This window comes from Falco rusticolus, chromosome 2 (assembly GCF_015220075.1).
Source record: "Falco rusticolus isolate bFalRus1 chromosome 2, bFalRus1.pri, whole genome shotgun sequence".
NCBI lineage: Eukaryota > Metazoa > Chordata > Aves > Falconiformes > Falconidae > Falco > Falco rusticolus.
The window spans coordinates 68,666,640-68,738,728 of record NC_051188.1 but is presented as its reverse complement, the minus strand read 5'-3'; the positions used below and the strand labels follow the sequence as shown (position 1 = coordinate 68,738,728).

General features: G+C 40.6%; 1 protein-coding gene across 8 annotated transcripts; it reads left to right on the top strand.

Moving 5' to 3' along the window:
- The first annotated feature begins 42,681 nt into the window (after nucleotides 1–42,681).
- On the top strand, nucleotides 42,682–69,181 carry LOC119142735 (interleukin-1 receptor type 1-like). 8 transcript variants are annotated; one of them, XM_037376009.1, is made up of 15 exons: nucleotides 42,682–42,767; nucleotides 44,140–44,220; nucleotides 44,532–44,621; nucleotides 44,707–44,896; nucleotides 46,441–46,710; nucleotides 47,767–47,833; nucleotides 49,466–49,697; nucleotides 51,714–51,906; nucleotides 52,980–53,154; nucleotides 54,328–54,393; nucleotides 58,433–58,553; nucleotides 61,396–61,583; nucleotides 63,139–63,282; nucleotides 64,339–64,503; nucleotides 66,022–69,181. In XM_037376009.1, the coding sequence occupies exons 6-15, from the start codon at nucleotides 47,773–47,775 to the stop codon at nucleotides 66,396–66,398; spliced, it is 1,722 nt and encodes a 573-aa protein (XP_037231906.1). In that variant the 5' UTR covers nucleotides 42,682–42,767; nucleotides 44,140–44,220; nucleotides 44,532–44,621; nucleotides 44,707–44,896; nucleotides 46,441–46,710; nucleotides 47,767–47,772; the 3' UTR covers nucleotides 66,399–69,181. The 8 variants fall into 8 exon arrangements, with proteins under 8 accessions (XP_037231906.1, XP_037231907.1, XP_037231911.1 ...); XM_037376010.1 differs by lacking the exon at nucleotides 44,532–44,621; XM_037376014.1 differs by lacking the exons at nucleotides 44,532–44,621; nucleotides 44,707–44,896 and having other exon boundaries at nucleotides 51,720–51,906; nucleotides 61,438–61,583.
- Nucleotides 69,182–72,089: the final 2,908 nt, after the last annotated feature.

Genomic DNA, 72,089 nt, shown 5'->3' with positions numbered 1-72,089 from the left:
ATGATGGAGCAACATCACTCCAGCAAGGGTCCCAGGAGCTTCACAGCTCAGGCCAGCAGGATCGCTCAGACCACAGGCAACTGACGGTACCGAGGTCTCTGTTGGGAGTATCAGGTCACTGGAGACAAGGAGCAAAGAGCACAGTAATCATTCTTAGCAGTGGCATTTAACTCTCAGCCCTGGAAGAGTGCTTTAGGACATAGAAACCAGCTGCTGAAACACGAATGCTAGAGGCTTGACAGAATTATTTTATAGTTTATGGGATCACATTTCAGGATTATTGTCTGTGCCTGGATGTTGAATTTTTAACTTTAATTATAAAATTGCCCAAATGCAATGCCCTCACACCCGTTTAAACCAATAACTCAAGTTTTTCATCAATTGCCTACTCGGTATGGATGCACTGTTATACAGAGGCAGCCTAAGACTGCATATGTGTCAGTCATCAGCTTTGTAGTTTAGATTTAGTGCTTGTAATATTTAGCATTTGCATTCATTCTACTTTTAATGAAAACCAATTTAAACCTATTTTTACAATAATTTTTAGAAGTGGATCATGGGACTTCAGTCTTGTTATTCTTAAAAACAAATAGTTGTGATGCAGTGCTTTGAGGAGGTCTGAGCATGCCACAGTCTGTTTGCACAGGCAAAACAATTTACAGAGGTTATCCTTGGTCCTAGGTCTCTCCAGGTAGCTGGTCTAGTTTCAGCTCTTGTTTTTTTTCCATCTTCCTTTCACTTATTGTGCTTGTAGCATGTATTTCAGCAAAGTGGATGCAAGGGAACCAATTTTACAATGAGCTTTCTCAAGGTGGTGGGGCAGGTTCATTTTCTTCAACTGTGTGCCTTTCTCAGTGTTGCAAATCCATGGAGTCATGAAGCCTCACTCTCCGAATCGATGGTATCCCCATTTACCCAGCTTCCACTGAAGAGCACCCATTCAGAAACCCAGCAGAAGCAGACATGACTATTCCCTCCCCTCCTGCTTGGGGACTGTTTCAGTATGGAGATGGGGAGGGAGAGCAAAGAGACCAGTTCCAGCACAGGTCACCTGCAAGCAGCAGTCCTTCTGCTTCCTCTTCTCCCAAGACACCTTGCTCAGGAAGGGGAGAAAGAAAATTCCACCACATCTTCTTGCACCTCTTCCTTTCCTCTGCTCTGTCAGGGCAGAGGAGAATGGGAGGGGGCACGTGGTGGGACCCAACCTCCTGCATGGGGGCGGGGGGGGGGGGGAACAAAGCAACCTGCATGGTGAACAGATGGAAACCTGACCGGAGATGTTGGGTCTTGGTGTTTTGGTGTGGTACAGACAGAACCTCATAGCCCAAGACCGGGCAGCCTTGCAGGCCCTCACTTCATTTTGAAGGGGAAAATTGAGTGCCCACAAGCCCAGGGGCTCCAAAAAGCTGAAGAATTTTGCTCATTCATGGAAAGAAACATCAGAGAGGGATAAAAAGGATTTTAAAACAAGTAGCCTGCTGAGATAGACATATTGGACTCTATCACTGTAGCTTGAAATAAATAGGCTTTTATTTTGGAAGAAGTATAACTCCTGCACCTCCCATTCTCTTACACTCCTCAGGGTGGCCAGGGCACCCTGCCTGCCCTCCAGACTCCATCTCTTGTGCTACCCCCTGTGAGAAAGGGGAAAGCCTTGTTATACCAGGGGCACAGCCCACTCCTCGTTTCAGGCTATTTTCTCTACTCAGCCAACGTCTCAGGTGATGTCAAGCCCACAGAGTGTCCCAGGCCTGGCTGTTCCTCTCCCTCTGTGGGTGTTTGGATACAGTTTCTTTTGACTGTTTTTGAACAGTTTTGTTCATAATATAAAGATGTTTTCCTCAGGGGCTGAGGCACTGCAGATTGGCTCATGAGATGGGAACCTTTGACTCCTTGCTATATATTTAACATGAAATTGGGCATGTAATCAATTTTCTTGACACCAACCAAAGTATGTCACTAACTCATGGATGCTTGTGGTCATATGCTGTCATTCAGCCTTTCCAAATGAGCTGACCAAGTTTTAATGCATGGGATCAGATGCCACAAAGTATTTGTGCGTTGAAATAATGTGAGTTGAGGCATTTTTAATGGATTTCTTTTTTTATTGCAGATGTTGATAGTGTTGTATTTCCAAACTTCTGCATTTCTGATGTCATTTAAATGCTGTAAGAGTGATGACCCCACGTTCATTTAAGTGAGTTAAGTTTAGGTCGTGAGGTAAATGCCAGACTCCTAATGAAACACAGTAGATTGTTAAGAAGTGACTAACACAGTTGCAGCCTTTTTGACTTGTCTGAACTTGTCCTTTTAGGACAACTAGTTGATGTGTGCATATTTTAGTTAAAGAAAGGGGCAATTTTAAAGTTAGTGTAATTATTTTTGGCCACATCTTTATTTGTTTGCTCACCTTTTGACTTCCTTATATTCAAAAGTCATTGACTTTGTTTACATTTGTATTCAGACAGCAGAATTAGACTAAAACCAGCACTAGAGCTTGGATATTTTAGTTTGGCATGCTATTAGCTGGAGGGACATATGCTTTCTTCTGAAGTATTTTAGACTTTTTCAACTTACTAATTCAATAGGTTAATACATTCTTTCAAAAAAACCCAAACCCCTCCCCCCAAAAAAAACCCCCAACCCAAAAACTAATGAACTTATTTGATGTGCTCTCAGAGGCCCCAAAGAACATTTCAGAACATCGCAAATGCTTGAGTCTGCTGAACCCACTGCTTGGACCTTGTGGCTCTCCAGAGTTTAGAGGCAGGGTCTCAAATGCTGTTTTTCAAAGCAATGTTTGTTCTATGGGCTTGGGAAACCACTTCCTATACCTCATAAAAAATACACACAAGTGCAGGATGCAAGGGAAGAAAGGAGGTGTCCAATGCTTCTCTTAATTTTCACCTAGACGGGATCGATGAAAGCTTTTCTGTGTGGTTTGGGTGTTGTTTGTGTTTGTTTTTGTGGTGGTTTTTTTTTTTTACAACAGAGTATCTCTGATTATATACTGCCACAGAATAATAAGGAAAAAAACCTCAGGAAAGCTTTCTTAAAGTACTCAAAACTATTGCTTATCTGCAATGTCCTTGTGTTTATCGGGGCATTAACAACCAGATGTCCATTCAGTAATACACACAGCTAACTTTTGGTCAGTAAATTCAAAGTTTCTTTGCTGCATCATTTAATGATATAATAATTTAATGGTTCAACTGGTTGTCAAAGGATGGACGCAGCATTAGTAATCACCCATGTGTATTTGGTTTAAATGACTTGTTTGCCATTCCACAGGAGCTCTGTGGCAGAGCTAGGGATAAAATCTAACTCTCAAAGGCAACATTCATATTTTTAAAAAATATAAACCAGTCTTCTCTTTCTTTTTCTCCAACACTTGCTTCGTCCCTTACTATCTTCCAGCTTTTGCAGTGAGTAAGAAAGGAATCCTACCTTGAACAACCTCCTGCACAGTGCAGGCCTGATTCAGTTCCATGGCTTGGTCCATCCTGGGCTCTGCAAGGTGGGAAAAAAAATAAAGCATCACCTTTTTAAAGACTGTATCTTAATGTAACTGAATCACAATTCTTATGTTGCCTAATTTCAGGAGACTTGATTTTGCAGTCTTATTTATGTTCTTCAAACACTTTTTTTGTGTGTGCATGTTTTCCTAAATAGCTTTTTATTAAAAATCACAGTGGTAAGTTGAATGTTGGTCAAGCCAGGCCCGGTTGGAGTCAAAGTGATGCAGGATGTCAATTAGAGAAATAGGAATGCAGCGTATAACACATTTATTGTGGGTGGACACAGAAAAACACTGTCATTCAAAATCAGGGATTATAGGGTTATTTCTGTCTGCCTCTTGCGTGACCACTTCTTCCACTGATCCTGACCCCTCTGCTACTGTTTATGACTCCCTGCCTCGGTCCACTTGTGACTGCATCCAGTCTCAGTCTCCACCCTGACATTTTTCACATCTCTCCTTCCTGTTTTTGGGCTAACTGTCTCTTGCAATTTGGCTACGAGGAGATAAAATATGAAATCATGCCATATGTTCTCACTCAGTATCTCTGTACTGCTTTCCTGGCTTCAGTTGAGAAGAAAGCTTTTCCATGAACATCTGCCAGCTGATGACTGCCTAAACTGGAAAACAGCTCCTTGCTTCCCATAAAGAGGTACTTCTCCTTCCTTATCTGGGGAAAAAACCTACTCTTCTAGGAAAGGCGTAAGCTAATGCTGAAGTCCATTGGGTTCTTGAGCCGCTTTTTTCAGAAACTACTAAGCACTTTGCATCTTGCAGCCTTCCATGCGGCATATACAATGTGTCTTTGCACACACAAAGTGGAGAGATTTTGTTTGGCTTTGAAATGCACTCTCTCATCCACATCTCAAGACAGGTCATTTGTCATTCTTCATTCAGACTTGCACTAGGCCAACCAGACCTATAGACTGAAACGCCATCTTTTTCTTTACGTGTGAACTTTGACTCCCTGAACCTGCAGCGCATCTAAGTTCTGTACATCCTGCACCTTGGTCTGTATATCCTCTCTCCCAATTTCTAGCATTTTCTAACCCTCCAGGTCTAATTCTATGAGGCCTGAAAATTTCCTAAGGGCCTACAGCTGAGTGCTGACAGGTTCATAGAAGTGCATGTTGTAGAGTGATACGTTGTTAGAGCTGTGCCGATATTCAGACTTCTGCAGAGAGACATTTGCACCAAGGGGCAGCCTGAAAAGTTGGACTTTGACACAGCCCTAGATGTTGGTGGCTGCTGCCTTTGCATAGTACTTAGGGTGGATGACTTCCCCTGGGAAGGGAGAAGACCAGACCTAAGTTCTTTTTTTAGTGAGGAAACCGAACCTCCACCCCAGAAGGGTGCCACAGTGTGCCAGGCTTCAAGTGCCTGACACAGTCCCAGGAAAGGGCAGGGGGATGAGTGTCTGGTCCAGTGACTGTCACGGTTTTCTTCTGACAAGTGGCTTGTGTAAGAGGCATGCTTATCTCAGGGAGTGGGCAGTGGAGCTCCCCAGCCCTGCAGCTTCCTAGGGAGGTTGTTCCTGGCTTGCTTTTACCCCTTCCCTGGAGTGCAGCATGGCTCTGCCTCCTTGGAAGGTGCAGGATTTGGGAAGGATAGAGAAGGGGCAGCTCTTAGGTCTCCTTTCCCTGTCTTTCACGTGAAGGAATAAACTACTTGTGCCTACTTCTGTCTGTTAGCTTTTTGTGTTTTATGAATTCAGACTATTTCTTTATAGCTGTGGCTGTTGACGCTAGTTGTCACTTCTTGTACAATCCCTTTTGCATTTGAAACTCATTAGAGAGCACCTTATGCAACCTTATTGGTCCTTGCTTACCTTAAAACCTTCCCTTGCACTGAGATTGTCTGATATTTTTGTCAGTTCTGGCAGCTCTTCCATACTCCTTTTTATTCCATAGGAAACCCTCTGTTTTCCTTCTAAACAGGTACTAGACTGATTGCATTTTTTTTGATCAAAGATTTTCCAAGTCTCTTGCAACTTGTGGGTACTGATTTACTTATGTCATTCCTGATACATAATGACACAATTAGGGAAAATGGAAGAAATGCAGGAAATATATGTTGTGTCAGTCCATTTCCTGCTCACAGATTGTGTCAGAGAGATAAATATGTCCCACATGAGAAAAGTCTTTAAAAATAAACATTAAAAATGTTTTGTAATTAGTATCTGATTTTAAACAAAGGTTTCATGTTCTATTACTTCAAATAAAAGTTTCTGTCTGAATTTATTCTATTTTATGTAAATATATATGCTATAGGAACACTACAGATACATATAATTATACAAGATATGATTGATCCCATATTCTTTTTCACTTTATTCTGCAGTTTCATGTAATTACTCTTCTTTTTCACAACATACTGTGAGATATTTTATTGCAGTCTGGCCAGTTAATATCACAGCTAGATTACACTAGGATGCTGGCTTATAAAGGTATGAGAGAACATAAAAAAGGCACATGAGAGGTTTTTGGCTGCACAATCAGATTGCATACGATTCTTCTAAAGTCCTCCAGATTCTTCTGAAGAAAGAGATGGAAGGCAGATGTTCAATGTTTTTAGGTAAAAATAAAAAAAAAAGAAATTAAGAGATCAGTCTCGCACTCAAGACTTTTGCCAGGAGTGAAGATCTGAACTATTTAAATACCTGTTGGAAAAGAAGCAGAGCAGGACACAGATGATCTAGCAAGTTCTGGAAACGTGTTAGTGGCAACTTTTTAATGTGGTGGCAGAGGAAGCCAATAGATAAAGGACAGTAATTAAATCTGTTTAAAATTCAATTCAGCTAGGGGTCAGATGGTAAAGTGAATTATAGAAGACTATAAAACAATAGTGTTCCAAATAAAGGAAGGAAGCCCCGAATCAATGTTAAGGCAGGCAGCTAGGTGGATTTATTTGGAAGAAATTCCAAGGAGTATCTAAGGAACAAGAACTCATGTAAGAGACAAAAAGCTGATTAAAAACAGGATGGGTTTGCCAACAACAAAACATGCCTTAACAGTTCTGTTTCCTCTTTTCCAGGATAACTGGCTTAGCATTAAAGGAGGAGCAGTAGTTATGGTATATCTCAGTATTAGTAATGGTTTTGAGAGGGCCATAAGTAAGCTAGGAAATGTGGTGGAGTGATGGGAATGTAAGGTTGATGTTCAGCTAGTTGGAAAAAGTGGATTTCTGTGAGACGTGGGATATTTCAAGGCAACGTTGCAAGTTTAATTCCTGGAAGTGGTTTGACTCTACTTAGTCTGGATGGACTAGGGCAGACTTTCATGACTTTATACTTCAAATTACAGTAAGAAAGAGAGGAAACACTTTAAAGACAAACAGCGAAGGTCAAAGTGAGTCTGGTATGTTGGGGTGATGGTACATGAGGATAAATCCAAGAAAGAAAATACTAGGAAAAACGTTTTGTGGTATGTGGGGAGGTGATTAAGCAACAGCAGCTTGCAAGTCATATGGAAAACAAAGTCAACCAGAAATTGAGCTAGTCAATAATGCAAAGCAGTTGCAACAAAGACAATTTGTATTGATGTATACTAACAGTGTTCTTTTTCATATAACATGAGAGTAGGTCTGCCTTATTGGAAAGACCTTATCTGGCATTCAAACTTGATTATTGAGTTTTGGAATCACATTTTGAGAAAGATGCACATAAATTGGAGAGAATCCAGAACAGAGATCCAGGAATAAGAGTTTTGGAAAATATGATTTATTGGGAACAAATTTAAACTGAGTTTGGTTACACAAAAGAAGACTCAGGGAATTTTGATAATGTCATAGCAGACTTCAAAAATAGCAAGAAGATAGCAAACAGTTGTTTTCCATGTTCACTGGATTAGGACAAGCAGTAATCTCCTCAATTTTGCATGGAAAAAATAGATATTTATGTACTGTGTTAGGGAAACCTAGTTCTACATCAGGAAAACTACAGGTGAAGCAAGTTTTTCTAGTTTAAGTACAGAAATAGACTATAATTGGGGGAGCTATGAAATCTTTGATTATGTTAAATATCCATCAGGGTGTTGCAGATTATCCAGCCATACTTCAGGACAAAGGCACAGATTAGATGACTTTGATAATTCCTTTCAAACTGTATCCTATATTTTTCCTCCAAGGTCCTGCACAAGGATTTGTGGAGTCATTCCCTCTCCCCACAGGCAGCAATGTACCTGTGTTTAACATGGTCTAACATCAGTTTAACATGTCAGGTCCTTTAACAAGCTTCTGCCTGTAGTTCCAAGAGCTTTACTGGAGTTTTTGTGGACTACTTCAGAATTAACCTTTTTGTGTGTGTGTGTGCGTGCAGTGAAGAAGAGAAAATGTTGATTCTTTGTTACCATATTAATCCATGGGAGCTTGTCCTGGAGCGTGCTGGAAAACATTCCTTAGGAAGAAAACTTAAGAGAGCAAAAAACCAAAGGAGAGCAGAGTCCTTTCCAGCAGCTCAGTTTTTCAGTTTACTTCTGGCTAGGGACAGGTGTGTAGTTTAATTTCTTTACAGAAATACCAGGTGTACTTTTGGTACTCTGAGGTTGTGTTTCATTGTTGTGTGTAGGAACTCTGTATGGCCTGAAATCTGAGAGCTTTCCTTTGGAAGCCTTCAGCAATGTTTACCAAGTATGAAAATTCATCTCAGCACTTCTTCCGCATGCTACCTTTCTAAATCTGTGGACATGAATACTTGTTATGTAAACATACAAATTGGTGTTTAGTTCAGGTTCACAGGTCATTAACAATGTATCTATATAATTAACTTTATTATTTTGTATTTCTGAACGAACGTAAGAACCTTTATCATTCCCTTTTGCTTTTTTTTCCCCCCTCTTTCCTTTCTGTATAAGTTTCCACTGTATGTTATTTGTTTTAACCAGGGAAACACTGTAGTATCTTTCCTTCATTGTTTATTTTTTGGGTGATTTACACAATGGCTGCAGGAATTTGGACGTCAGCAGCTAGCTAACAAACAGGTTAAACTATTGACATTGACGCTTGCATCGATCATACAGCCTATAAAAGTTGCTCAAGGCTTTTTCTATTTAATTTGAGTTCTGATTGTCCTCTGGTAACTTTTTAATGAGTCTCAAATGAGCACATCTGCATTTTCAGTTACAGGTACTATAAATCCCCTGATTTTTAATTAAGAAATTAAAAAGAAAAAACAATTAAAAATGGTTAAAAAAATAGATCTGAATAGTTCAGGATCTGATCGTAGTTCAGGACTACAAGGTCACAGCCAGTGTACAGCTTTCTAATTGTTGTATTGCCATAAGGAATATCTTTGCTAATCAGATCATTGCAGGAACTTTTCCTTTAATAAAATTAATTTCCTCTCTTTTTTATTTATTATATTTAGTTGATTTATAGGGCTTTTAGATGCCAAAGATGAAAATCAGCTGGAAAAAATGTAATTATAGAATCATAGTCATTTAGGCTGGAAAAGACCTTCAAGATCATCAAGTCCAGCTGTTAACAGAGGACTTGCCAAGTCCACCTCTAAACTGTGTCCCTAAGTGCCATGTCTACAAATCCATATCTCTCGAGGAGACAAGGATGTTGTGGAAGTTATATTCTAGGGACAAACAGAATTACAATGTGATAAAGATGATCTTTTTCTCCCCTTGTCCCCATGCTTCCACAGAGGTTAAGTGGTAGAGGTTGGCCTGTGGTTATAAAGTTGCAGATGGTACAAACCATGAGCTCCCGTCTCCAGGTGGAGAGAAATGCTGTGTCCACAACCGGCACACTGAACTGAGGGGCTGAAAAAAGGTGTTTTGGGAAAGCCCTATCATGGGAAAACAGGAGATGGAGCCTCCAGGGAGAGTAAAACCCCCTCCCATCCATGTACACTTTCCCAGCACATCCTTGCTGAATGTACCATAAATGCACCAGCTACATGGCTTGGCATCCAGCCAGGTTGGGTTACACAGAGCTGAAGTGCCTCTAAGGGTTAGTCAAAGGCTGGGTGAAATTTGCAGTAATTAGCACCCGAGTGTGGTGTGATGCTGTCCCCCACCACCAGCAGCGGAAGGAACAAAGTGTGAGAGCACAGAGCAGCTTTTGATTCAACAGTACAGATGGCAGTGGGGTGTGCTGTGGAAGATCCCAGAGGTTTCATCAAGTTTTCTCTTAAAAGATAATCATAAGGTATCATACAGAGAGATTGCTCAGTAGCAATTTGGCTGAAGACTAACTCTTCAGTGAGAATTTGGCCTAAGACTAATTGGCCCAAATCTGAAACACATTGAGCTGAGAAGCTCTCTCTTCCTTTCTAACAGCTTGCCTGTATTCCTCCGTGTGCATGGCTGCCCTTTCAGGTCACCCCGAGTCTGCTGGTTGCTGTTGACCAAAATGTACCTGCCATTTAAGCACTGCTCTACCCTGTCCTGGCACAGCTCAGAAGCCTCTTGGGCTGTTTCTTTTAAGAAGCTGCATTACTTCTGAAGGTGCTGAGACAGGGGCATGCCACTCTGACAGCTTTGGCAGTAGTACCTGATTAAATACTTGTGAGATGGTACTGTGCTAGATGTGGCCAGGCAGAACAAAAACAGCCCTGTCCAAAAGCAAAATGTTTTAGTGTCATATGCTTTTAGTCATATGATTTAGTTTTGAGTAGTCCTGCGAGGAGCAGGGAGTTGGACTCAATGATCCTATGGGTTCCTTCCAACTTGAAATATTCTATGATTCTAGAAATCTGAAACTTATGCCTAAAGCTGTGATTCTGATGGAGGCAATGCCTAGAGGAAAGGAAGACAGGTTGGCAGCAGCATGATCAGAGTATGGATAACCGTAGATGTTCGGTTAACCCCCTAGGTTTTTTTTTCCTTAGTACTGTCCTAGCTTCAATGCCCCTCCACGTCAGATTAAGGACTTGGTGGGTGTATGAGCTCAGCAGATAACTTGAACCTAGAAGTGAAAGAGGTTTATAAGAGTCAGGTCAGGAAAGACATGCAGTGAATAAAGGCGGAGAATTATGGTTTCCTGAAAACCAGTGGAAACATCTTCAGCAGACATTGTGCGTGTTTCCAGCTGAGCCTGAGATTCCCAAGAGGAATTGTGGATTGTTATTGTGGGCTGCAGTTTGCACAAAATCTGTCCACACTAATATTAGCACTTGAGCAGTCCACAGTTACTCATTATTTCTACTGCGTTAGTATCCCAGGCAGGAACAGGGCTGCCTTCTGCACTGCACAGAATATGAAGGAAAAGAGAAACTGCTCTGTCTTTATACAGACATGCGTATTTCTGGATCTCTTCAAACCTACTTAAAGCTTCAGTCATTCTCCTCCAGTTTTCCAACAACATCGCCCTGCAAGTGATAAAGGCTTTTCCAATAACTTCAGTCAGAAGCAAATCAGGTCTGTAAGTGAAAGAAGTCAGGTGAAGGACATGCACACTTCATTGCGATACATAGCACTTTTGTGTGTCAAGAGGAGCTGTGCAATGAGCCTGGCTTTCAAAAGTGAAGAAAAAAGCAAATAACGGTTTTTTTGGGAAATTTTCCTAAAGAGCATTTGGTTGTGACAGCTGTTGCTTTAAATGATTGCTTCTGGGAATTATAAGGAAGCCTTGCAAATGCCTTTTCCAGTAAAACCATTTGCCCAAAACTCTTGCACAAAAGGCTCAGAACAAATAGCACTCACGGTGGAGAACAGAGCTTGCTGAAGCAGTTCTTGTGTAGGAGGGGTCTAAAGGTTTGTCTCGATCATGCACAGTGCTCTCAGCCACTGGTATGACATGTGAGCAGATGCCACGTTGAACCTGAATGGAGCATACAGTGTTTAGGGATGAATGATACGAGGCATACAATGGGGTACAATCCTATTCCCACTCAAAATAAGGACAAAGCACACACTAACTTCGGGCTCTGATCCTGCATGCATATGCACAGTGAGAATTGCCCTGTTGGCAGATTATGAGTATGAATGGACTTGCATAAAAGCAAGCCTTTGCATGACTTATCCTCCCATATGTGTGGGTTTGGCAGCTTCTCGCTTTTCCTTACCAGCCCTTGAAATACTTAACTGTTAAGTTCCTACTGCATGAAGACTGTAGCTAAGCAAAAGAATGAAAGCTTTCTTCCTTGAGGACAGGTGATTGCTGCTCCAGGTATGCTCTACCTGCCATAACATTGGCTTGTGTACTGCAAACCACAGCTTTAGTTTTGTTGTGGCTCCTTTAAGGTCCTGATAATTCATATTGGAAGGAGCGGATGTTTTTTTTCTCTTTTCTATGTCACTGTCAAATGAGATGGTAAAAACACAGAGAAGACTTTTTGGTTTTAGCAGGCTCCACAAAGACAGAAGAAGCTGGCATCAGTGCTTCAGCAGTTAGGATCAATTTTGGCCACATCTGTAGTGCAATGAGTAAATATTGGTACAGTTGGGCTCAAATTAAAGCTGGTCTGACTGAGCGTTTTAATAATAAAAAAAGAGACAGGAAATTACTTGATTAGGCAACTTCATAAAATAAGATGGGAAGATTTCTTTCACTATGGGAGAGGCCAGTGTCACTGGAGAAGAACAGAGCTTTCTTGATTAAAACTTAAGTCACTGGGAAATCCAATTTATTAAAACCTAAACTTCTTTAAAAAGTGAATTGGTTTTAGCCAAATAAATTTCCAGGAAGAACCTTTGCCTGGGATGTGGGAGAACTGGGCTGACTTCCTTGTTCCAAAGCAAGTGAGGCACAAGATTGAATCTCTTTCACTCCTGCAATTCTGGCTTTTCTTCAGGAGCTAGGATGTTCTTCAGGCTTTCTGATGAGAAACTCGGAAAGATTTAATCTTCAACCCACTGTGCTAAGAAAAGAAATATCCAGCTCTTGGTACATTCACTGAAAGGACGGGGTTTGTTTCCTCATAAATGCTTGAGATTTTGAAGTGAGAGTCCCCAGGCTTTTTGAACTAATTCAGATAGTTCTTTGATAGCTGCTTTTCCAGTTCATTTCCAAGTTCAAGGAATTATCAGGACACGTGGCTTGCCACGTATCTTTTTGGATTTCCTCTCAGTCTGTACTTATAAGGCAATAAGAGCAACGTTTTCACAACTAACTTGGCCTCTTCAGTCTGTGAATTTATTCATAGACTGTAATATCTGGAACATCGCTGGCATGGACCAGGAACAGCTTCAGCATGTCAGTGTGAAACACTGGTGCTTCTTGCAACATCAAACCTGGCACTTCTATATGAGTCAGCCGCAGGATGAATGCAATTCACACCAGCATGGCTTAATTATCATGTTGGTCACTGAGATCCAGAAATGCCACATGGGAATGTGATTTCCATGATGCTTCCAACATGGCATATAGCCCCTTCCTTTCTTCTATCTAGCAAAATTTTCTCCATCATTTGTAAAGTAACAGGGAGTTGATCTCTGTCTGAATCTGAGACAAGCTGCAAAGTCCTCTCATTTCTAGGCTGGAACTACTTTTCTTCTTGAATAAATAGAACCAGGCTCCTACAAGTCAGAGAAGAGACCGGCATCCTCTTTTCCTCCCACTCTTGATAGGACTGCTGTAGTCTGCAATTTTGTTTGAGCGCTGTTAAGTAAGAAGTGATGGCATATCACAGTCTGATTTATGCTGGTTCAGGTCACTGGTGCTGCTAACCTTCCAGGAGAGCTCTCAGGGGGATCCTACCAGCATCTGTGCTGGGATCTGTGACTTTTCACTTGCTGCTCTCAAAAAGGCAAGGTGACAGGCTTTGTGTGTGCTACAGAACCATTTAGCCTAGCCAAACACATTAAAACATGCTGTAAGAGCTATGGAAGAGTCCTACTAAATGTTCTCACAGAAGATAAAACGAGATATTTAAATGATAAAATGAGAGATTTAAACAGTGTAGAAAAATACAAAGCCTTTTTGTGCCTGTGGAAAAAATGTATTAGCTGCACCGACAGCTGGCTTTTCATTAGCTGTGTTCAGGAAAGGCATATTGATATTACTGTGACTAGTTCTCTGAAAGCATCAGCTCAGTGACAAGCAGCAGTCTGTCAAACGGGTATCTGGTATTGTTAGGAAAGGAATGGAGAACGGCACTAAACAGGTACAGCTTCAAGGTAGGATTTAGGTATATTGAATAATGTTAGGTGGTTGCATCAAAGCAAGCACAGCAGTGCCTTGGAAAGAGCATATAGTTCCCGTCATCCCATCACCAATGAAATACAGCACAGAGCAGGATGTCACAGATCGTGTGTGGTGGCTTTGCTAGAAGGCTTTTCAGCTTGGAAGCGCTGAGAGGATCCTCTGATTCATGAACAGTAATGGAGAAAGTGAGCAGGAAAAGATGTGTTGATTCTTTCTCACATAATCAGAGCGAAGGGTGCCTAGCTAAATTGCCTAGTGGCAGATTAAGGAAAAAGCAGCAGTGTGTTCCTTTTTAATCAGTGTGTGGGTAGTGTTTAATGATTAATGTGCAAGTCATTTCCATGGGATGTCATGGAGGCAAGAAAGATAATAAGTTTAAAAAGGGACTCAACAGAGCTATGGAAGGAAAGTTAATTACTGACTACTGAATATGGGCATGACCTTTTGCTGATGGGATGCCTGAAATGTTATTACTGGAAAACAGGAGAGTAAAACAAATACAGACAAACTCTTATTAGCTTTGTTCAGCTAATATGCCTGAAGCTGGCCATATTCAGAGACAAGAGATTGAATCAGGGGCTGTATGGCCCTCAGATTTGGTCTTGCATGTCTGCTCTTCTGCCACATTGGCTCTAGCAAGTATCAATTTTTAAGTGCTTCTAGCTTAAGCTACTATGCAGAACAAATGATGCAAGTCAATGATTTCACTTTAATCAGTGACTGCTATAAAAAATAAGAATTAGCTTCACTAGAAACAGATACAGAATCAGCATGAGAATCAGGTAACTCCCTATCTGTGCATATCGATGTAAAAGAAAGTGGGAAGGCAGTGCAGTGAAGAGAAGATACGAAAAGGTTTCAAGTCTACATTAAACATTAATGCCACAAGTCTGTGCCTAAACCAGACTCTTGCTCAGTTACTCAGTGGGCAAGTAAGAGAATGAGGTTAAAACAATGTAATGTCCTGCTTCCTGGTTATCATAACATAACAAAGTCTTATGTTCTGCTGTCTCCTGGGACTCGCTAGAGACATGGCTGGCTTAGTTTCCTGTTTGGACTTCCTAAAGGATACAAAGCAGTAAATGATGCAGCATAATGAAGGAATTATCATCCAAGCAGTGCTTTCTCTTCTGCTTTGGCTCTCCCCCAAACAGTGCAGTAATTCTTAGGAGTCACAAAAATGAGACAGCACATTGCCTGTGTGCTTCAGTACCTGGACTGCACAAGTTTGTGCAAGCAGCGTTTTAATCTTTACCACAGGAAAGGCTTTTGTCATTAATTCAGTCATTAACTTATTTTAAAGGACCAGCCGCAGATCTGCATTCCTTGCTAGAAGTTAGACCTGTCATACAAGAAAGACAATGAAGATATAGATCCTGTTCTGCTTGTGGTAAAATGACCTTTGCGTTAGGTCATGTTAGCCAAACATTTGATATTTTGGTGAGTGTTTCTCAGCTGACAAGCTTTTATGATGTCCTCTGACTCCTGATTAGGAGCTAAACCAGAGCTGGTGGAAGACAGTAGAGTTCTCTGCATCATAAACTGGGATGAGATCTGTGAGCCATAAATATGGATATACAATTGAATTTATATTCTCCACTGATTTCTCATCACTGAAGGCAATATAAAAGGAATATACAGCTAATTGGCTTAAATGACTTGTGTGACTTGTGAATGGGGAAAGGCAGACTAAAGATAGTCTGCCATACTGAGGTATGAATGCCTGATAAATACGTGAACAGCAAGAGTGACGCTAGATATACCCCTGATATCTGCTGGGGTAAAACTGTCACCTCTGAGTAATGACAGCTACTGACCAGGTCTTTTCCTAAGATCATCACTCTGAGCAAACACATGGAAGCTGTTAATGGGGTTTTGTACATGTTCTCAGTAAAAACCAAACAACCTGAGTCAACTCTTCTGTCTAAAATCAGAAGCACCACCATAGTGAGCAAAAGATGCAAGACACCCAAGGTCTTTCATAGATGTTGGACAGGCTGACCCACGAGTGTTACAGAAACTATGTTATGGGAAAGATTTAATGTTAACTGCACCATTTTAAACCCCAGGTCATGCACCAGATAGCCCAGAGCTGCAGGTCTGCATGAGTTTACATACCTCATCCTCTGTCAGCTCGGATTTACTCTCTGTTTTCAACTATAAACACATTGCTATGTATAAATTGCCATTACAGCATAACCTTGCAGCTGTGTTACTAAAATGCACAGAACATCCCATGATACTGCTGATATTAGTTTAACCTCGCAAGCAATTAAAACTATTATTCTGGTTCTCAGTCTCCATCAAGTTATTCACTGTAAGGGTGAAAGTGTGAACTATGTCACGCAGTATAATAACCACAATTTGGGCAACTACCTGAACTCAACTAACTAACCTTTTCAGCCTCTCTCTAGACTCAAAGTAGGCACATGCTTTGTCAGTCCCTTTAGTTCTGGATTTGTAGGCATTCATTTTGTGAAACTGAATAAGGGAAGAGTACCATGTTAGACCTGAAGGTGACATTTATTTTCCATAGAAACAAGGGGTGGGGGGTCCTTACCATATACTGAGGTGTCTCCCTGACATGGGTTCAAGGCACGGCTGAAGCCTGTAACTGGGCCAGGGGGGCCCACAGCTCTCGGGTACTGAGATCTCAGGACTAGAGCCAAGTTAAGCTAAAGGCGTCTTCACAAAACCAGTGAAAATGATAATGGGAGGCTGGGCGGAGACAAATGTGGTTGGAAGCTAGGTTTAAAATAATTTTCACAAATTGTGGTCTTTGCCACAAGAAGCAGCCCACATTGCTCAGGAAACTTTAAATGCTTAGGGCTATAACGTGCCCTCAGTTGCCACATTGCGCAGAGCTTCTGTTTCAACAAACTTTTTTTTTTTTTTTTTTCCCTGTGGCATATGTGCTCCCATTACTATAATACCTTTTCTTTATAAAATTATATGTTACAAAAGCTATGTGAAGAAAGAAATGTTGCCATCCCCACAGGAATACACAGCCCAGAATAATGGTAATGTCTGAGCTGCCTCATGATGTTTCCAGTACTGCTCCAGTTTGGGGGAGTCCGCTTTATCTTTTGAATAAAAGTCCACTTTTAAGACCACTTTATCTCTTGAAACTCCAAAAATATCCTGTACAATCTCTCACTTGCGTTGCTTTTTGACCTACTTGGTTACCAAAATTCAGCATCCTGTGGGTTGTCTCTATCTGGAGGAGAGGTATCTGAGATGGACTCAGATATCTTTGTTGCAGTCCCATTTGTTATTTCCTGACCGCAGAGTGCTTTGCGTAGGAAACTGTTTTTTCCTTCTTTGGTGAGTTTATTAGATAGTTTATTCGATTTATTCTTGAACTATAGATTAATTGTGGTTGTGCATTTCAGACTAAATTATGTGCCCCACATCTGCTACATAGCTTCTTAACAATTAGCTGAAGTTTCATGGTTGTTTTTGAACAGTTTGCAGAAAAGCAGAGCTTTAGACTGGTCACTACTACTGATCACTGTTTTGATCCAGCAGGCTCACAGAAAATTGTATCAAAACAGGAAAGCATCTTTTGCAAGTCTGTGAAATGAGACAGCCATACAATTCTGGGTTGTGGAACAGTGGGAACAAAAGCACAGGTGGTCATCTAACAAGGTTTTGTTGAACAAAAGTAGAAAACTAGAATGACTAGAATTCCTCCAGCACCGAAACTGTTGCCGGAGTCACCAGGAAGTGTCTATGGAATGAATTAAAGGCAGAACAAAGTCTGCTTAAACCAGTAGGATTTGGCATCCTAAGAGAGCTATAGGCATTTCCTGCAAGTGGTGGAGAGGGTATCTATTGCAGGAACTGATGGCTCCAGAGAGCAGTGTTGACCTGACTTGCTGTCTTCTGGTTTTGTAGAGCTGACACCTGGCAGGGAGATGTGTTGGAGAAGGGACATTGACTGTTTGTCTGAGAAAATCTGTACAGTGGCCTGTAGACATCAAACATTCCTAAGGCTGACCTTCCCAGACAGACATTGTCTCCACCTGTTACCTGCGTAGCTTTTGTGATTGCTTCTCAGCAATCTGAGCTCTGTGAGCTATTCCCACATATGTCTTGCCCTGATGCTTGTGCAACAGTTTCTTCATGCTGTGTGGCATATGACCATACAGTTGAAGGCATGATTATAGTGTTTGCCACATTGTCCTGCAGATCTCTTCTAAGAGTCCCAGATCTCTGTCCCCCCGTTCTTTCTTCTGAAGAAGAGACATAATGTAGGACACAGAACTGTGGGACAGCAGAAAGCAGTCTTCCTGTGCTCAGGCTCTGCCAAAAATAGGTAAAATGCAAGAGCTACAAAAAGGGACAAGGTTGAGTCCCAGACTCCACCATTCAGTAGGGATTCCAGGCCTGGGGTGGACAGTGGCAGGGGTCAGAGATGTTGTCATCTCAGGAACATTCAGCAGACAGGATGTGAGGGCATGAGGTGTTAACAGAACATGAGGTGATAACAGAACATGGAACTGAAGGCAGAACAAAAGAGAGCTCTTATGGACTCCTAAGCACCGAGGACTCCCACCATGTGGTTGTGAATGCATTTTCCTGTTCATACACTGCAGAACCAGGATTGTGAAAGAGGATGGAAGAGCTCCAAGGATGAATAATCAGAGAACTTCAAGCACATGCTGTCCAGCAGAAAACTTCAAATCTGCATCCTCAACAAAGTCTTGGGGAAAGAGACTAAAACCATGAGGTTTTAGTTAGGAGGATAGAAAAATGTGTTCAAAGGTCAACTTGAAAAGGGAAAGAAGTTGAACATAAACCCAGTTCTCCTTCACCCTATTCTCCAGTGGGGGCTTCTGTGAGCAAAACCCACACATGCAGGCTCTAGGGAATCCGCGGGTATGGCAGAGCAGCAAGGGCTTCTTTTTGCTGAATGATGCCTCAGTGTTTTCAGAAGGAAAGCCCAGAATCTTTGGGTAAAGTCAAAAGAGATCAGATGAAGTACTAAATGTACTTAACATATGAAAGAAATGAGATGGAGAGTTGCAAAACAGAAAGTGAAGCACCCCATGGAATTCTCTGCTAATTTTCAATGGGGCTTTGATCTGGAGTTTTGTGAGTTCTTCATCTCACCTGGATTGACTGGTGTGGGTGGGGAGAGGCAAGCCCTGCAATTCCTCAAGTGACTGTACAGTCTGTACTTCCACTTCTTGAGATTACTGTTTTCTTCTGAACGCCAGAAGGCTGCCTGTCTGCCTGTGCTCTTTCAGGGCCTGTCTCTCCCTTGTGCAATTGAAGGGAGTCTAGTCATCACCTTGAGTTATTTTTAACCTTTAGCAAGGAAACTGCTAAATAAGTTTGAAACATAGTGTCACAGGAAATGGAATAAATTGGGCAGATTTTTTTTAAAAAAGTACTCAAAATGATCTGCTGTTTTCCCCCTGTAAATGTTCCTTAGGTTGTATTTAAATGTACAGTTCCATACATAAACTATGTATTAAAACTTGTATTGTTGCTATAGTTTCTGTTTAGATATTATAAACTTTATAAGCTATTGTTTAAAACACATCTAAGTAGACAGAGACAGTTTATTTTGCAATGTTCAAATCAACTGATGGACTGGAACTCAGAGTCTTTGAAAGAGCTGCTGTACTTTTGTACTTGGGGAAAATGACATTTCTGTCTCAGCCTGTAAAAGCTTACACAGAACTACTGTGCTTAACGCAGGGGAGTTTGGCTGTGGCAGTAGGTGACTGAGTTTGCTCTGTGCCTGGCTGGGGGCTTTTGGGAATGCACCAGGCTCAGGAGATGCCAACTTCATTCTTGCATCTTATAGGCATTTTGAACTCAGCCTGAGCTCAGGCTGTGTAGAAACACTGCACGTTTTTGTGGACGGTACCTGGAGATGACTGAACCCTTTCCAAAAGGACTTGTCTAGCCAATGAAGGTCCCAAGCCATCCTTTTTGTCTGATTTTAAAACAAAAGCAGATAGAAACTGTACATTCTGCATTCTGGGAGGCTTGACCACTGGTCACACCTGATACTTCCTCTTGGGAATACCAACAATTTAACTTTAAACTTTTTTTCATGACACTCATATTATCTTCCTTTCTAAAATTAAGATAAAGAAATTTTAGATGAATACTCAACAAACCTTCACAGTGGTGCACTGCAGGCAATGAACTGGAAATGAAGTAAAATTTGTAGTATCGTGTATCACATAAATGCCAATTAAAAGATGAGAAGTGAAAACAATGTAAAAATGTAGAAAAAAACTATGAGGTTAGTGAATAAGCCATTTTACCAGGATTAGGGTCCAATTCTGACCAGCAAGATACTGATAATTCAAAGATTTCTTTAAAAAAACCTTATTGTACTAAATGTCTTCAAATTTTAAGTCAACAAGAAAAAAAAAGCTTCTTGAACTTGTCCTGTAAATGCAAAAAATCATATCATAACTTGTAATTCATTAATTTATATTGTGATTTTTATTAACTCTGTGTTTATAGAAGATTATTTGCAAAATGTAGAAATAAATTTAAAAAGAAGAAAACTTAAAATTCATAGCTATGCACAGGGTTTCAACTAGAAGCAGATGTTATTCCAGATGAGATGATGCTATCATTTATACAATATAGCCCCATGGCTCATTGGTTAATGTATGGGATTTCATGATTACCTCTGTGTCTTAAACAGTAAAGTAAAAAAAGATGACTATAATGTATTTATAATTTCTGACTTTCTTTTCCTCCTCCGTTAAGATGATTCAAAGTTCTCCAACTTTCATTTATCTTGCTGATCTCAAGCAGTAACTCAAGTCTGCCCAGTGACTCATTTCAAATAGCTGTTTCAGCATCTAACCTGGGAAATCAAGGTCAGTCAAGATCTAGTATCTTGGGTGTCTCTGTTACAGATTTGGACTTATTTCTGCTGTATGTGCATGTCAAATTAAAACAACTTTATGCAGGCATCACATTTAAATCTATTAAAATATCAGACTAGTGTACTCTCTGGCTGTGGAAGCAGATCAGGGATGATGAGATTTCTTCCAACTCTTTGGGAAAATGATTCATTGGTTTTGCTTTGTCTGTTTTATTTGGGTGGGCTTTTTTGGTTTTTGTTGGTGTTTTTTTAATGAGGAAGAATTCAGCTTACTTGGGAATTACATTATGTCACATGCAGGGCAAAAGTTCTAGTGCATTGCTTGGAATTTAATTGATAATTATTTTTTTTTAAATTCCTCCTGTTGAAGGAGTACAAACAAGCAAGTCTTTTTCACGCTCTGTGTGTGCTTGTTTAAGATGCAGAAAGCTCTTGGCAGGGGATGAGCAGGACATGAGGAGTTTTATCACTTCCTGACATTTTTCATATTAAACTAAATTACTCCCTTCCTGCTCCATTTTTAAACACAACCTGACTCTTGGTTCATTACCAGTCTGCAAGAAACACATGGAGGTTATTGTTTTGATCTGTGTTTCTTACTGTACTTTTCTGTTTGTTACTTTCTCTGCTGGCACAACATGGAGTATAATTGCTGCTCGCAGGAATAAGAGCATGGCTGCAACTTCAGCTGCTACGGCTTACGAGCCTCTAAAAATCCTTTTGACATACATCAAGAAACTTCAAAAAGAAAAATAGAATTACCTTAAAAATTCAGTAAGTGTTTATTGCTCTTTATTTCTCATTCTGTTGTGTATAGAGGAATTTCAGGTAAAAGCCTTTGTCTGAAAGGTCATCTGATGGTGTTCAGAAACCCCTTTTGATATAGGGAGCCTACATATGTGCTCATGATTGAAGTGGTTCACGGCAGAGGTACAAGCGCTGTCCCACGATTGTCTCTTCTATGTGCATGCTCCCTGGCACACCTCAGGCTTGTGCCAGCTAGCACTCCGCTAGGACACACCTGCTGTGGTACAGGGACTAGCTCAGGCTAAGAACACCCTTTTGAGGACACCCTTTGGAGTTTAGTCCAGCCACATGGAGAGAGACCTCAGACAGCCTGTTGTCTGGCCCATTAATTTATTTGTGCTAAGATAACTGGGGATTGTCATGGTCCATCTGGATCTCTCAAATTTACAAGACAACACAGTCTGTAAATTAAACTTTCTTTTGGGAGCATTAGGGAAGAAAAAACAAATAAACACAACAAAAAAGCCTCATTCCCCTTTGTGCAGACTAGTCTACCATGTGAATTCACTAATTCGTCACTTAATTCATGAGGTTTCTAACTCACAAGTTCTCTAATTCATAACTTAAAACTTGTAACTCATGCACCTATGAGCAAAACAGTCACCTAGTTGATGGTGAGAAAGCTCATCCTTCCTCCTCCATGATGGTGTGGAAAACCCCTGTATCACACCGGGAAGCCCAGAAACCTCAGCAGTCCAGCTGCTGTTGGATCTGCTTCAAAAGCTTTTTGGGGGTACACTGACATATTTATACCTTCCAGCCTGGAAGTCTGGTTTACACAGTTTGCATGAGTTGTTGGATTATGAAGAAACTGTGAGACAATTGATATGCAAGGATGATGACTGCAGGAGACTGAGATGTAGCTGGCAGTGGCTGCACAATAGCCTTTAGTCATTACATTGTGTCCTGTCTACGTGTCACCCTCACTTCAACCTAGTGGTACTGTTCCCAGTGTACATCAGGCCTTAGCCTGAGATATGTGTTAGCCAAAATCTGACCAGGAGTTGAGTGCACAGTCACAGGGATGCACGTCTATGGAGTAGTTTACAATGTTGTGAAAGCTGTATTTTCTTAGGGCAGAAAAGATAAAGGGACAGGGCAAGAGCATGGCAAAAGATAAGAAATGCAGCTTTGAAGCCTGTAACACAGGCTTCCTTCAGCTGGAAAAAGCTCTAACTCCCAAGCAGAGATGCAGAAAGGTCTTTCCATCTAAAAAGTGCTTGTGCTGTGGGCTACACTGTTAACATAGACCCACCCTCAAACTCTACACCATTAATTACACCAGCATCCACCTGGAGCAACATAATGTGCAACCTGCATCTCTCTCATGTACAGTAAGTTCATTCTTTGTAGCCTCCCTAAAGGATATGACGACCTTATTAGCCAGTCTAGATGTGGTCACCTTTGCCAGTATTGGGCTATCAAGGCACAGCAGAGATTTTTGCTCAGCTTCTTAGGGTGTGTATACACATACCTGCTAGGAGGTGCAGATATTCTCTACCAATTAGATGCAATATTTCATAGGTGGCTTCTGTTTCTATCACAAGGCTGAAGCAGGTTATGGGAAGTGTGAGGTGATGCATGCCCTGATGGAGGCAGCTGCACTAAGGAGTGAAGATGTGCCTGGGAGTGCCACTCAGCTGGCAACTCAGGGACACCTCCAGGCCCCCTCGTTGAGGTGGAGATGCAGAACATGAGCCACTTTCACAATTCTGTAGTTGTAAGAGGACTAAAGAAATACCTGTAATGAATGTAAATGTGAGAATTTGGGAAACAGTTAGGCACACTGGTAATGTTTTAGGCAGCTAGGGAATTCCTGTCAAGTTGAATGCTATTGTTCAAACCTAAAAATATGCAGAACTTGAAAACAGAGGAAGATGGTTTGGCAGCATCTTCTTTTTTTCCCCTGCCACACAAGAGAGAATATAAAACGGGAATCTCCAGCACAATCCTTTGTTATTATATATTTTTCCAGTTGCCTGGAAATGAGGGAAATAAGCACAAAGAGCTAGAGCCAACACCACTTCAAGAAACTTCAAAACAATCTTAGTTACTCATAATTTGATACACCCATACAGTGAAAATTACAGTTTCCAATTCCTAAGGACTTAAAAGTATTTTTAAGTTATGCATGGTTTAATAAACTCTAAAGCAGGAATGAGAGAGGAAAAGGATAAGGTGGGGAAGGAAAAGGAAAGGGATGGGATGTTGACAGACACTTCAGGCACACATTTCAAGGTTTATCCAAAGCTACTTGAGTACTGGCAATGTCACTGCATGATTTAAGTAGTGCCTATTATAGCCTGGACAAAATCCCTCCCTGCTGAACAGCTGGATTTTATATTGTACAAAAATGATCTCATTTAATTACCTAGAAGTATTGTCTAATGTGGTTTGCTGCAATTCTGGAAGAAAATTCTAGATTAAAATCAACAGTCATAGTTTATATATTAATTATGGAACTCTGATCTTATACTCACTGGTAGACAAACGAAGAGCTTTTGAATCTTTTTGAGTAGACCTTTTCGCTCCTCCTGGGTTCAGACTAAATGATGCCATCCTTCACAGCTATTTCTTGTAAAATTAAGGGAAGAAGCCATTTGTATTTGAAGCTGAGTCAGCTGTTTATTCAAGATTGACCTACTCAAAATGAACAATGAATCTCATCTGTAAAAGATTTCACTTAATGAAAACAGTCTATTATTTTTAGTAAACATTTTGTGAAGTTAGCACTTTTGCAAAAATACTGGCTTGCTTAGCACTATGTATAGAAAAAATGGCCCAACAAACCATCTTCAATGGAAAGCACAATCAAGCATCAAAAAGTCACAGCTATGTCATTAAAATGAGTAAAATTCCAGTTGTATTTAAGAAAGTGATTTATAAAAGCATACCTCTTGCTTACTAAATCAGGTCAATTTCCATCACTAATTGGGTCAGCTAACAACAAAGGCACATGCTTCACTTCCTCTTCAAGCATGTCCTTTGTCAGCCTCTCAGGAAGTTACAGCTTATATACTTTACACCAATAGTTTGAAACTAAGAATAGTAAGAATCCTTACTGCTCCTTTTGTAGCTACCACCTTCCTTCTGTTCTGTTTTTCTCCTCTTTACCTCATTAATTCGCCTTTTCTTTTTATTATCTAAAAGTAAAATTACCTTTTTTCATGTTTTATATGTTCAGCTGCTACTTTATATGAAATTTCAAATGTTTGGGTTTGGAAGGTTTTTTTGCAATGATATCTTTTCCTTTATCTTCCTTAGACAATTTTTTGTTTCTGTCTATTCTTATTTCTCTTCTGTTTCATTTTGCTTCTCTGATAAAGCTGTGAACACACTGCATTTCTCCACTTGTATCCTTGTATCTGATTCTTTACTAGTACAAATACTCCTTTTCCCTTCTTTTTTACATCAGGTTTGGCTTCCCATTCTCCTCTAATTTGTTTAATGCAGTCCTACTTGTTTTCATTATGAGAAATCAGGAATTTTGAAACTATAATATCATAAAATAGTGCTGATAGCTCATTTGTGAAATGTATTTAAGAAATAGGGTGAGATGATTTCAGATGTTAAATGCCAAATTCCTGCTTTTATAGAAAATGGAAAATTCCACAATACAGTGTTCAGGAGAGTCTTCTGAGGTTTAGCAGCCTACAGCTCTGAAGATTTCAGCCTTACTGGATATGCTCCATTGCCTTGTGGCTGTTAGTGCTGAGCAGAAAACAAGTCTGCAGTCTAACGGGACCCTCCAGTCTAGGAAGAAAATTGGATGTTCCTTGTATTTACTCTACTACCCTACAATGAAACTAGACACTAGAGGGAAACCCGTCTCTCCTTGGCTGTCTGTGCCCATCCTGCAGCTGGTAAGTGGGCAGCAGGAATCAATCTGCAGAAGTGCACAGGAGGCTACACATGCGCTACAGGGAAGGGAGTGGAGAAAAGAAGTATGAGATGCATCTCAGAGCAGAGATTAAGGGATGTGCCTGGGAAGCGAGAGAACTGGGACAGGTTGGACATGCAGCATCAGACTGAGAAGTGGACTAACCCCTGTTAAAGTTAGATTGGGAGCAAATGATTCATACTCTGATGAGTAGTTTGAAGGAATAACAGAAAATAGGTAAAGGGGGTAGGAAAGAGAACCTGATCAACAGAAGTTGTCTTTGAAAGAGGTGAAGATTGTCTGGACAGGGAGACTGGTGTTAGTTACTTTTGTAGGAAGAAAGAAACAGTATGGGGAGAGTTTGGCAGGAGATGGGTAAACAGGGAGTAGGAGACAAATAAATGGATGTAAGAACTAGAAAAGAGGAAACTGGGAACTGGTGAGAATACAGGGAGGGTGTGGTGAAGATATTGATTGAAGGAGGTTGTCAGTGGAGAGGCTGGGAATGACAGCCACTGGGGAGGAGCTCATGGACAGCTGTACCGTGGGAGCCTCCAGAAACAGGGAAATGACAGGGAGACTGGAAGTGTCTGTTTTGGAGGATGAGGAGGGAATGAGACTACAACAGGGGTTAGAGGTCAAAGAAAACAGAGACTGTGACAAGAAACTCCAGGTGCAACTGACAAGACTGAGAAAGTAGGCAGAAAGGTGGCAGATAAATCTTAATGTAGCCAGATGTATGGCAATGCATATAGTTAAAAATAATGAAGCCCATGCCTACACGATTCTGAACACAGAACTGGCCCTTACAGCTTGAGAATTCTGGACTAATCATTGACAGTTCTCTGAATGTGCAGTAGAAATGAAAAGACTAGCTAAGTGGATTGAGAATAAACCAAAAATCATAATTTTGCCAATACATAAAATCTTGGGGCCACTGTGCAGAGTATTGTTTGAACGGTTATCATCTGGTACCCTTACTTCAAGATACAGGTGCACTACACAAAATTATGATTAAGGGGATGATGCAGCTGTCCCATGAAGGGAGACAAAAGGATGAAACTTTCTGGTTTACAGAGAGAAGAAAGATACTGTTGGCTTACAAAATTTTGAAGGCAATGAGTAAAATGAATGTGGAATTTTTATTCACCAAATCTTACGGTACTAGGATTAGAGGATTGTCATGTAACTGGCACTTGGCTTAAAAAACAACAACAGTACTTTGCACAGGCATTACCGAACTTCTGGAAATGGTTATTACAGGTGATTGTGGAGGTAGACGGTACCAGCAGCTTCAAAAAGGGATTAGGCTAATGGTCTAGATACCGTTTGGGGAAACACCTCGACATGTCCTCTAACTCCACTGTGACATTGCCCCCTTGCCTGCCTGTTACCCCCATGGCTGGTTCTGCCTATTGGACTCTCTTGCGGGTCATGGTCAGGATCCCCTCAAATGTGTTGACGAGGCCTCTCCTACCAGAGACAGAATGTTATATGAGAGGAACTCATATATCACCTGGGTGCAAGGTTATATGACAGGAACGGATTGTAACTAGTGGTCAGATTTGCATGATGTCCCTTAATTGCATCTCCAATGACCACTGCTGGAGACAGAGTGCTGGACCAGATGGGACATTTTAGTATGGTCCAGTTGAGCATTGTTTTCATTCTTAGTTTATTATCAAGATTGTAAAATTAATGATTCAAAATTATTTCTTGCTTAAATTTGCTTGTGAAGTCCTAAGATTTTTTTCCTTATCCTTGCGTTACAATTTATCAGTCACATACTGTTGTACCTCTAGGAAGTCTTTGGCTCTATTGGCAAGAAAGGAGGTGCTCTCTTTTAATGGTCATGTAGTCAGGACATTTTTTTCTCCCTGGTAATTCAGTGAGCATCCCCATGCCTTATTTCTTGTCTTCTATTCAAGCCCAGTACAGAAAATATTAGTTTCTATGGATTTCTTTTTGGTGCTCACCTTTTTTTTTGTTTGTTTGTTTTTGGTTTTTTTCAGCACTGACTTTGCAGTCAAGTTCTTTTAACATAGCAAATTCATGCTATAAATTCAGTCAGGACAAGACCTTGTACTGAATGCAATTTTTGCTCTTTATAGCTGCTGACAACATTAACAAAGAAAAGAAGAGCACACCATAAATCTGTCAGTAAAACGTACCATATATCAGGTATCTTGGCATCAAGATACTTATTATCAACTAAATAATAAGAACTAGGATAGGCCAAGTCAAAGTGACAAGCATGAAACTCAGGGACTACAAGCGGTTTCCATCTCTTCAGAACGGCGGATGCTTGAGAAATACGACTTTAGGAATGAAACGGAGCATCTGTCCATGGGTCCCAGCTGCTAGTCCTCACATGGGTCACATTCATATTGCATATGTGCACCCAGAATTGAGCATAGATGTGACCTAACATGCACCTGTTGTAGACACCCAGGTAATTAGCATCCTTTTTGACCCAGCCTGCCAAATACTGTCAAACATCTGAAAATGTGGAAAAAAATTTAAACAAAATCAAATCAATTCTTCAATAGAAAAAAAAACTTGCAAAATCTGCAAGTGCTGATGCTACTTTTACTCTTTGTGACTATTACAGTTCTTCCTTTACTGAGTGTTACAGGGAGAGGCAGGAAGCCTGGCAAACCACAGAAGTATAAGCACAGTGTGCTGCTACCTTTTGAGTAATGTTTCACTTGCAGTCTAAGCTGCTGTAGTGCTACCCTGGTTGCTACTATGCCCTGTATTTGATGTAGTAGACATTATGGTCTTTGTGTAACTCCACTTGTGGCTGAAAACCTCTTGAACAAGAAATTCAAAATGTTCTAGTGACCTCCATGCATAATTACTCTTACAGTGAGGAGCTGTTTTCCCCGTAGTCTACTTTTTTCTAGGTTTCCAAAAAATATTTGTAACCAATAAAACCATGGGTTTAGTCTAATCAATCTCCTCTGAAAATCATTATTACTGAACAAAACTAGTGACCACTTCAACATTGCAATAAGTATAGGTTCCCAAAAGCACTGCAGGAGGTTCCTTCAACTACTTGCCTTATCAGGATGAAACAACTGTTTTTTAAGCAACAGAATTGCTGTCTAGCCTACTTCAGCACAGGCTTTCCCCAAGAATGTTTCTCAAAGACAGTTTTTCAAGTAGCCATTGCAATGAAAACATACAGAAAACCCCATCACACTCTCATATGCAACTGATTGGTAAACAGTGTGTGTTTTGGCCAGTTTTATTTTAATGTGTTATAACTGACTAGCATTAGACTTCAGAAGGAGAGTTACAACAGCAACAATAATTGATAGGTAGTTTCATAGATGGGGTTGATAGAAACTTCATAAGTTTCTGAGTCACCACTTTTAAATATTATTAAATTTATCCCTTTGGACAGAGATTTTTCTATGCTTCATGGTCATATAAGTTTGTTTTTAAAAAAGGAAAGTGACCCAAATCCATTCAGAAATGTCTAAAATGAGGTTAAAGAAGAAAAACACTGTGTCTACATGCTTTAAAGCCAGGAACAGGAACACAGTCAGGGATGTGTATCTTGTGTTTCTGTGAAGTGCTACGTGGATTTGGCAAATGTAAAAATCATTGTGTATTTCACCTCACACATGCTCATATTTGCTAAAAGTTACCAGTCAGGGCCTTTGAGTACTTTTGTTTTAGGATGTTTTATCTGATTTCTGTCTATGCTCCAGGAGCTTGGTTTTGGTGCCAGGGGAGAGGGAGTGTTATATTATTGCAATATCCTCTTCATAAGTCATTGATGCCATTCCTTTCCAGAAAAACTAGAAAAATCTGGGTCCTAACTGCTGTAGATAGCAGTGCAAGGGAGGTGAGGAGGCAGCCTGCGACTGCACTGTCCAAGGCCACCTGGGGCCACAGGCTAGTTTCTCCCACACATTAGGGTGCCTCTGAAAGCTGCCCTAAACTGTAGCTCCTTCAGAGCAGTCTATCAATGCCACTAGACAGCTCGACTCCACTTATGCTTTTTCTCTCCCCTTCTCTACTGTGGCTTCCCTAATGACTGGATCTCTGAGGTTAACAGCTGGGATGCACAGCAAAGGTCATGGAGTGGTCCAGAGGAGTGGACATAGAATCCCTTGGAGGGGCAGGAGACTTCCTCTCAGTGGGGTGCAGCCTGCTAACCATGCTCCTCCCCCGACCCCACCAGCTGCATTTGAGCATCAATAGGTAACCTCACTCAGTTGGCATAAAAGCACGGGTCGGATTTGAAATGTCTTCAGTAAATTGAAACATCCTTGAAAAGCTGCTCTCAAAGAAAGCCAAACAAGTATTGAGAAGCTTCAGGTAAGGGAAAATCACAGTTTTGTAACTTGCTGGACCTGTGCACTTAACTTTCTAAAAATGGAGGCAGGGTCTGTTCTACAATGAGATCTATGTTGGAGACAGCTTACTTTTAAGTAGAGATTTGGCTTCTTTCCTTTAGCTCTGTCCTTTCCATTGCAGTCTTTTATATCCTTTGCATTATTTGTTCTTCTCCTAAGTATGCTGTCATTCTCAAACTGTTCCTTGCAACACTGCTGAGCAACACAGCACAAACACTGCACAAAGGGCAGGGATATAGAGTGCTTACTGTTGAATCACATGAACAAAAATTGTTTCCAGTTTTCCTGCATGTAATGTGGATTTCCACCATCAGCATATCCTATTTAAGAAAACCAAACAAACCAACCATAGTGCTGTGGTCTGACTCCTCTTCCCTCTTTCAAGCTTCTGTTGAAAAGCAAGAAACTGAAATCAGGAGGACTTGAAGCTCGCTCATCACCTGGCAGCATAAGGGAGGCTGGTAGTTTTCAGAGCTCAGAACTGCTTCTCCCATTTGCTCCGGGACGGAAGAGATGCTGCCTCCCATGGTTTCACCTTGCCAGCTCTCCAAACAGTGGCCAGAGACCCAGAGGGGCCAGATGGAATGTGTGGGGGAATCAGTCATTACAGTGAATTGACCTTTTTCATGCACCCCAAAAAAGCACTAGAAAAAGCACAGCTGCTTTATCCTTTTAAATTCACTTTGAAACTCCATGCTTAGCACTCATAAGAGGTTGGTATTACCAGTTTAATAGCTTTAATAGTGTGATACCAGTTAAATGGTAGTCCTTAATCCAGATCTTTTCCCTCCTCTTGTATCAGGACATTCAGGTCATTGCCTTTCTTTAAGCTAACACGCTCTCAGACTGATTTAGCACCTGTTTTGGGGGATGCCACAAAGCAAAAAGCCTTGAAGTGGCTTGTGCATTCTCTTCTTTTTTCTTAAACTGGTTATATTGCTCAGTCTTACAGGCCTGGACCTTGCTCATCTCATCTCAGTGTGGTTGCTTTGAGCTGGAGAAACACCAAGGTGGCTCTGAATTCATTCCTGAATCTTTCAAAAAAACTTAAATCAGCAGAAGTTGCTTTCATAATAGCAGTAAAAGGTAGTAATTATTGTTGAATGAAAGAAAGCAGCTAGATGACTGGAGATTATGAGGTTACATCCTGTCACAAGTTTTCTTTGTGAAAGGAATGACAAAAAACCTCCAAACAAATCCACATCAGCGGCAATCTCCTTTAGGTTACTTTGGATCCTATAAATAAGGTCAGGTCTCCTCAAACAATATTTGCTCCCACTTGGTCCTCCTGATTATTTAGTAGCTTTTTGATACTTCACATAGGCAAATAATAACTTGCTGACCCCCAAATCCAGACAGCTCAGTCAAAGTGAACAAGAGATGGAAAGGGTAACAAAGCTCAGTGACACATTTCTCACTTCTCAGCTACAGTTGCTGGAAATACAGTGGTTAACCTGAGTCAAAGCTGCGGCTGCTGTTCGTACTGTTCCACCCTGCTGTTACAGCACCCCTACAACATTTGAATGATGGATTTTTGTAGAGGAATTGTAGAGAAATGAAGGCAGGTTAATTAACATTGATAACATACAGCTGTGGGCTGGCTTCAGGGGCGGTGGGTTGGCTGATGTGGATAAGGTGCAGCTGTGGCTGGTTCTGTTAAGTAGTTAAATACCTCTAAGGGGTATGGAGGAGAAGGACTGTATGAAGAGGAGCTCTGGATGAAGAAAGACCTGCAGTAGAGGCAAGAAGCAGGTGGATTGACCTGAAGAAGATGGAGAAACAGCACGGACAGTAGATGAACTTTTCCTTGTGGAGGATTGGTGGCTGTGCTTGGGGCAAGGTGTGAGAGCTGCTTATTGAAGTTAACCTGGTATGGGATGGTAAAAGCTTTGTTGCAGCTGGCTAGTTTGGATAGTGCTGCGACAGGATTTGAATTAGGATTCTAATTCAAACATTCATAGCAAACTTCTTAAAATTCTTGGCTACTCCTTTGGAGGGGAACATGAGGAAACTTTTCTCTACAGAAACTTGTCCCATCCTCCTTTCTTCCACTCCTGTCTCCCTGCTGAGCCAAACTTTCCTCTCAGCATTCACTCAGCACCATCATACCATCTTTTTCAAAAGGCTGTCTCTGACTGTCCATGCAGGTCCTGCTGAAATTTTCTCTTTTATACAAATCTGGCTAATCTGATGAGCTTTGAGGATCTAAAACAAAGGTTGAGACGTAATACTTTCTAGAGAAATACAACTATCAAAACATAAACAGATTTATCTCAGAACAGGAGCTCTGAACCAAGCACGTTGTCTCCCTTGTAGAAGACCATAGAGAGAGTCCTCATTTATTGTTATTGCCATCTTTGTCCTCCCATATAAAAAATGGTTTTACATGTACTCCATGCTCTATTGGGCAAAGGTGTACATCACAGCTGTTTGCCCTTTGCTTTGCGTAATGGGACAAGACATGACTGGGATGCAATATTATACAAATGATGATCATAAATAATACATGTAATGGTAAAGCTCTGTTAATAAGGCAAGGGGCGCTGGAATCGGAGTGCTGCATAACTAAGGACACTCCAGCACTTCAATCTCTGTTACTTACTACAGTGTTGACTTAAGCTCTACAATTTCCAGCAGAAAAGTCTGGGTGTTTCAGAGGAAGCTGTTTCCTCCTAAGATGCTGGGAGGCAGGAAGGCTGGCAACAGCCTTCTTACACCGTCACCCTCTGTTGAGCCTGACAACTTACGGGAAAAAAAGCTTCAGATGCAGTGGAGACAAACCAAATTATTTGAAGGATTTTCACCTGTTACCACTATGAATTATTTGAACTCAAGATGCATATGGATGTATGTTCTCTTTTGTTTCTAAAACTTGTACAATATAGGAACCTGGTAGTTTACTTGGGGCATGAACTGATTTGCTATGCCATGAAGAGAAGAAGAAAATAGTTTTTTATAAGATAGGTTCTTAAGTTTAACCTTAACCCTCTAAATTCACCAACATTAAATATTAAGCTGGTTAATTGTTTTAATTTATTCCTATGCCAGGGCATAGGAATAAACCAACAGATTTTGTATTCAGTCTGATTTACCGTAAAGAGATAAGAAGCCTCTGTCTAGCTCATTGGAAAAAAAAAAAAAAAAAAGGCCTGGTGTTAACAACAGAGTCCTTCAGACTCAAGATGTTTTGAGGGGCTGTGCTTTTTTAAAATAGAAAACAGCAAAATCAAAGCAAGAGTTTCTTAGGAAACCACAGCCTAAGAAAGCCCCAAATGGTTCCTGCTTTCCTTACTACTTTGCTCAACTAAATAATCTTCAGCATTTGCTTTCTTAGCCAAAAATGATTTATCTCATTAATTTTCCTCCTAAAAGCATTATTGGAAGACATCCATTACACATAATTTACTGCCATCAGGCAATGATGTGTTTAAACTGCGCACATGAGCTGTTGAAAATTGTAGAACTGCTCTTCATGTGTGTGGACCATGCTAGTCTGGGACAGGTTTTGGGGGTAAGGTAGCACAGATACCTCTTTTCGTTGTTCTCAGCTCTCATCACTATTCCACCCATCTCTAATCACTCATCCACTGCCATCAGAGTCAACCAGGAGATTTTGAAAAGTCACTTATCATGGGACAGGATTGAGAAATATAATGGGACTGTTTCCTGTTGTTGGTATCCTCAATAGCACACCACCAGTTTATGCTGAACTCTCTCTGACTGGTTATTAAACGTGCTTGAAAAAGAGTCTAATCATTGCCGGCTGGTTGCAGGTGACACGTAGGAATTCTATTAGCAAAAAGGGTATATTTACAAAGCTCTGAAAGAGGTATCGGGAAATTCCATGAGCACAGCACATTCGATTTGTTTGTCTATAGCTCTGGACAGCCCCTAGATATCCCTCTGAATTGACCTAGGAGCATCTAAGGTACTGTGCATGCTTGATCTTGTGTGCTCCGGGTGATCCCCTCCATTTGTGCAAGACACCATGCTTGGCATGGTTATGATCTTCACAAACTGGGAAGCTGGTCTGGAGGATGGTCCTGGCAAGAGCCATAAGATGTAATACTAGATGTACCTGAAGAAATCTTCTAATCTTTCTGGGGAGGTTTGATAACTGGCTTCGTCTCCCTAGCACAGACTAAGTGCCACCTTGTCACAGGTGGATTGTTAAGGGAAGTCATCATTTTGGGGTTGACTAAAAGGGGTTAATTAATGATTAAACCATGATCAAATGATAATTAGCTAATGATAGAATGAAAATTAAGTGATAATCAAATGGTAATTAAGCAATAATTGATTAGTAATTAATGATTTAACAATGCTTTGATTATGATTTGACAATGATTTAAATTATTTAAATGATAATCTAGATGGCAGTCAAACACTCTACTACTTACTACACTTCTAATCATTAAGCTATAGCCGGATATTTAAATATTGCTAGCATACAATATACTTTTAGGCCTAATGTTAAATGTTGCTTACCTCATTCTAGATATCAAATTCTGGGTCAAGGGTCTCTCAGCCACAAGGAGTAACCTTGAGAGGCATCCCTCTGCAAGGGGAGGTCATTGCTGTGCAGCCTGCTGTCATACAGGAGAGCTCACTGGGCTTGGGGGGCTCCTTTCTCTGCTTGACTTCACCACACAGCAGAATGAAAGTTCTGGCAATCAACATACCTGACCACTGCCACAAAGGTAACCCAATAAACATACTCATAAAGAAGGATCTCTCTTTAGTCAGACTCCTAAGACATCCCTAAATAAGCTTAGCCCAAACCTCCTTGGTGAGGAGTGGTCAGCAGTGCAAAGAAACCCTGATAGATGCAGGGCAAAGGAATTGTGGCAACGATCTGAATTTCCAGAAAAACAGGAACCAGAAACAGTTATTCCAGGAAATGATGTCCTACGCAAACTTATGTATCTACCAAAAAGGTATTTATGCCAAAATGATGTAAAAAGTAACTTGCTACCTAGCCAAAATGAGCTACTCTGTAAGAGTTATTCTGCACAAGCTTCTCTGCAAGAGACCTCCCAAACAGACTGGACCTTTGCCAGGGATGCCCAGCTGACTCCATACTCCGTGATGTGGGTCATCTTTGAAGTGAGACTTCTTCCATCGTTGATTTGCCCCACCCTTGAGAGTGGTTTGGTGGTTGTCATATTGGTAACACCTCGCATAATGTATTTATAGGTGTGCACACAGGTAAAGGTTCATAAGTATATATTTGCTTCACTAGTTGGAATTCTGCAATAACTTTTAATATACATATATTTGCTTTATTCTTGTAAAGTATATATACTTATTTTCATAGTGGTAACTTTGTAGTGACTTGTAGCATATATTTATATATATTTGGTTTTTCTAATGGTAATTTTATAGTAATTTAGACCAAAGAAATTCTCAGAAACTCCAGCCTCTGTGTCCTTGTGTACTGCAGAATCCTGAGAACCCCATGGTCGTCATCTTTACACACCCATGGGTCAGGTATCCCCACAGGTTGTGACACTGACTGCTACAGTACCCATCTCTGAGGGTACTCACATGTAATCTAGAGAAAAGACAGAGGACAAAAAGAGCACATGGAAATCCAGAGAAGGAAAGCATTTGAATTCAAAGAATTTCAAAATGAATTTCGTTTATTTTGGAATATAGCAGCTTACTGTGCCATCTGCAGCTGTCATTTACTGTGGGTGGAGAGCTGGTTTTGATTACCAAAGTCCAGGCAAAATATTATCTGTGGGCCAATAACTCAACGAACACAGCACCAGTATTTTACCGTAACTTTCATATCACAGGTCAGTTGCTAACAGTTAAGCAAGGACCATGGGACCAGAGGTGGGAAAAAGGATACACACAATATTTTTCTTCTACTCTCATAACAAGATAGTCCTTGAGTGACTGCCAATAGGAAAAATGAAGAAACTTTAATGAAATTCAACAGAAAAGATCTCTGTGGCTGTTGAAAATAACAATATTGGAGTTTTTTCCCATTTGTTTTTTTTTTCCCTTTTTTCTTGCTTTTATTTTTTCCCTTCCATCTTCAAAATGCCAATTTAAAACTGTGGTTGAGTTGTGTTTTCTAGCTGTAAACCCACAGAGAATTAATGTCTCCAAGGGAAAAAGCATAATGCTAGCGGGAGCTGGGATTGCTTAACACCATACTTAACATGTCAGCATTTGCCAAGTAATTTTTAAAAGTTCCACTGACAGAAAACCAGCTCATGAACTACTTCTGTACTCCACACTACTGTTTGCTTTCTTTTGCCTGAGGAGAATACCAGCTCTTCAGGCAATGGAAAGTTTCAGTGGAGAACAAAAAAACCACTCCTGCAGGTACTTTTGGAAGCAACAAGAAATTATTAGTTCAAAATACAATGCAACCTATGAGGGACATTGTCTTCCTTCTCTTCTGGAACGTGATCCAATAACAGAAATTATCATAAAATAAATAAAAATGCATAAATTGTGTTAGAGATGCTGCAGGCTGTTCAGGCATGTCTGGGGACCAGATCTTCTCCGGTGTAGGCATCCACAGTATGGTAGATTTCTATGGCTGAGACAACTTCAAGCAGACAGAAGGGAGCAGGTCAGCAGACTGCTCCCCACAACTCTTGTTGACCACAGGTTGGTCATCTGCTAGGATGAACTCTGTCCTAAGTGTCGTCAGGCTTTGCAGAAGCCTGAAAGGCCTGAAGAGCTTGCTAGGAAAGAAGGATTATGAAGAGGAATGTGACATGTATGGCTGGAGAAAGGGAAGAAGGAAAATCGAAGGAGAAGAGTGGGGCAGGAGGACACTGACACCTTGGCAGCAAGAAAGCTAGAGACTTTAGTTTCTGCTGAGGGCTGTAAGACAAGGATAGGATTTAGGAGAAGCTGTCATGCTGTAATGAGTTGATGTCCTTGAGGTAAGACAAGAGAATTGCAAGGTTATTTTTACAAAGTCTGAGCTAATGTTTGTGCTTGAAGGACATGTGGAAGGAAAAGGAAAGAAGCAAAACCATCTGGGTAGTGTTATGTGTTACGAATGCTGATGATGACTAAAGGCCTACTGAGAAAACAGGTGTGTCCTGATCAGTGTGCTACACTTAATGACAGGGACGCCGCAAGGAGGGCTTTGTCATAGGTATGCTTTTTTTGTTTGTATGTGGGAATGACAATGAAACTCTGCCTCATAGGCTTTAAATCTGTTCCTTTTTAAGGTGGATTGATCTAAGTTAGAGCTAATATGCCAGCACTGAGCAAAAGCTATGGCATGACACAGCCATCGCAGTCTTCTCTTTAAAGTGTTTTTGTCTATTTCCCTCCACATGTGCTGCCAATTAGAAGACAGAAATCCAATTTCTACTTCTTATTTCTAATCTGACTCTTTCTATTGTCCTTCCTCTTTGCCTTTGGCTCCTCTTTCTGCAGCCTAGATTTATGGTAGGGTGGGTGCATAGTGGTTGCAAAGAAAAATTGCTATGTCAAGAACCGTATTTTGGACTTTACAACATGTACTAAAGAATAGTGCATAGGTGTTATTAACAGAGAAATAAAAAACTAGAAATAAGCATAACATATGAGCCATTTTCCCCAAGCAGCCTGATAATATAAATTTTTTCAGTGAAGGAGCATGTTGTAATTCCAGCTGTATTCACTACTCCACATTACTTGGGCTTTTCCTAAGACTTTTTTGCAATTAGGCTAGCATGAGATCCCTATTCAGTTTATGCACAAAGCATCTGATGACTAATCAATTAAAAACTACTAACAATGGCGGTACTGCTTATTTGTTATGACACTTTAGCAAAACCAAGGTGAGAGAATAGGAAAATCACAGCTTCTGCAAGAACTCAGTGACAATGCTAGCACAGGATCTCTAAACATGCATACAGCAGACAAAAAATCGATTGCTTGGCAAAATATTAATCAGGATATTCTGCCTGATCTCTGGAAGCATTTGAGGCAGCACTTAGCACAGTGATTGATGTTCAACCAGTTAGAGCTCAGTCTTACGAAAGACAGTAAATTAGTCTCCAAAGGCAAAAGGTTCATGCTCTAGTCGTGGGAAATCAATTGCTGTAGATAATTAATTATCTTATCATAAGCATTATCTTCCACACATCTGTTACGTTGATTTTCTTGCTTTTTTGCTGCAGGGAATGTCATAGCTCAGCCAAAAGTAGCTCTGTATTTTGTTTCCTATGTCTCATGCTGTTCTGAGCTTCTACAGGTGGTAGGAGAAAGCAGCACTACTGTCATTTCTAGATGCTTCTACGGCAACGAATCCTTCCTTCTAATCTAGGGTGAAATCACCAACATACACTAGTGCCTCCTGAGACAGAGGTTTAATTTTCAAAGCTCAATCCACTGCAAGTTACTACTCCTAAAGATTCTTTCTTTTTCAGTCACCATATTTCACAGTCTGCTGTAATTGTGGGCATCCTTTTTGTACTCTCCTAGCAACTGAAATAATATTTTTGTATGGGTTTCCTCAGGCCAGTTTGTTACTCCAGCTTGTTTGTTGCTTTTATTCATGTAATTTTAGTGGTATTCTAGCAAGGCACTGGATAATACGATTACAGACATGGAGCCATTGTACAGTTTGTCCAGATTTTATTGTGTGCTGTCCCTTTCTGGCTGGGTGAGGAGGCTAAATCTAGAATTTCTTTGCTCGCAGTTCCATGTTCCTTTTCAGCATGTTGTCCTTTATTGTACAACATTTAAGAATAATTTATAAGCCCACATTGTAAATAGAAAAGTGCAAAAGCAGAAGTTAGAGAGCTGCTCCGTGATATCAGCAGACAGATTGTAGTCATTACAGATGAGGACATTTTAAACCCATGCTAGCTATACTTGAGGAATAAACCACTGCAACCATTTTACAGACCTCACTGCACATCAATTACAGCCATTTCAGTTGCACTTCTGCTGACTCCAAGAGCTCTAACCCACAAAACAGGATAAGATCTTGAGGTGGCTGAGTGTCAGGAAGAGATACCAAGTTGTGAAATTTGATTTTCACTTCAATGACTCAACTACTGGCTAGTAAAGCCATCACTTGCTTTGGCTCCGATGAGTATCATCAGCGCCAACATACTGTCTCCACCTCAAGGAAGTCCTAAGGAGACCAATAATAACCTTGAAGCCATTCCAGGATCTGCCTTGAGAACTGCTTTGGTTCAAACCAGAACTATCCAGGTAACGTCTGTAATTCAAGCACAGCTGGTTTACTTAAGCAGTAATGTGGTAAAGCCAAAAAAGTGGGGGTTTGGACTTGCTTAGTCACACCAGAAATGAACCAGGCTACAGAGTTGCTTTGTGCTGAGAGCAAGAAGAAAAAATCCCCAACAATTGTCAGCGTTGCTCTCAGGAGGCATGGGAAAGAGTCACAGAAAGACAGAAGAGAAAAATCCTGTAAAGAAACCCACAGTGATTCTGTGAGGACAGGAGGAGAAAGGTGCTCCTAGCATGTATTCCTGGTTAAGCGCTGCAGCAGCAGTCACATAACTGTAGAGACTTCCTCCACTTAAGCTACAGTTGCACATGGAAATATGTAGAATGGATGGAAGATCTTCTAGGTTTTTTAAAAATGAAAAATTAAACATCCATTTTTATTTTAAATGAGATTCTAATTGTAAAAGCTGTCTTTTGAGACAACTGGTATGTTCAGGTTTTTTACTTACTTAAAATGTCAATTTGAGATCTGTTGCTCTATCGTGCATAAATTTGCTTTAAGTGCAGATGGATATACCTGATCAAATATGAAGTCTTTCTCTTTTGTGTGGAAGTGCTGGACAGTGTGACTGAACAGGTCTCAATACATGAAAACATGTTTCAGGTTACTGCCATATGTACAAAACGGGTCTGGCATGACTTTGAAGGAGTAACACTAAAAGCACGATTATGCGTGCAATGTGATGCCTGGAACCTTATGTTTCTGTTGCTACCCCATCCTCTCCAAGAAGAGAGAGCTTAGTACAAGAGGGTGTTAAGGGAAAAGACCTAACAGGATATGTAACTACGCAGTTTTGATTTGGGCTTTGGACTTGGCTGACCAGAAAATCAACCACTCCCAGATTTAAGATTTTCTGGAATGGGGACCTTTGTGGGTTCAAGCTCTGTTGTTGTGCTAAAAGAGGTGTGTCCAAACTGTAGGAGACACAGAAATGGTTTGTATTTTCAAAGATAGTGCTACTTGCTATAGCAAGCTGTAGCAAGATTTAACTCAGTATGAATAGGCTCTCTGGCATAAATTTGTGTTTCTTGCTTGCTTTCCATGTTAACCTGTATTAAAATACAAGTCCAAAGAGCCTGTTGGAGAACTTCAGTGGAGTTAGCAGACTGCCTTTGAATTAACTAGTGTGACATAGTCATCACTTCCAACATCAGTGACTGATGTGTCAGGAGCCGTACCTTTCAAGACGCACTGGAACAACTTAGTGTGCTGCTCTGAAGTTCACCCCAGCCAGCTACTCCAGGATACAGGATGCAAACCTCTGTCTGGCTTCTTGCTGCTGACTGATTTCTGAACAATGCAGTCTCACTAGCAGCAACCTGGCATAGGCCCAGAGGTTTGAGCCCTGAAACATGCCTCAGAGGCTTACAGCTGGGAGCAATGACAGGTTTTTTTCACAATTATGTGTGAACTCCATGCCTAGGTACGCTCGCACAGTTGACTGTGTAATTGAGGTAACACACTGGGCTGTAAAACTCACTTGGGAGAACAGCTCTACAGTGGAACAAGAACAGAAATTCACAAAATTACTCCTCTCTAACTGGAGTCTTACTAGATGTTTCATGATCGATTCATTCACAAGACTCTTAGGAAACTGTAGTAAGGATCCTTTGCTCAGAGAAAAATGCGTACTTTGCTCCTGAATCACAATTTGGCAACGCTGACACTTGCGTATGTTTTAGAAGTGTACTTTTGGTTTGGAGTGATTTTCTCGAAGATGAATGCCAGAGAGTACTTTGGGTTTTTACTTTAAAAACGTGGTCATGACAGATATGGGATATCAGAATTATGGAAATAGCGATGTGTGCCAGATTCTACAAATAACAATTTTATCTTCAACACTTATCAAGCATTACATTCATCCAATATAGAAGTGTTATTCTTTCTTGAGACTGCTGCATTTCTGGCATGCTGCTTATTCTCTTGCTGCATGGTGGAGAGCTTTCCTGTCTTTGCTAGCTACTGGGAGACACTTCTTTCTCTGACACCCCCCACCCCCCATCAGCAACTTTAAAACTTTGTGCAGCTTAACTGGAAACATTGCTGTTTTCCTTTGGATATTGTGGAACAAAGTATTGGACAGACAATATATTAGAGCAGTCTGAAATCTTTGTTTTTAAGATTGCTGTGGCCTATGAATTTTCCCCATTTTAGCCAGTCACCTTAACACCACCCTTGACTCAAAAACATTGAAGGCAAAAGCAGATAAAAGCATTTTGCACAGCTAAAATGGACATGACAGCTTGCAAAGACTTATCATCACACACAGCAACAGGAATAGAAATTGACCTGTTCAGCTCAAAAAAAAGTTTTCTCCCCCTTTATATCATTAGCAAAGATAGTAAACATTTCACAGCATCCCTCTCTGAGAGCACCATGGCTCAAACAGCTCTTCATCCTGATATTGTTAACATGGAAGAAGGCTGGTGTGAGTACACCTTCTTTCCTCTAATTAGTGTTAATGAAACCAAGAGGGAAGCAAACCAGCCATTCTACCCAAAAAAAGCCCGAGCTTCACACTTGGGAGAGAGTAATGGTTCTGTAAGTCTGGAACAGAGGATCTCCTCTAGTATTTAATAAATTTAAACATGTCTTTCCACATTTTTACAAACTGTTAACCACGCTGACAGTCCCTTTGCATTGCTTTGGAAATTGTTCAAACCACAAGACAAAGCTGCTTCTTAGATTACATTTTTATAATTTCTATTAAAATGTGTGTTTACTTCAACTGGAATGTAAATAAAGTTAATGCCTGTGGATCTTGGATAAAAGCACAGATGGGAATAAGCAATCACTCTGAGTACCCTACAGTCATGTCTGTGAGGAGTGACTAAAGTAAGGTTCACTCCTCGGTGAAGGAGGTGAAGGCAAACTCGAGGAGTAAAAGGCACCGAACTGAAAACTGAACAAGGAAACAACTGCAGAGAAACTTCTGTCTGGAAAAATTTGCATTTCTATGTTGGATCATGTTTAATTTCACTGTCAAACTGAAGTGTGAGAGCTATATAGAATTGCTACCCAAACTCTGAAGGAGGAAACTATTGTTTAAACTGAAAAAGTGATACCCTGGCCCAGTGGAAGGGAAGCTGACCAAACCAGATGAAAAGTAAACACTCACATGATGGAAAGCAAGCAGAACTCTACTCCAAGTAGAGAGGTTGAACAACTTTAGGTGATGGAATATGGCAATGGTGGCACCAGGCACTTGCGCGTCTGTTCTGGTAAATACCAGGCAGGAGCGAGAGTCCCTGCAGTCGCCTCAGGAGCGGAGTGCCGGACTCGCCGAGGGATGGTTTTGCTTGTGCTACACAAATCTGCAGGGCAGGTATGGTTATGGCTGGCATGCACTGGATGCATCGTGGTGTACGGGTGGAATCGGGTTATTTGAGGACACGAAAACATTTCTGCTCCCACCGATCTGCCAAAGGGACCTCAGCCCCGCACCGTGGCGAAGCTGGCACACCGAACTGGCCACAGGCCACTCGTGCTTGCCAGGGTCAGCCTGGTCCGGGCCTGCTGTGAGCTCCCAGGGCAGCAGCCTGACGGGACGCTGACGCAGCCTGAGGGGACGCTGCTGCCCACACAGCGCTGAAGCCAGCTCTGCCGCCTTGGGATCGCAGCCTGACGGGGAACTAAAGCCAGGCGTGGCGGCTAAAGGAAGTGGGTCGATGCCGGAGAAAACAGGGTTGGCTCGAACTGCGGGGAGATGCCCCAAGGCAGCCGCGAGGGCCAGCTCGCCGCAGCCCGGTGCCCGCACGCCGTCGGGGTCCGTGGGGTCTGGCCGCCCGGCTGGGCTCCCCACAGACACTCAGCACCCGCTGATGGGTGAAGGAGCCGGCCGGGCCCCACCGCCGCCAGCGGCACGCGGGCCGGCCCTCCCGGGGGGCGCAGGCGGTGGGGCGGGCCGGGGGCGGTCGCTGGGCGGGCCGAGGCGGGGCCTCCTGCCGCTCTGCCGCCTGCCGTGTGCCGCGGGCTGGGCCGGCCGCCGGGGCAGGGAAGCGGACGGAGGTGAGGTAAGGGCGGCGGGGGGGGGCGGCGGCGGCCTCGCTCCCTCCCGGGGCGCCGCTCGGCTTCCAGCGCCGCCGGCGTGACTGGGGGGGCGGCGGGCGGCTGGGCTTTTCCTCCCCTGCGTGTCTCCCGCCGCTCCGTGCCCCGTTCGCCTTGCGCTGGGCAGCGCGGGGTGCGGCGGAGGCGGGGATCGGCGGGCAGGTAGGCTGCAGTGCTGGGGGTTTGCCCCAGACCAGACCCCAGACCCTGGGCTCCTGTTAGTGCCGGGCGTGTGCTGAGCCCGTTTGTTGATGCGCCGTGTGTTTGCGCCTTCCCGCTACTTCTGCGTTGCCGGGTTTCCAGTTTTTTATGGCACCGAAGAGCTTCCTTGGAAGTAATTTTGTATTTTGCATTTGTGCCTGATTCCTCGTTGTGTATTGCACGATACGAACCCTGTTAGAAAGCGTGGAACAAAAATGAAGACTGTAGGAGTGCCTAACGCTACCACATTTTTTAAAGTTTTTGTAACAGGAAGCAGGATAAAGCCTGGCATAAATCTTCTTGACCTGGTAAAACACCACAGAAACTGTTCGTTGCACAACCGTGATCAAACAGGGGCTCTTTTTTAACTGTTTTGTATGATGACACGAGCAAAGCTTTGGTTGAAAGAGATGCCTGCAGAGATGTTGGTATTGAAACCTAGTGAGGAGCTGTGCTGCCAGTCCTGGGGCTGTGCTGGTCGCATCCGAGGTGGTGCTGGGCACAAGTACCCTGGGGAGCCACAGCTCGGTGGAGGGAGCTCTCTGTTAGAAGCAAGCTACTGAGCTGAATCAAGGTTCCAGTCTGTTTCCAGCAGCAGCTCTTCGAGAGTTTTCATCAGGGACTCGAGCAAAATGCTGGATGGGATGTAGCTTTCTTCTTCATACATTTGGCAACTGCACGTTTGTTTGACTTGGACCATTTGAGTGTGCTTGGATTCTCAAAAAACAAGTTGGAGTTGCTAAATGAACACGCTTGCCTGTCATGTAGATTGTGAAATTGAAGTGCTGTAAAAGCTGAGAAACTGGCATCAAACTTGCACACAAATTGTTTTATAATGCAAAATCCTTAAATCAGATATTTTAAATTATTCCTTAAATGAGAAATAACCGTTATTACTTTTTTTATAAACAATATTGCTGACTTCCTCCCTCTCTCCTCAAGAGCAATACATTAATTTTTTTAATACTTTGCATCCCTGTGGTTTTGATGCATACGGTTTTATCTGCATGAGCCCAGCTGGTCTTTTTAAATGCCTCTTAACTGTTCTTTGAAAATGTTAGTGGAAAAGTAATAACGTGCTTTGGACTTAAATAAGAAATATTCCACACTGAAGTCCACATTGCTTTATATTGACAGGTATCAGGAGCTGAAATAACTTACAAAATCTTCAAAGCACCGACTGCAAAATGAGCTCCTTCCACTCGTTGCTGAAAGGAGGTATTGTTTTCAATTGCTTTGAATATGATAAGATCACTCCTTTAGAGGTCGTTTGGATGTTCTCATTGCCTCCACTTTGATGGGAGGTGTTATTAAGTAGCTCTCCACTGTATTAGAATCAGCCAGTAGTGGCCAGTTATATAGAGCTACACTTACCCATATTTATTTCCCCCTGCCTGCCCCCTTCTGTGCTTTGGTGAAAACTGAGGCAGTATCTGTAACAAACACTTTGTTCTGATTCAGATTTAGAGTGGTTAACTTTGTCTCAAAGTTGAACTGGAATTTAGCTTATAAAGATTTAACTATTGCAGGCTTCTTTGTGGATATTCTTCTTTGATTTCTGTGACTTCATTTTGATGTAGCTTCAACAGAATGTCTGAGATAATGGGCTTTCCTTAAAGGTATGACTTTTCTGTAGTCCTGCAACTTGGAGTATTGTCTGGAAAGGAGGCATTTAAGGACTAAAGTTTGTGGTCATCATTTCAGTGTCAGAATACCACAGTGGATAGCCAGATCTACTTCTAGAGGGTGTTTGTGCGTCATTTTGTGTGACTCTGCGTTTATGCATGCCCCTGTAAAATGATCAGCTGCGTTTTGTTTATATATTCCGCATATTACATGGAAACATGAAACGAGGAAAGTAGGGGCCTTGAGGAAGTGGTGGACTTGAAACAAGGTATAGTCTGTTAGAAATTTTATCTTGCTTTTCTTTGGTACCCCAGTAGGCAGCTTAACAGCTTACTCATGTCAGCAGGAGTAAGCACAGCAAGGAATAAAGTGTGCACTCTATGAATTGTGGTGGGTTAAAACTTGTCTTAGTGGTTGCACTCTGGAGCAAGTGGCTGTACATGGATTTGGTTCTCCACACCCTCCCAGCTGCATTTCAATGAAAATGTATTGAAGTTTTACTTAAAAAGTTAATGCAGTGCTTTCATATAGGTATGCTACCAAATTGGGGCACTTTACACCTCTATGCTATTAAGCTGTTTACAGAGATGATAGTGAATTGCCTTTGAACAACAATTTTTGTGTTCTTCTGCATGGCTCAAAGGCTAAGGATCTGTTGGTCGCCTTTGCTGTAATGAGTCCCCATAGGCAGTGATCAATACTGTAAAGCTACTTAAATTAACAGCGACATGCTGATACACAATTGAGGGGCTTAGATGCTTTCCATGCTACTTCTTTGAATGTTTTTTTCATTGCGTTGGCCTTTCCAAGGGTCTGTCATGTCCATGTATTTCTAAATTATTTACAAGTAAAATCTTTTAAAAATTGGAGACAGAAAATTTGGAAAACAAAATACAGTTGTGTGTTTTGCACAGCTTCCTGAAGGACAAGTTTGCTAATTCTGCTGCCTGCAGACTTGGGGACCCAAAATGTTTCTAAATCTGTTCTTATGGCATTTAAAGTTGGCACTGTGCCTAAGGCAAGTAGAAGGGCAAATTCTGTGAAGATGGACATCCTGAAAGGAACAGAATGTCAGTATCTTAAATCAGGTCCACATGTTTGCTGCTGCATATTTCTGGATCTTGGTAGTGTTTCTCTGTACATTCTGCTTAAGAAAAAGGCTAAAAACCTTATGTGGTCACTTGAAACCATACTGACCAGAGTAGAAATGGTTAATATACAGTGAGGTATTGCAACTACAAAAGCTAGAGGCTTCTTCCCTTCTTTCCAGAGTTTTTAAGCTTTACCATTGCAATATTTGAGGGGGGGGGTGTGTGTGTGAATTTTGAAAGAATAGAACTTTAAAAAAGTTGAGCTTTAGCATACAATATTAGGAAGACATCCACCCTTGGTACTGGAGACCAGTAATGGGAACAAAATGTAAAGCTTAACCTGTTGACTGCTTAGTTATTCTTATCTTTCCCTAAATTTAAGTATTCTTAGTTTCCTTTTAGTGGTTAAATCTGACTTACAGAGTGGCTACTTATGTCTGGTTTTGTTGCTTGCTTGACACCTGTGTAATGTTATTTTGGTTTTGACAGAAACTTCATTTTCCAAAGGTCTTTGCTAGAATTCTTGGTCAATTTCATTGCAAGTTTTGTGGTTGCTCTTTTGGTTTAGGTCATCTCTCTTGTGTAGGCAGAGAATGCTTTTGCTGTACGTTTAGGATATCTATAGAAGATTTAGTTTGGTATGTGTATGCTGCTATCCAAATGATGTGTTTTGTAAAATCCTGTTTTCCCCTTCTCCACTCCTCTTCTCCAATCTTTACAGGTAAACTGAAACTCCAAGAATGATGATCGGCTTATTGCCACATTACAGGAAAACCACATGCAAGGCAACTAAATAACGGCTATGGTATGAGTGCTTTGTCAGATCAACTGTTCAAAAGAAGTGCATACTTGGAGGCTGTTATATTGAAGTGTTGAACTCTGCTCTGTGTGTCCCTCTCTGCTACCGGAACACTTCTGCATATGAAATGTTTCAAAAGAAGGAGCTGCTGTGGCTTGTTTGTCACTGAAGTGAACTATATTGGATATAAAAGTAAGTCAAGGCTATGTGTGTTTTTCAGGGAATACCATCTCAAATATAACTAGGACCTGTGCAATGAATGTTTTGCAATAGACTGCTGTGTGGGAAACCAGATTGCTTTGGAGTGAGAGGCAGCAGCATGCAAAATATTCAGGAACTGAGGAAAGGCAAAACAGCTAAATGCAGACCTTAACCTACAAGGAGGTGTCAGAAGAGAAAGGGGTTAAGCGTTTGCCAGCTGGCTGACAGTAGAGGGCTTGGGAAGGGCTCTGGTGACATCTTGTCAGGAAAAAGGTGCCTCTGAGAGGGGGGAGCAGGACTTGGTTAAGCTTTAGAGGTTTCACGGAAGCCACTCGTGGGCCATGAGGGCAGCAAGTGTCTGTTCAGTCATGTCTTTGAAAGCTGCAAAGAAGACCTGAGGTGTGTAGTGAACCTACAGTTCTTGAACATTTTGTTTTGTGTCTGACCACAGCAATTCATATTAGCTGCGGTTTCCACATATTTGACTGTAGATGCCAATCTTAAGTGCTAGATCACACTGGAATTACAGTGTGCTTGTCATCCTGCAAAGAACTACAAGTTGATTTGCTCTTAAAAGCAGCACTGCCTCAACTGCACAAGAACAGTTCAAAGAACAAAATCTCATACATCTCTGTGACAGCGTCTCTTGTAAACATGTGGAAACAGGAATAGCTTATTCTAAATTATACAGTACAGCTTAATTTACTGTACGCTAGCATAACTTGTCTGTGCTAAAGGGTTGGAAATTTTTTTTTTTTTGGCTTAACTATGCTGACAAAAGAAAATTACACTTTATGCAAGAGTTATTCCAGTAGAAATTTGGAAAAATTCCAATAGAAACCTGAAAATTGAGCAGCCTTCTGTGGAGGCTAACAGTTGCTGTAGTTGAAATCTTCAAAGGGTGGGGCTAAATTACCAAACCCATTTTTCCCTCCTCAAGATGACTAATGATTCTCCTGATTTTTTTAAAGAGCAATGCAGGGTGTAGAGGACAGTGCAACTTGAACACTCTTACCACACTAATGGAAAAAAAATTGTTCTTTGCAGCAAAAGATGACATCTACATTTTTGCTCATTGGTCATCTCATTCTACTGATACCTGTGTTCAGCGCTGGTAAGTTAAATATGTTGCTGAAAATATCATTGAAAAAAAGAAAACCTGCAAGAGAGGAGTTGTGTGTATTTAGTAGAAACGAGTTACTGAAAGCAAATAGTGGATTTGGGGTTTGTTTTTGCTTCAGTATATTGAAGATATGCTGAATGCCTCTTGGATTAAACTTGCACTGGGGTTGGAATGGACAAATTGACATAATTATTTTAAAATCTAGCCACATAAATTTAGGGTACTGAGGATTTGACTAGCCTCTCCCTGATTCCTATGAAGAAAGTCCAAAGGGATTGGCTTCCCTGACTTAAGTTTAGCTGTCAAATGCCTTCTTTAAGAGATATGCTGTAGCTCTAGTCCCCAGAGCAGTAGGGCTCAGTTTCCTTTGCAATTAATCAGTAATGTTTTTAGTGGCAGATGTAATTTTTCAATAAAATTTAGGGCTACGTAAATGAGTGATGCTTGACTTGCTGCTCTTGGCATAAGCAGTCTAATGTTAATGTCACTGAATCAATTTAAGCTCTATAGGGACCTACTTGGAAATCTTTAAGTTAAGTGATAGGGGAAGGTGGTGGTACTGGAAAGATTACCGAAGACTTTTTTTATTCTGAAAGTGAATACACTACCTTTGTATTTATATGGTCATTCAACAAGATCTGTAAAATCAGTTCAGTCAGATGTTTTGCATTTTCATAGGAATTCAGTGTTGCACATGCATGCCAAAGATTGGAAGCTCCTAAAATCTGCTTTATAGCCAGGTGGCCTGCTCTGTGCTAAACTGGTATTCTCCAAGTAGTTTTCACTTGCAGATTTGGGTTCTTGATGACTTCTTGCAGTATCTGTCCTTCTTTCTCTGGTATTTTTTGGCTGATGTTTAAAAAACTGCTTGCTAGGCTGCAAGATTGCATCTTGTCAACTTGTTACACAGCCATAATATAAAGTTCTGTGTATGCTCACCTTTTACGTGTTACTCAAAATAATGCTCATAATTTACACGGCCTTCTGGATAAATATATCAGAAATCACAAATGTAGAAGGAAATAATACATTATAGTCAGGACTTCTTAATGTAAATACTGTGCCCCTCCAAATTTCCTTTGTATTGTGACATGCTGGTTCCCAGACTTCTTTGATGTGTTAAGGTCTTGATCTCCTTCCATACTGTCTTGTGCTTCAGTTTGAAAACCATATATTCCTCCCTCCCCAGTCCCACCTCTAATTTGTTTTTGACCCCACAGTCATAATGGCCTAGTATCTACCTTAAGAATCTGATAATTCTGCAAAAGTACTAACATGTTCAAATAAAAAGGACATGACAGGTGAGTTGTGAAGCTTGTCTTGCCTGGTGAACCCCATGTGTCGTCTTATACCCAGGCTGCACTGAGGCTTACCTGTGCTTGTGGCTGACTACCTTTATAGAGGGAGGCTGTGGCTTAAGCTTTGTAAAATGTGTGGTTTAGATCCTCAGCCAGAAGGTACTTAAACAAAAAACGGTAGCCTTGCAAAGTTTTAGTGTTAAATTATTTCAGTAAGTTTATTTTCTAGATCTGTGTAGCTTGGAATGGGTATTAATATAGTTCTAAAACATAAAAATATACAGATTAAAAACACTGATAATTTTTTTCTTATTTTTTTAAATAGAAAAATGCATTATTTGTGATCACTTTGTGCTTGTTGGAGAGCCTATAGCTATTAGTTGCCCAGTAGTTACATTGCCAGGACTTCACTCTGATTACAATCTGACGTGGTATAAAAATGGTAGTCCTACACCAGTAACCACAGAGACACACGCCAGGATCCATCAGCGAGAGGGCTTGCTTTGGATTATTCCTGCAATGCTGGAAGACTCTGGACGTTATGAATGTGATGTAAGGTAAGGAAGGGAGGAGGGTAACAACTGGGTTGCTGGTGTTTACTAGTGTGATAATATATTTGCGGAACTTGAGTGTACAGAATTTTTTAGTTTGGGTAGAGAGCTTAGATCAGTTAAAAGCACACTTTTTTTTGTTTCTGCATGCTGCCTCTTTCTTCTCCCCCTACCCTGTAGCATTGCAAAAGTGGTTCATACAGAAGACTCTTTGTCTTAAAGCATGATAATATTAACAAAGGTCTGTGTGGGTTGTTTGTTGTGTTTGTTTTGGATGGAGTGTAAGGTCACAGGCGAAGGTCTTAACTGCTTCAGCTTCTTCTTGTTCAGGTTGCTGTTTGATACCGACAGATCAGAAGAACATTTTGGTTTCTTCAGTGGACAAGGTTAAATGGAAGAAGGATCCAAGAGGAGCAAACTATATTTTATGCAGTATCACAACATACAGACTTTCTGGAAAGTGTAGCAACTTTTTGGGAATTCTTTTAGAAATTTACAAATTAAAAGGCAGAAAACCATTCTTATGTTTTATTTTAAAACATTGCCAGATGTTACTGGTCAAAAATTGGCATGCATGTGAAGAGCAAAGCAATGTGCTGGACAGTTTAGAGACAGTGAAAGTAATGCGTCCTCAGTATTGCTCAAAAGATCAGAGTGCACAGAGAGGAAATAAAAGAATAGATTCTTTTCACATCTTCAGTACTTTAAAACTCTTGCTTTATTTACAGCTTAGATTAGTGCACTGGACTTCACTGCTTCAGGTGGTCAGATCTTAATTTATAATGACTGAAATTCACTGTATGCTTAACAAGAAATCAGTTTTGGGAAGACACAGGAAAATTGTTTATTTCCTCATGGTCTTGCCACAACACACTGAGTCAACTCAGGCTTTTTGGGTGACCCCAAATTTTAGTAGACTGTAGTTATGCGTAGTGGTGTGCATACGGTACCTGTTATGCTGAAGGAGTTTGGGTTGCAAACTTAGTAACAGTGTTCAGAAAAAACTTCCAGTGTCGCAGGCCTTTGCACCTTCCTGCTCCAGAGTTGAAAATGAAACTAATGAAACTAAAACTGGAAGTTGGAAGTAATGTAATCCTTTCAAAGCCTACCCAGTTAAATATTTTTAATTTAGTCTTTCTTGCTATCGTTCTAGAAACTCAGGCTGTGAGATATGTTCCTGTGGGCACCTCACATGCTTGGCTTGCATAATGTCAGCAGGACAAAAAACTTGCTAAAAGTTCAGTTGTGTTAACCGTAGGCTATATTTTATGCCCCAGTCACTTAAACCTTAATTACAGAACTTGTCAAGGTACAGTATATAGAAGTTGAAGCCAGGACTGTCAAAACATGCTGTTCAGTCGTCTGGAATCTTCTCCCTTAGCATAGCATTGAGAAATGAAGAGATCACCAATGATTTAATAGAGAGTATTCCTTTACTTCTGGCATAAGCTTCTGGTTTCTAGTGCTGTCTCTCCTCTGCAGAGCTACTGTACCACAGGTTCTTGTGAGCTCTTGGTGTGATGTGCTTTCACATCGATATTGTACCTTGATGTATATGTTATTCAAAAGCTCTGTCTCTTACAGCCCGTTTTTCTTGATATGTCCTTCCAAGGAGTGCTGAGACAAACCTGTCTTCTGTTCATTTGGCACCAAGGGTGTTGCAGTGCAAATATATTTTGGGTTACCCTGCACTACTGTGTGTTGGCAAATTGAAAATGGCAAGGGTGGATTGGTGCTGTGGGCTCTGTAGAGTGTCAGAACTGAGAAGTCCTGGCATTGCTTCTGGTGCTTCCAGAGCAGACCCCACTTCTCCCAACACAAAATCGGAGCTTATTCCCATCTCTTGGTCTGGAACAGGGAGGGGGTGAGGACCTGAGGGTGGTGTTTAAGAGCTAGGGCAGATGTAGCAGGGGTGTTGAAGGCAACGCTGGTGGAGGTGCTGAAGTCCCTCTCTATAAACTCCCTGACTTGCTGGGAGCAAGGAACCTTATTGTTAATGACCTAACTTGTCTGCTGTTCTAATTACAGGAGCTTTAACCACTCGAACAAAAAAACTATACATTTAACCGTTTTTGAGAATGATAACGGTTTGTGTTTTAATGGCAAAATGAAGTTTGAACAAAAAGTGACGAGCACAAATGCTGGAAAGATTATATGCCCTGATCTAGAACATTTTACAGATGAAGATAGTCAGCCTGAAGTACACTGGTATAAGGTATTGTGCATGTCTATTTCAGATATACAAGATAAGAAGTATTTTATTTAGAATGTGTTATGAAGCACCTGTGAAAGGCAGCTTTTGGAAGGGAAGGTTTATTTTCTTTACAGTTTGAGTAAGGCATCTATCTTGCTATGCTATTGGGGAGGTATAAGGAGGTATGAGAGGTATATTTTAGAAAAAGTTGTCCATTTTTGGATTACAAGTTTTTTTGGAGTCAAAACCATGTGTTTTGATTTGATTTGTGAAAATCTAGTTTATCCTTTGATTATTTTATGTAGGTAAGAAATTTGCAAACTTTTCCTTAAATACAATGAGGAAAAATGTTTCCTTAAATACAAGGCTCTGTGTAATTATTTAAGTTTTGCAGAATATTAAGGTTTTCCTTTCTGTTGTTCATGGTGTGATATTCTTATGTTTCTTGCTCTGATTCTGCCAAAATACTCTGTAGACTATGCAACCTTAAAACTGTGTGTTTTGTCCACATTAATGTGAAATTCTAAAATAATTCAATTTTTAATTCTGATTTTGGTATTAAAGTAATTTACATGAGCCTGTACATGTAAAATAACCTTGGTGTTGCATCTGTAAGTCGTCTTTTGAGACTAAGTGATCCTATGCCGCTTGTAAGTCAGGGAAGAGAAGGAAGTTTTTCACTGTATTTGTATTGCCACAGAAATGGTAATACACCCAACAGCATGAGGCACTGCTACAGCAGTTCTCATTTGTCTCAGTGAAGTAGGAATGGAGGCACGTATTCTCAGAAACTCTGCCTCAGTAACTTTTATTACACCTGAGACAGATGACTGTCAAGTTATTAAATTAAGGCAGTGTACTAAAACAAAGCATTTGAAAACTTAAAGGACTGATTGCAGTCATTTTTAAAAAGTGCAAATGCGGCAAGACATCATCAGGCCTCGTGTTAGAGTGTAGTGATGCTTGGATAAGAACTCGCATCATGGCTTTAATCAGTATTTGGCAAGTATTTTAATGATCAGTAGAGTTCAGTAACTTACTTAATTACCAGATTATTAGTTCCCTTAAATCACAGGTACTTTTGATATATTTAGGAGTGTAAGCCTGGATTTCTTGAAGACAAACGACTTTTTTTGGCAGAGGGTGAAAATGCTGTCTTGATTTACAACGCAGCTGTACAAGACAGAGGAAACTACACATGCCGTATGGTATACACATATATGGGAAAACAATATAATGTTTCACGAACCATGAGTCTAGAGGTTAAAGGTGAGTGCACTGAGGTTATTCTCTACTGATTTTGGCTTTACTATAAGTATTTGTATGCAGGCATAAACTATTTGGCATGTTACTTTTCAGCTCTGTGGAATTAGACTTGCAAACCTTCAATTATTTCCTGAATGTAAAATTAAAATACAATAATGCATGTTGATACCCTTGAGCATTGCTTCTGGGAAAGAATTGTCATGGGAAAACAGGAATGCAGGGTTAGGAATGAGAATTAGAAGGAAGCACTGGTTACTGGGGAGTGTGTGGGTGGGTTTTTTGCTAAAACAAATAATGCACCATTAAATTAAATAAATGAAGAAAAAAAAAAAAGAGGAAGTTTTGCTGAGACCACCACAGTGAAACACCTGCTTGTGGCCCTGTTGGTGAACTTGCTTACAAAGTTCACTGGAATCTCAATTGATGGGAAGGGAGATACTATAAAAATTAAGAAATCTTCCTCTGGAAAGCATTGGCTTACTCTTGGCACTTGGTTGTGCTTTTCTGCACACAGGACTCAGAACTGGCTGTTTCAGTCTCCCAGTACTGTCAGTTATTGGTGCAATCATTGTGATTGCGTCTTTGTAGGCAGCATTGCTGATGACCTGACCAGTACCATGATAGCAGTCCTATCAGGAAAGTTGGCTGGAGGTAGTGTCCATCTTTTTAGATTAAATCAAAATTCTGACTTAAGATAGGTGATACAAGAACAGTGCGTTGTTAGCAGCAAGTCTATATTGTGCAGAATGATACAATTGCAGCTCAGTTTTAAGTGTGTGCTTGTTTAGTCTTTTACTTAAATAGATAGTCACCTGGTCTAGGAGGTCATTGATATAATCCCCTTTCTGTTCCTTATCCATCTCTGACGAAGTTAAACACATCTTTTACTTTTGTTGTTGTTCTCTGGTTTTGTATTACTTCTATATCAACTGGCAGTAAATTTGAGATTTTTTTTCTAAGTATCTTTAGTGTAAACTAAAGCCTTTTGTTAACATGGAAGCTAAAATAGAATAATTTGGATAGAATACAGCAAACCTTATATTTTCTGTTGTAAATACGAAACTGGTAGTAAGTAGGGCACTACAGCAGTACCAAACCCATGTAAAACTGTCAGCTGAAGGAGGCTGTAGAGCTGCTCTTGCCTGAAAATTATATTTTTCTCTTTGTTTCTGTTAGAAGGACCACTGCAGGTGATACCAGAGTTTATTTATCCAAGGAACAATACAATTGAAGTAGAACTTGGTAAGTAGTGACTATTTAAGAACTCATTAACACTCAGTAAAACAAATAAAGCTCATGGTCTTTCTGAAACAACATATGAACGGTTCCTTCCACTGACTTAAGCAAGACGGGGAGATAGGCACGTGAATTAAGGATATCTGGAAGACAGATGATAGAATGATTCCCACAAGTAATTTGCAGGGGGGAGTAACGGTGCCTAAGATTGGAGTCTCTTGACCAGCAGTGTCAGGTGGGATGCATTTATTTTTTTAATTATTGCCATCTGTCCTTTGTACCACTTCTCAGTGTCTATGTCTTGACATACCCTCAGTACCTGTGGAAATATGGTTACATATATATAACATGTTAGGATAGTTACTAGTTGACCAGTTCAGTAGTTTTTCCTCCTGTATGTTTCCTGTCTCCCTTCCCCCTCCACAACCTGGATTTTGTTCCTTGTTCTAGGGTATTAAAAGGTTTCAGATACTAATCTTTTATAAAACAATGAGCTGCTAGTTGATGGATATCCCTGGTATTGTTTATCTTGGAAATTTCTTAAATAAGGGATTCTGGATATAATGAATAATTTCTTCCCAGTGAGGACAGTCATGCAGTGCAGCAGGCTGCCCAGAGAAGCTGTGAAATCTCTGTCCTTAGAAGTTTTGGAATCTGCCTGGATAAAGCTCTGAGCAGCCTGGTCTGACCTCAGAGCTGCCCCTGCTTTGAGCAGGAGGTTGGGCTAGAGACCTCCCAAAGTCCCTTCCAGCCTCAATTATTCTGTGAATCTAGGGACCAAGTACATGCTATGAAGGTTTTTTTCCTAAGCAAACATATACATGTTTAGATTGCACCATATATTGGATAGAGTTGTGTTCTACTAATGTAGTCCAGAAGAATGGGTTTGGAGCTGCTTGAACTGTAATTTTTTTTCCTTTTTTTGCACCAAGGGGAACTTTTTCAAAGAAAGTATTTGATTAAAAAGGGCATTAACTGATTTTGGAGAAGTGTGACTGACTTATTTCCTAGTACAGGATCTAACTGATTTTGGAGAAGTGTGATTGGCTATTTCCTAGAACTTGCTAGTACAGGATCTAAGCTGTTTTGTAATCTTTTAAGGAAGGATTGTTACCAACCTAGATCATTAGAGAAGCTCTGAGGAAACTTTGTGTTGGGGCTCTGGCACCACATGGGAGCTGAGGCCAGAGCATTGTGGGTTATTCTTACTCATGTCACACTGATGGTAGTCTCACATAACACAGCTACTTTTGCTTCTGCTTTTTCTGACTTTGAGCTTGTAACTACTGTGTATGTCAGGTGTTCTTTTCTTATGTTGAGGCTTCAAGCTTCTTTTCCCATGATGTGAAACACCTCGTCTGGCCCAAATCCTAACTTTGAGTATATGGTGTTAAACTGAACAACACTGAAGTACTGCTGGGTTTTGCGGTTTGATTTTGTTTGGGGTTACTTTTTTTGTTGCAGTTGTTCTGAGTCTCGGTTGTTTGAATTTTTTTTTTTTTTTTTTTTTTTTTGACCTCAACAGCTTGTGAAAGATTCCTCATTCTGAACTTGCCAGGTTCTGGTGAGGTTCAGTAGATATTAATCAGAATAATGAATGAGCTTTAATAGAAATCATGTTCCTCCAAAGTCCGGAAGGCTTCGTTTTAAACAGTGGGAATATTCAGGTTCTGATACAAACAGTATTATTTTATAGACTTACAGTCCTGCAGTCTTCAGATGGTTATTTACTTCTGTTGGAAATACTTTATAATGGCTCAGTAGCTGCTTCTTTTCTGGTTATTGCATCTTCTCTGGCTTCATTATAATTACATGCCTGAAAAGAAGCTGTATTTGTGTTTTTTCACTAATAAGGAAATTTGTTCACCAGATCTTAGGCTGAAATAGGGAGACTTTCCACAGTCTTTTTTTTTTTTTTTAAACCTCACACAACCCTCATCTTTATGTGTGAAAACTTTCCTTTTTCTTTGTAATTGTAACTGTGAAAGAACTGAACCAATATTATGGTGGGGCTTCCCTGTACTGTATCTCCCACCCACTAAAACATCATACAGGTCTCATCCCCAGTTCTGACTGGTAATTAGTTATTACTTCCCATTTAATTCAGAAAAACTCTTACCAATGCAGCCTCTACTCAGAAGGAGCCTGATCTGCACAGGCCCTTAAAAAGCTTTTTAATTTACTGAAGATATCCTTTAGGTTTTTCTTAATCCTTGATAGTACTTGCTGAGAAAATGGAGAATTGAGCAATTATTAGGCCAGGGGCTGCCTGTGACTCAGCCTATATTAAGATGTGTTATGGGACAACTTGTTTTAGACTCCTTATTTTAGAATAGCTTTTGGTCCATATTTGTTATGGCTTGGATACGGCATTAATTAGAAGTTGCTGATATATTATTGGATGCCTTAGGCCAGCTAAGATGAACAAACCTTGATTGCCTTACAGACATGAGGAAGGCAGGAAGGCAGTCCCATGTGAGACTAGGAGACAGAAAGCCTCCACCCACAAAGTGGGATTATTGTGGCTACTGAAGAACTACAAATGATGCCCTACTACAGGGGGACTATTTAAAGGAAGTTGGTGAAGTTTTTTGCTTTGTTTGGGGTTTGGGTTTTTTGCACTGCCATTCAAAAGTAGTATTCTCTGTCTGGTTCCTTTAATGGGATGCTGGGGAAAAAAACAAACAAACAAACAAAAAAAACCCACAAAACTTTGCTCCTATTAAATACCTGGCTGTGGGGCAGAATCTGGAAACACCTGCATGAGCATGAAAATGCCTGTAAGCTTTTTGCATGAGAAATGGCAGGAGAAGTTTGTGTAGAAACTTAACAGTACATTTGTGAATGTATGGAAATGGAAGATTTGAGGGTTTTTTTTTCCTTTAGAAGAGCTGTGCAATGCACTAAACCACATCTTTAGAAAAATTCATTATTGTTGTGGAAGGACATGAGGAAAGAGATTGGGGAGTATCTGCAATTTCTGTGTGAACTCTTGTTCAAGTTACTGCTTTGCATGTGAGCTAAAGGTTTATTCCATACTTTTGATAGAGACTATCCCTTGGTGGAAGCATCTAGATCTGATGTGGTTCTAGGAGACGAAACACTGAAATCTTTACATAGGTGAACTGAGAGCCCATCTTCTCCTATCAAATCATAACTTCCATGGGTAAAATACAGAAGGAAAGGACTCCAAGAAGGCTGCTTACCTTCCTGTAAGTGGAGCTCTCTGAGGTACAATGGCAATAAATATAATCTGCAACTTGGTTTGCTTTCTTAATACTGAGGCATTCTGTAAGGTCTGGACTCTTGGTGGCAATGGAGCTGAGTGACGGGTGAGCTTGCTCTGGGAGCAGAGTGTGAGAGTATCCTGAAACCATCCCAGTGGACAGTGTTGGCCAAAGACTCTGATCTGGAGTAAAGATATGCGTGGTCACTGAGAATGGGATTCAGCTCTAGGGTGTAGTTGTCTACACATGAGTGTTTGCATATGAGCTAGGGTCCTTAATTCATGCTATAATCAATGGGGGATCAGTTCAGTTGTCTACATGTGGATGTCTAGTCCTGTTTTGGGTGGTCCGTCTACTCTAGCAGTGCAGGTTTCTTGAAGATCTGGAGTTCTATCTGCCAGCTCCATATGGATGCCTTGGATGCTGGAGAGCATATCAGATGTCACCATACTATGTACATGCACTTGGTTTGAGCCCTGGAGATCTTTCAGTGGAGTCTAGAGAGTCATTCAGTTGATAAGGTCCAGGTGTCTACTTTAATGTGAGTAGACTTCAGCAAAGCTGAATGATGTTACTAGCTTAGACATCTAGCTGACATGTAGACATGAACATTTAAGACACCTACATTTGGGGTGGAATTTATATCCAGACCAGAGACACCCAAGTATGGATTACTGATGGATGAGGTTTAAGGACTCTGCTTTTTGTAAGGTAAGTGGGGTTTTACATATCCCTCCTTTTCCCAGCTGTTCTCCAGTCACTTGATCCTGCTTCTGTTACAAGACTTTCAACTGCTGTATTTAATTTTTTTTTTGTAGGCTCTCATGTAGTTATGGAATGTAATGTATCAAGTGGCATAAATGGCTTTATTCCATTCTGGCAAGTTAATGATGAGGATGTTGATAGCTTTGACAGCTCCTACAGGGAACAGTTCTATGAGTAAGTATCCTTATACATTGAATTGTAAGTGCATTTGTAGGTGAAGTAATCTGCAGTAATTTGCAGTGAATTCACCAGCAAGTTGACTACTAGTCAAATGTCAGTAGTTATGAAAAGACCGATTAGAAGTCTGCATCAAGTACATTATATTCTTATTGCTTGGTTTAAAAAAAAACACAAACATTTTATTAGAAATATTGATGTCTGATACAAGTGTAATGAAACAGTTATATGTAGCTTTTTATAATGCTGTTGTGAAATATAATTTTGTAAGGCTTATTTATGCATTTGTTCTTCTGCAATCCTTTTTGCTAATAAAGTCTGCCATCTATCATTAATATGGGAAGGATAGATTGTTCCAAAAAAAAATAATCACCCAGCTTATTTTTATTTGTGAAGTTGGTCCTTTTCTACATACAGGCAACAGCTGCTAATCCTCAAGAACACAAAGCAGAAGCTCTTGTTACAGGACATTTAGGGGCTTTTTTTATGTTCAGGAAAATTAAACACAAATTAGGCTGATAAAACCAGCAATTTGTTCAAAAGAGTGGGACCTTTGTTATTCAGCGACTGGTCTATGCTGTGGCAGAGTGTGGATGTACTGTTTGCTTTGTCATTTTATCAATCACCGCTGTCAATATAACCCTTAAAATGTGCTGCAAAGAAGAAATTAATAAAAAAAATAATCTTAGCTGGTCAGTTCACACTCATGCAGAAGCATTGCCGTCTCCACCAAGTGCCATCATGAGTGCAAAGTATGGCTAGAGAGTTACGTCACAGACTGCTTTTAAAATTACCTTTTTCATTCATCTGTGTCTGGCTTCCAGAAGCAGTCGTATTTCCACTTTGTCCCCAAGTTCCTTTAGCGGGAATTATTACTTTCATTATATACTTGGTTGTTTGTCTGTAAATATTCAGGCCTCAGCTTGTGGTCTCTAAGGCACAACTAAGTCCGTTATTCTTTAGGGCATGAAGTTTCTCAGCGTCACCAGTTTAGACACATGTGCAACTTTGTGTAGCTATGTTTAAAGTTTTAATAACTGCAGCTCCTGAAACCAACTTGGTGCTGCTATTAAACACGTCTTCCTGAAAAGCATTTAATATATTTAATTCAAAGCAATTATCTTGAAAATTTTTGGCTTGCTTGGAAGCGATCTCCATTTCTAATCGCTACCTTGCCTGATAATTTTCCTATGCCAGAGATGGAGATGTGCAAAATACATCCTGTGCAAGTGCTAATTAGGATTAATAGTTCAAAGCAAGTTAGCCAGTATCAGAGAAAAACTAAATTAATTGCAATAATAATGTTTTATTTTTAAAAACAGTAGCAATTTCTCAGCAATTAAATTTGTGGAGCATTTGCTAGTAGAAAACCACATTGTAGGCATGGCCAACATTATGGACTTGAGGCTTACACCTGGGAGGTAACTCTTTCTCTGCTGGGAAGAAAGTTAAAATTTACTAGAACAAATCTGAACATGTTACAAAATGATGAGGTTTGTAATGGCATCCCATGACAGAAATTGCTGGCAATTATTTATGTAATAGAAACTGGTTCTTCAGGATGTTCTGCAAAATTAGTTTTCCTAAGTACTCCAGGTGACATCACTTTAGTACATAGAGTAGGATGCCAGTTTGTAGGTACCTTCCTACTGTGGCCCCTCCCATTTTATACTTTTAAATCTACCTTAGAGCAGAACCGTATTTAGCAGGATAGCATATTACATCTCCAGGCTTCTTGTGGCAAGAGATATCAGATATGAAGACAGTATCACCATGTTTGTTGTCATTTGACACCAGGGTCACCCAGCTTTTGTGGATTTTGTTCATCATTATTTCCCAAGTTGGTTGGTGCCATTGACTGTGGACAATGTGGGCTTGGTCAGTCTGTTAGTATCCTTAGAAAGCTCTCTGCTTCATCTTTAGTATAAACAATCCTGGAATAGTCTTTTGTTCACAGAATCATTTAGGTTGGAAGAGACCTCTTGAGATTGTCCAGTCCAACCCCCCCCTGCTCAAGCAGAGTCAGATAAAGCAGGTTGCTCAGGGCTGTGTCCAGCTGGGTTTTGAATATCTCCACAGGTGGAGACTTCACAACTTCTCTGCGCAACCTGTTCCAGTGTTTGCCCACCCTGACAGTGAAAGTGTTCAGCTGTCAGTGGGCACTACGGAAAGGAGCCTGGCTCCTTCACCCCTCTAGCCAGGTATTTACACACATTAGTAAGATCTGTGCCCTGCTCCCGAGCCTTCTCTTCTCTAGGCTGAACAGTCCCTGCTCTCTCATATGACAGGTGCTGTGCTCCCTTCCTCATTTTCACATGTACTGGTCCCTAGTACATCTTTTGTACTGGGGACCCCAGAACTAGCCCCACTACTCCAGGAGTGATCTCACCAGTGCTGAGTAGAGAGGAAGGATCATCTCCCTCGACCTGCTGGCAGCACTCTTCTTAATGCAGTCCAGGATTCCTGGGGACTGGTTATTCCTCCTCAGGTGCAGAATTTGCATTTTGCTTTGAGATTTATTCGGTTCCTGTCAGTCCATTTCTTCAGCCTATCAATGTTCCTCTGCATGGCAGTATGACCCTCTGGTGTATCAGCCGTTCCTTTGAGCTTTGTACCATCTGCAAAACTGCTAATGGTGCACTCTGAACGACCCGGCATAAAAACCCAACAACCCAATGTGCATGGAAAATGCCGCGTCACCTCTGGTCATGAAGCTGTTTGTTACAGGGGTGATATTTACTGTGCTTTACTGGCTTCTTGGGTTTACAGAGGTAAAAAATGAATGCTCTTGTATTTGTGGATAGATGAACCTATCTCATATTAAGCACTGATATTTCAGTTTCTCTACAGATTTTCCTTTTTACCCTTTTTTTGATGACAGAGAGGGGATGCCTCATGGACTTGTTGTATCTGGAACAAAGTTTAACATTTCAAAAGTGGAAATAAAGGATTATGCTTATAAATTTTTCTGTCACTTTATATATGGCTCTCAGCATTTTTCAGCCTACATCAAACTGGAACGCCCAGGTAAGAGATCTCATCCTGATAAAATGGTGATAAATGACGCTTGCTTCTCAGTTTGACAACACCCTACTTAGAGCTAGAGTTCTGTGATGCACCATTATGCAAGTGGGCAGTGCAGCTCAATACCTTTTGTTGTGATTTTTTTTTTAATATATTCTAAGCAAAATTAAAGAAAAAGAGCTTTGTCTTCCCTCATTCGGTGTTTTAAGAAACATTAATGAAAGACTTCAATTGATTTGAAGCAAGTTATGAGACCTCAGTGGAATACTGTGCTTCATTTTACACACTTGTACTTAAAGAAGCATGTGGATCAGAGGAGATCATGTGTCTAGGAGAGCAGTGAAAATGGCCAAATCTCTGAAAGAGCTGAGGGGAAGACATAACTAAGTGTGGAACAGACTGTCAAAAGGACATGAATGTATATGTAGACCTGGTTGTCCACTCAGTAACAAATAATGGGTTCAGATTGCCAGGAGAAAGAAAAAAAATATATCTATAAAGTAGGAGAAACTCTTAACAGTGATGTTAGTGAAAGAATGAAATAGATTGCTTGGAAAGGTTGTGGACTTCCCATTACTGATAAATGCACTGTGTTATCACCTTCTAGATAGGTTCATGCATATTGATTGGGGGCATCTTGACACTTGTTGAAGACCCCACTCTTGCACTCAGAAACAAGGATAAGTTTGACCTATTGCTGACCAGCATGAAATTTTCTTTTTAGTAGGTTAAGTTAAAGGTAAGGCTAGCTTTAAGAACTCAAATGCAAGGCTGAAGAAATTAGCTATTTTTGTTTAAAACCAGATATCAGATGTTAAAAGTGCCCATTTTTAATTTTAATTTAGCTGCAGAAGAGCTTCTGGTCTATTGAGCTTGTATTGAGCTGGCTTTGTCAACTGTGAGCCAGTCCTTTGACAACTGTTATTCTCGAACTTTAACTGGCCACATTGTAAACAAATAATTGACTGAAGGTGGATCTGAGCTCTAGCTTGTTGCCTAAGTTCTTCATAAAGGTTGTCAGGGTAGGATTTAACCTCAGAAGTCCTTTAATATGTGTGAATTAAAAGATTCAGTTTGTGGAAGGTGTATGTTTTAAGGACAACAGATCTGTTAAGGACAACAAATTAGTAGGTTCAATGACAGATCTTCAAAGAGGTTAGAGGCAACGGAAAGCTGTTTTTTCTGGGGAGAACAGCATGGCCAGGAAATCACTTCCCCACCTCCAACCTTCTTGCTTTCTGACTGATAAAATTTTGTACAAGAATTCTCATTCTACTGCTGCACTAGAATATACATCAGTATTTTGGTGTTTCAGCTGAAGAGTAGCCTTATTTGTCACATTTATCTTTTCTCTGAAAGAATAAAGCAGACTTATCAAATAATAGTATTTGCAGAAAGCATACACGAAAAAATTCAGTCCTATACATTAATTCCTTTAAAAAAATACTTTAATGACTGAACGATTCTGAACATCTCTTTTGTCTTTCTTTGGTTCTAGTGTATAACTGTGTTTTGTTTTTGGTTTTTTTTTCCCTCTTCTTATTTAATTCTACTACAGCTCGGAACATTCAGGGTTACTTAATTGGAGCGGGAGTTTCTTTGGTGTTTTTAGTATTTTTTACTCTCTTTATCTACAAGATCTTCAGAATTGATATTGTGCTTTGGTATCGGGACTCCTGCCATCCCTTCCTCGGTAAAAAAGGTATGTTTGTGTAACAGTGCTGTGCGCTGTAATGAGCCTCCACCTTCCCTGGCAAAGCAATGAGTTAACCTCATGGAATATGGTTGGTCTTCCTTGAGAGTTCTGAAAGGATAGCTTGTTTTTAGGATGTTTAGAATTACTTCAGATAACAAAAGCATCTACAGGGGAAAAATCAGCAACTTTGCAGGAATCCAGTACTATTGTTCCTTTCCCTGAAGACCCACTTCAGTGGTTTGAATGCTGTTCTGACAGCAGTTGTTCAGATTTCTTTTAATTACTGTTCTTACAGAAAGGAGTAATACAGTGGAATTGTTTGGTATTTTTTATTTGCCAAAAATGAACCAGGACAAATCTCATTTTCTTTTGTTTTCCATTTGAAGGCACTATTGATTATCTTATTTTCTGTAAATTCCTGGCATTCAGAAAAATGTTGCTAGGAGTGCTGTCTGTGAGAGTATGCTGAAATATGGGTCATTCCAAGCATCTGAGAGGAGGTGCATGGCTAGAGAAACAAAATATTTTCTAGAGGTACTGAGGTTCTGTTAGATTTCTTTGAAGTCTTTAAAATTTAGTCTTTCTGAAAAGTTTGTTCCAAAATGTCTAATACAATTCAGAACTTGAAATTTGCCAAATACTTTGTTTTTGTTTTCATGTCTAAATGGTTGCTGTGTTTTGACATTCCAGGTTACAAAAAAAGACCTATGAGCTATATGGCAGCTGGACTTTTTAGGGTTTCAGTTGTACTACTGGAACCAGTATTTTCCAGATAACTCAGTGATAGCATTTTTTTTATTTAGAGTTCAAAAAAGAATATTCAAACCTACTTGATTTTGCAGGTATCTTTTGCCTATTCAGATCCTGAATACTGAATTCTAGAAGGCTTGATTCCACAAATATTTCAGGCTTAGTATAATTATACGTGCTTAGATAATAGCAGTATTAGGACCAATGATTCAAGTGAAAAAAACCCCAGAGTTTAGAGACTTATTTGTTTGCTTTCTTGCTTTACTGTCTTTAGAATACATTTTTATATTACTCTTATTTCTCACCCTTTAGTTTCAGATGGGAAGATCTATGATGCTTACGTTCTGTATCCAAAGAACGGAGAGAGCTGCTTGTATTCATCATATATTTTTGCTCTGAAGATACTGCCAGAGGTCTTAGAAAGACAGTGTGGATATAAACTCTTCATATTTGGGAGGGATGATTTACCAGGAGAAGGTAAGCTCTCTGAAGACAAATTACATTTGAGTTTTCTCACTGGCAGCTGCAAATACAACTCAGAAACAGACAATCAACCAGATGTGATTCTAAGTATCTCCTACCATTGAATGAGCTATGATTTTCTTATTCTCTTTGATGGAGAATGAGCAACACAGCACTGGGTGCTCTCATGAATCTGTTTATGTCAGACTTTCTCTTGTCATCATTTAGCTCTTCCAGGTGTTGGGTTTTTTTCAATACCTGGCTAGTCTAGACATCTGGAGATGGAAAGATGCTGAGGGGAAAAGGACTTGCAATTGTGGCTGTGAATAATGACTAATGGCAGGAAACATGGAAAAGAAGATCTTGTGAGTGGTGTGAAAAGAGCCTGTTGCTTTGAGGTGCCATTTGACAGTATGACGTCTCTACTGTTTCGTTTTCATTTGTTCTAAAAATTGCTGTCAAAACAGCAGGATGCAATAAAGGGTATAATGGATGCTTAGATAGTGCAGGTGGAAGAAAAAGAATACAAAGCAACACTAAGTTATCTGGAGTGATCAGCTGTATCAAAGATTACTTGTCCCTAGTGAAGGTTCTTACAAAGCATTGCCTTTCTTGCAAGGCTTTAAAAACCTTGTGGAGGTTTCCTATGTGTGCATCAAATTGAAATTTCTAGCATCGGACACTGAAAATTGCAGTGTCTGTCCCATCGACTGCTTATGTGGGGTGAAATGGTGAAAGTCTGAATCCTTCCTGGTCTTGTGACTTTATTCAGTCTCAGTATTATCTTTTTAAATTTGCAGAGCAGGCCCTAAATAGAAGTTTGTTTTAAAAAAAAAAAAAAAAGAATTGTGAACTAACCTACATGAGGTTGTATATGGATTTTCTTTTTATTTTCTTTTTACATCTGAAGGCCTTTGGCGGTGGTTTGAGAAGGAAGCATTCCCTACAAAGTAGAATCTAAAGTGCTGCTTTATTTTTCCAGCTTGAAAAAACGCAATCATCTATTCTCAGGGTTAACCCATATGTTTTTTGTGTGGTATTTACCTTGTTTTGCTGTTTTGGAACTAGTTGTATGGAACACCATTGAAGTGATGATTCTTTGCTTTCTCTTCCACTTACCTGTAACAAAAAATGGTTAAACAGTTAAACATATCAGAGCAAGCTGTTCAAGGAAAAAGGTCATAGTTTTACCTAGGCCTGTGGTTTTGGAACTTGTGTTTTAGCAGTTGCACCTATGACAGTAATAAAATGGCATTAGCAAGATTAGTAGTAGGTAGATGATAACTTTTCTCTGTTTATGCAAAACAAGAATATAGACATGCAGTCTGATGGGGTCAGATTGTGTTGCATTGGCCAAACGTCTACTTGTTGGCCTGGCCAACGTAACTGCTTGCATGCTCTTATCCTGTCCCTATTTGTGAGGTAAAGTGTATGGGCCTAAACTATCAAGCAGTGAATGAACCAGCTGCAAGATGCTGGTAACAAAAAATAGAAACATACAGCCTTAATTTTGCACAACGTTTTTCTCTACAGCTGTGATCAGCGTCGCTGATGAAAAAATCCGTCAAAGTAGAAGAGTGATAATTGTCTTAGTACCAGAACCTTCGTGTTACAGTATTCTAGAAGATGCATCTGAAAAGCAGCTAGCCATGTATAATGCCCTTATTCAAGACAGCATTAAAGTAATTCTTATTGAACTTGAAAAAATACACGATTATGCAGCCATGCCAGAATCCATCAAATATATTAAGCAAAAGCATGGGGCTATCCGATGGAATGGAGACTTCTCAGAAAGGTCTCACTCAGCAAGTACCAGATTCTGGAAGAAAGTGCGCTACCACATGCCATCCAGAAAAAATGGATCTTCATCAGGATTGCATTTGTTACCAAAGGACTTTAATTCTCCCTAAATAACAAAAGAAAAATGACACTTAATAACTAATTCAGTTCATGTGGTTGGTGATGGAATGATTGAAGGTCATATGTATCTGTTTTGTGCCAACCATCTTGTCCAATTTTTTTGGATTGATGGTACTACAACTTCATCTACAGATGTGAATCGTTTTCTTCCGGCCAGATCAACAGAATGCCTTGAAATGTCATCAATAGCATAGTGATGACATGGAAACCATGTAGGAAGTACATGAGGACTTTTCCAAGAATTGCACTGTGATTTGATGGAATTCTTTTGGTATTAAAAATGGAAGGGGAAAAAAAAACCCCTTATCAAAACCCCAGAGAAGTTGGGGTTTGCAATTAAAGGTTGAATATGAAGGGAACTATGGTAATTATAATTGTGATATTACGTAATGGGCGTGGTTGATGCCAGTACGTTTTTATTTTATTTTTTTAATGAAATGACACAAAACTTTTCTTTGTTACAAGTTTATTACTTGCCTTATACAGTTTGCTGAAAGATAAATCCCCCGTGTTACTGCACCAGTGTGTTACTGTTCAAAAGGTAAGAAACAATCTTAGCCCCCCGAAAGTGCTATTGAACCTGACAAAGCATAAATACCCTTCTGTGATCTTTTTTCTGTTTTAAAGAACTGTACCATTTAGTCACTTGTCCCATGCAGACATCAGAAATATACCATTGTAATGCAGTACTGAATCAAAAAAATGAATCTCCAGGGAATCTTTTTCCCCAGTTAAATAACTGAATATATTTGTTCTTATTTTACCCAAGTGGAACAATGAGCTAATGACACAGACTCTCTCATGGGCAGTACAGGATGGCTGGCTTCATCTGCCTTACCTTAAAGACCAGATCAAGGGGCTTCAGGGCACCCACTTCTCATGGGTCGCTGTTGCTGAAGGAGAACAGGTCTTCCCTCCTGTTCCCAGCCAGGGTGCTTGTTTTAGCCTTTGTCAACTCTGAAAGCTGAAGGTGGCTGAACAGACATGAGAGAAATCACTCTTTTTCCCTGGGATAGTTTTCTCGGAGATTAGTGAGTTTTATCTGGTTCCTGGAGGGTTCAGAGTGCAATGGGGGATGAAAAGGGGTGGTAGAACCATGCCTTTTGGCTCCAGATGTGTTTAGAAAATAGCATTGTTGCTCAGTACTTTAGTTAAAGTGAGAGGGAGAGATGCCCTGTGTTCCCCCTTGCTTGCTTTACTGCGCTCCCCCTGCCCTGATGATGTAAGGAATCTGAGGTGACTGTGTACTGAATTTGACAGGGGCTGAATGAGTCGGGAGATGTGAGAGCCAAATTTCCTGTGCTTTTCAGTCTGTCCTTGAAAGTTAGATTTTTAAGTTATGAGATCTAGTTGTATGTGGAAGCTTCAGAATTTGACTGTTACTGCCTTTAATTGCTGATTGCAACTCTGAATTCCTATGTGTGTCCTATCGGCTTCTCTCTTGCAGCACCTTTTGTTCTACCATTCAAACTCCAATCTAGCTTTTTCCGTGCAGCTCCCTTATCTTGGAAGAAGCAACTTACTATTGCAAAACTCCATCACATCCCAAGCAGTCCCTGAAGGCTGTTGCTAATACAGTATTAGGCAGAAATTCTCCCTTTGAGTTGGTCCTTTGATAGCTCCACTTTTTCATCTGAAAAAACTCATGTTCTGCATCCTTCAGAATTTGTCTACTCACTGTGATGCTTCAGTGTTGGCTTTTTCTTCTTTCATGGCTCAAGCATTTATCTTATGCCTCCATCCTAAAGCAAACAAAACTGTAGTGTGAGGTGCCATCTCATGGAAGAACTTCCCAGTGAACGTGGGATGGTGTGACCCTTGTCTTCTGCCCAATAAGTTACAAAACAAATGGAAATAGGTTCCTCTCCCACCTGAAGTGCTTTAGTTACCTCTGTGTATGGTGGAAACTTGAAACCTGCTTCTGAGAGACAGTGACTTTTGAACTTCGTGAGTTGCGTGTGTGTTTGGTCAGAATGGAATAAAAATCTTTTTATTTCAGGATAGGAGGGAAAAAAAGTGCATTTGAAATACCAGGCTATTTCAAAGTGTTATGGTACTGGAGTTTTATTGATGAATGTTATGTATGTATAGAATAATGCACATGCTTATATTCTGTTCTCATTCTGTGTTTTAGTCAAAGACAGAAGTGTCGAGGGAGGATTAGTTCTGGTCATGAACTACCACATTCACTTAGCTGTTGCACAGAGTCCACTTTTAAATATGGTGTGTGTTCAGTGACAGCCTGTTGTAGGGTAGAAGAGCCGTGAGATCTACCTGAAGTTACTGAGATCCATCTGAGCAAGGCTAATTGTTATGGTTCATGTCGATAGAAGAATTTAGTAGGACAGAAGCTGTAGTTTGGTCACAGAACTCTTCTGTAAGAAGATCCCTATATCAAATGTGAAGTCTAGATACTGGAAGTATGGTATTTGTACTCTCAGGGATAGGGTATAATACTGACTTTGTGCTTCCACCTTGACAGCTCACAGTATGTGGGCCAGCCAACAGAGTTCCAGTCACCTCGGGCCTCCTGAATTATTTTTGCTGACTGGACTAGATTGAATGAAAAACTGCTACTTATTATCCCTGCCTTTAGGGATAGGAAAGTTTTATTTTACTGAGCCAAAATACTGTTTTTTACAAAAATGTTTGTTCCTTTTGATATATTTATACAAGTGATGCTAAAATTGTCATGTGTGTTATGTAAAGACACTTTGAAGAAAGGTCCATTTCTTTATTCAATAAAGACACTACATACTTTTTTCTTACAGCACCGCTATGTTTTTCCTCATTCCTCCGCTAAAGCATGCTGAGAATGAACAACGGCAACCAGCAGTCTTGACTTGGAGTGTCTTAAACAAGGCTGCTAAATTAGATCTTCATTCAGGCTGCTGAATGTGTCAGGGGAAAGGGTCTCATTAACCATTGTGTAAACTTAGTTTTGGCACAACATTAGCACTAACCACCTCGCGCTGCCTGGGCAAACGGGAGCTGGGAGCTTGGCTCTGCTCTGTCCTGTACTCCTCTTGCAGTGAGGTGAAGCTAAAGCAGCCCCATGGCTGCTGCCTTGCTCCCTGAGACCAGCACCGTCCCCAGCAGTACCCCGCCGAGCAACTTTTGCTGCAGATCCTCAAGAGCTGGTGAAAACACAGGGGACCTCAAATGGAGGAATTGTGTAGGGCTTCTCGGCAGCAGTGGGGAGGCAGCCTTTTCTGCTTATCTCCTGGGGGAAGCCCTGACTCTAACGGGCTCCAGGAAAGCCACAGGCTTGGCAGTAGGGTTGCAGGGGCTGGTCTCACATGAGACCTTGTGTTGATTTCAGAGGGGCTAATGTGCTTAGCATAGGGTTTACAAAGTAATTTTCAATCCCGATAGATAAAAGGAGCTTATAAAAGTAGGAGTTTTAAATTTCGTCTGTACTTTTTGCATTCTGATTGTTTTGAACTTCTAGAAAGCTGTTACTGAATACCATTTCTGACCCTTCTTCTAGCACAAGTAATGCCAACTCTGTTCACTTGCTAGTTTAATCCTGGGCTTGGTTTTTTGTGCAAGATAGATAAGCAGATAAAGTCATTAGCGGAGGAGTTCTGAAATTAGTTTTTATATACCCGTGTAACTCTCACAGTACCTGTTTTTCAGAATCCAAGAACTCTTGTTAATTTCTGTATAACCTGCAGCAGTAAGTCTAATTCTATGTTGAGACTATACAAGCATTTTCTTGTGAAATTTCCCAGATGAAGTATTTTCAAGACCTGTATTGATAGTTATTAATATAGCTTTTTTTTTTTTTTTTAGGCCTAATCTATAGTATATACCTGTCTAAAACCCAGGCAGGTGTTCAGGCTGTAAAATAATGTGTTTGAAGGTCCTATGCATTTGTTGCTTCCCTTTAAGAAGGGGATCATTATAAGCATCACTTCCATGCTGACAGCAGCACAGCACAAATTCTTTTTAAACAGGAGGTGGTGCACAATTTGTTTCCGCTAAAGGTGCTTTTCATTCCCCACCTTGTCTGAGATGCAATACCTTTGAGCTAAGTCTGTGTACTTAAAGATTTAAAAGATTGTGGTGGGAAGAGTCAAGTCAGAGGAAATCACTGTTCCCTGGTAACCAGCCTGCAGAAAGAGGGTATGCTTGCGTAATCACACAGATAAAGTGCAGTACTGCTAAGACTGCTAAGAACTTTTTAACGAGGTAAGCAATTGTGAAGACTCGCAGGAGATGACCTCTTGGAGAATCTTGTTTGGGATTTCTTGTGCTATCTTTTCAGCAGTTAAAATGTAAGCTCCCACTCTGCCCTCCAGTTTTTAGAGGGCCTTACCTCAAGCCCCCTAGACACAACTTTCTGCCAGTGAGTGTCATGTGTATTTAATTGTAAGTGCATGTTTTTTGTTGTCTGTGAACACGAACTTCGTTGTGTGTAGCTGTGCAGTGTATATACAGCACCTCAAAGGCCAGAGCTCGGGTAACACAGGGTAGGAGGGGGCTTCATCTGCCCTTTGATGAGTTCATTCCCATCTTAGGTGTTCAGTTGTAGTGTTGTCTCTGTGATTTATCATGTTTCATCCCAACAAAGTAGTTAGGTTTCTCATCTTCATTATTGCTGTTCAAGTATCTCACTTGATCTGATTCTTAAAACTTAAAATTTTATAGCTTTAATGTATTAATTGATAGCTGAGACATATTCTTCTCCTTCATTGGCATCGACTGGATATATTATTTATAGATAGCTGTTGTAATCTGTCTTAAATTTAACCTAGACAAGCCAAATTAATTTATTCCCTTCCTGAAGGGTAAGGTTCTCGTTTTCCCTAGTATCATAGAATCATTTAGGTTGGAGAAGAACTTTTAAGATCAAGTCCAACTGTTGAGCTAGTACTGCCAAGTGCACCACTAAACCATGTCCTGAAGCACATCTACACGTCTTTTAAGTATCTCCAGGGATGGTGACTCAACCACTTCTCTGAACAGCCTGTTCCAATGCTTGACAACACATTCCATGTTGAAATTTTTTCAGTGAAGAAATGTTTCCTAATATCCAATCTAAACCTCCCTGGCATAACTTGAGGCCATTTGTTCATGTCCTATCGCTTGTTACTAGTACACCAGTAGTCCTGTGAAGTCTCTTTGAATTTGTTAACATGTTAACAGGACAGTACACATTTCGGCTGAAGATGGGCCAGTACCCTGAACAGTGTAGTCAGGGTCCTGAACAGATGATGTGTGTGCATGGAGGAGTTGGTGACCCACGTGAGAGCTGATGGGAGTAGGCACAGGCCTGAGCTGTGCCGCACGTCCCACATCGCTGCGGGATGACCTGAGCCAGCTCACCCCGACGGAGAAGCCTGCAGCCAGCTCCTACTTGCTACCTGGCAATGACTCCACCTGCACATCTCAGCTTAACATGAAGGGAAACAGCCTGTTTTCATACAACATCCTCGTGTTTGACAGTAGAAATGATGGAGTTGTCTGTTTCTAAGGACACCGTGTAAGATCTCTAAAGGCTTCAGTGCCAGCAAATCTCCCCACAGACTGGATTTGTGTGGCATGCCCTGCCATAACTAGAAGTCTGGCTGAAGCTGCACAGCTCTGGGTTCCCAGCACCTGAAGAGACATAAAATTATCTGTGCTATCTCCTTTCACCTTCTCGGGTTATCTCAGATAAACCAAATTTTAATCAG

Excerpts from the sequence above, each read along its gene's own strand:
- LOC119142735 (XM_037376006.1), top strand. The coding sequence starts at position 47,773 with ATGACATCTACATTTTTGCTCATTGGTCATCTCATTCTACTGATACCT. Across the intron at positions 49,698-51,713 it reads CGTTATGAATGTGATGTAAG|TTACAGGAGCTTTAACCACT; the intron begins GTAAGGAAGGGA and ends CTGCTGTTCTAA. Across the intron at positions 63,283-64,338 it reads TCCCTTCCTCGGTAAAAAAG|TTTCAGATGGGAAGATCTAT; the intron begins GTATGTTTGTGT and ends CTCACCCTTTAG.